General features: G+C 39.0%; 1 protein-coding gene across 1 annotated transcript; it reads left to right on the top strand.

The window, feature by feature from the left end:
• Window positions 1-24,101: 24,101 nt before the first annotated feature.
• lmo1 (LIM domain only 1) lies at window positions 24,102-65,946 on the top strand. Its single transcript, XM_077564344.1, has 4 exons — window positions 24,102-24,916; window positions 48,330-48,543; window positions 61,064-61,189; window positions 65,171-65,946. Exons 1-4 carry the CDS (start codon window positions 24,895-24,897, stop codon window positions 65,274-65,276), a joined length of 468 nt encoding a protein of 155 aa, XP_077420470.1. The 5' UTR covers window positions 24,102-24,894; the 3' UTR covers window positions 65,277-65,946.
• The last annotated feature ends 6,143 nt before the right edge of the window (window positions 65,947-72,089 follow it).

Here is a 72,089-nt window from a genome sequence, read left to right as displayed (position 1 = left end):
TTGGCTTTCGGAAAGCAGAAGGCCTGCCCAGGGGGGGGCAGGGACCTGATATGAGAGGAATTTGAGAATGAAGCAGAGGGGATTGATTAGCCCACTTCATATCCCACACTTGGTAAGCACAGTCCAGCTGCAATCTAACACACCGCTGAGCTGAATAGACAAGAGAAATTGGATTCCTTCCTAATATTTAACCTTCAAGTCAGCTCTAACAGCTGTTGATGGCTCGCTCTCCCAGGTAGTTACAAGAGGACTTTTTACATTGAGAGCGCCAGCAGAAAAGTGGGAATGTGATGACTTTTCTGTAGGTTATTCAATTACAATGGTACAAAGAGCAGCCAGGCCACTGAAGCACATCATCTGCATGTATCCGCACTGAGGGATTTAATTTTACATATCTACTTGTCCGAATAGCCTCTGTGAGTGTGTGGGCACGCACAAACACACCACTCGCACACACTCACACTTGCACACGGGCGCAAAGTGCAATTAAGTTGAGTGTGCAGCTAATGGATGGATCATATGCAGCCATAATGACTTACTTTGATGTGGCTTGTCAAAGTGGGGCTATTTTAGAGCAAAAGAGGCTTGAAAATAAATCCTGGAATGCTTCCAGTCTTTTTATCTCGACACTGACGTCGCTCAGACAAGGAGCGCTGTCATTACTTTGCTCATTTCTTACATCTCAAGGGAGTGAGTGCCAATCAGACCTCAGCCTAATCATTCTTTGGTCTGGATTCAGATTCACTGTACAGTATGAAAATTTTCAAAGTTGACCCCTGAAAGCTCTGTCTTGGTTTATCTTACGGGACACCAACGCTTCATTTACTGTATATTTCGTCACTTATTGCCATTTTTATACAATCAAAGTACTTTTAAGTAGTGTTGTGCTCCTTACTAAAAAAATAGTAACTAGTTACAGTTACTAGTTATTTCATTTTAAAAGTAGCACAATTACTCTGATGATTACGTAAACAAAAAAGTAATGCGCTTTTCCATTGACCTTTGGAGAAACATGAATGAAATAACAAATTATTATTGTTTGGTTTGTAATGGAACTTCTGAAAGGTGTTTCTAAAATGTTGGTTCCCATAAGCTGATACACATGTGTAAACCGATTTTTTAAAAATATGACTGACACCACACACAATATAACCCTAACTCTAAATTACGTGGCAACAATGATATTGTTCCAGAAAATAACACAAATGCAAATGGAACGCGGCTACACTTTTCCTGTATGAGTTCCAGACATGTTATATCTACCCATTTTGCATATATATTGTTCCCAGAATGCATAGTGTGGTGCAGTTAATGAAGTTATAGGGACGTTAATCCTTGTCATATGTATTTGTGTTACCAGTAATTGAGTTTGTGTCGTATTTAACACGTTTATGTCAGTCTATGATTTTTTTTTTTCAACCAACCATAACTTTAGGTCATGTGTAAAATAATGACACCCAGGGCAATTCCATGTACAAGATGCATTGCTTATCTGAGGATTGCTTGTGAAATTACAAATGTATGCTTTGGTTGTGGACGGCTGATTATTTGGTCCGACATTGCCATATTTTTTTACTTTCCAAAATCATCTCGCAGGCCGGATTAAACCCCTTTGCGGGCCTGATCCAGCCCGCGGGCCATATGTTTGACACCACTGTTCTAAAGGAACATGAGGAAAGGCTTTTGTAAACATATCTTGAATGAATAACTTACAGGCCCTTGAACCAGTGGTGGGTTGAGACTTGTTTAGCTTGGTGCAAACCTGCACAACACTGTATCCTACTTCGCTCTTCCATTACAGCGTGTGTGTCAAGTATTGTGCCCACTGTTTAGCCTGGCGCAGAGGTACTCCTATCCGTAAGAAGACACCACACACAATATAACAGATGTTTAGTGTAGTACCTCAACTGACCTGAAGAGGCAGCTTGGTGCAACATCCAGACTGCCAGAAAATGCAAAGAAGAAGAGAATAGTAGTGGAAGAAGGCTGACTACTTTATTCTTCTTCTTATTATTATTATTATTATTTGTTTATTTTGGGGCTTTTAGCCTTTAATTGATAGGACAGCTGAAGAATTGACAGTCACTCGCTTCTGTTTGCCATTTCTATTTTGCTGAACAACTCGGGAGACGTGATACAAACAGTAAAAAGTATTGTGCTTGTTTAACATTTAAGATTGCTAGTCCCAATCTATTTTTTAACACCCCATACCACAGGCTCACTGATCAAGATGCATCTAATAATCGGGCCTTGACTGACTTTGGTCAGAGAACAATGCTAAAAGTGGTGCCATGTGTACCGGAGCTGCTGTGGCTCCAGTCAAAAATATTAACATAACAGCAATAATAAACACACAGTAGTCAGCAAGCAGTAGTGAACAAGTAAACTACTTGTAGTTTCTCTTGTCCATAGTGGGACTCACCTGTACCAAAGCCCCGAGTCCTTATTTATGTGCTACTGCTGCCTCGAAAACATGAGAACTTGACATCTCTTGTATTGGCTTCCATTAGAATGTGCAGGTGTACCTATCCGATGTGTTGTTTTTGTCGTGTATTATTCCATGCAGAATATTTCCCAAGTGGAGTAAATACATTTGTTTGTCTTTAAAGTGAAATGCTGTTGTTTTAGTAACAGTTTCTACTAACAGTCCTACTCTGTATCTTTAAGAAAACAAACTCAAAAACTTCACAATGTAGAAGTGAGAGCCTGAAATGTAATGTAAACTGATTTTTATGTTCCCCGTGAGAATTTAGGTCAATTTCCAAAGCATATTTCAGGCATGAGAAAGCAATCCAATAAAGTAGTCTGGTACAAATCTATAGATAAATGATGCTTCACATTTAATTACAGTGAGGATTTTATCTTTGCTTGCCAATGATTTTCTCAATTAGTCAACAAAGTTTTTCCCCAGCTCATCAAGGACTTGGGCTCTTACAGCATCTTCTAGTTTGAATGTAAAAAGGCAGTAGTTACATGTGTCTAAATACAACATTTTGCTGAAAACATTTTTCTGTTATGTGAGGACTGGGTTCACAGCAGCAAACAAAACAAAGCCAATAAACAGAGTCCTATTCTCATAGTACGACACAATGAACACCAAGCAAATACAAAACACAACAGCCCATCCTCTGGGAATTCCATGCAGGGACAGTAACCGCACACACCAAATTAATTCAGGAAAAACAACTAATTCTGACATTCCCTCAAGAAAATCTTTCATCTTATAAATAGTGGCTGCAAACCCGAGTCTCATTGTTTAAGTCGCAAACCACTGTAGATGATAGGGAGGTGTTTGGCTCGGGCCCCTCGAGCGCTACATGACAAAGAACACTTGTTTCACGGGTCCCAACACAGACCTGCAGTCGAGCCCGGTCTCACCTCGAAAAAAACTGCTCCATTTGCATTGCACTCCTCCAGACACCAGCAGACACATTCTAAAGAGGGAATGGAGCGTCCCGGAGATGCCACTGGAAGCTCACGCATAAATTAGTCTTCATTCCCAATTGGCTGCTCCACTCTTCCCCTTGTTTGTCCCAGGGCTTCATCACGGCACAGTTCACGCAAAGGAGAGGCGGAAATTAGAAGCTACAAAAGTGGACCAGTGTTTACTTTCCTGAGAGTTAAGTCTGAGCTCTCAACTACAACTACAGTGGATCAGGGTTATTATGGTTAGGGAATTTTCATTACTGTTAGTTTTTATTTTGTTACATTTTTTAAATTGAGTTATGTTTAATTAGTTTCCAGGATGGCTTTGTTAGTTTTTATTAGTTTTTTTTTCTTTCAAAAAATGCATAGTTTTTAATTACATTTTGTTAGTTTTAGTTTATTTTTTATTATTATTATTTGGTATGGATTGGCTGGCAACCAGTTCAGGGTGTACCCCGCCTACTGCCCGAAGCCAGCTGGGATAGGCTCCAGCACCCCCCGCGACCCTTGTGAGGACAAGCGGTTAAGAAAATGGATGGATGGGATTACTTGGTATGACTGGTGTGCAAGATTTAAAAAAAACACAATGGTAAGTTTTGTGTAGGAAAAATTCAACAAAAATATTATTTAGAAAACATTTTAAAAACAACCATCCATCCACAGGTGCTGTATAACAGTCCACAGGCTTACAATAAGTGCAGTGCATAATACCGCTTCTAAAATTACAACACAAACCTAATTAAATAAACCTAAAATGCTTTGTTTGCCAATATCTAAAGTGGATTTGTCGCTTGAATTCATGTTGAGAAGTATTAAACCCGAGTAATATTTAAATAGCATACTGTATATCACATAACTCTTGTCATCAATGAATAATGGCGAAGAGCATGGATGTTCAATACCACTTTTTTTCCAGACCGATACCAGAATTTCTGAACTATAAGGCGCACCTGAATATAAGCCGCACTAGCTAAATTTGGGGACTACTCGAGTTTGTTATACATATATGCCGCACCCAACTGTAAGCCGCAGGTGTTTTAATGTTACCACACTGGGTTCCTACTACTTTCTTTTCCATAATTCATTGCAAATTGTCTCGCTCTCGTTCTGTTTCTCCTACTGTATTTGAGCTCACTTGGTTTGTTTTGCTCTGCCTGGCGCGCTTGCGCTTCCTTTATAGTGTGCCCCCTTGTGATCTGATGGATAAGCCGCACCTTTGTATTAGCCGCAGGGTCGAATGCAAGTGAAAAAAAGTAGCGGTTTATGGTCCAGAAATTACTTTACATACTAAACTTTTCACTAGTCACCAATACCGATATCAAGTACAGATACCACTAGTAATTTTGATGCATGAAATTTCCCCCCAAAAAACAATCGCAGATGTTTTTAAAGAAAGACCTATATAATCCAATATGATATTTTTCTTGCATGGAATTAATGTCAATTTTCTATTTTTATAATGTCTCATTTCTAGTTCCAGATTGTGCCTTGACCGATGCCTGGTATCGGTATAACAGAGTATTTCCAATGCCTAGTGTCTCCCTAATAAATGTAGTATGCCTAAGGAGAGAAATCCTGATAATGAGCCTGATTTGTTTTGCGAGTGAACGGCAGAAAATTCTGTTTTCGAGTTCGCAAGATGTATTTTAGGGAGACTAATTCAATTAACATCAAATTCTGCTGTCAATAGAGAGCGAGACGTTGACGTCACGCGTCCCAAAATGGGCGTTAGTGCAGCCATTTATGCTGCATAGAAAATGCGTTTGCCACTTTAAGTAAAAGGCAAACGGCACACTTTAACAATGATTGACAGCTGTTGTGGACCACACGAAAATGTGCATAAAAAAAAAAAGATTGAGCATTCTCTAGGCTACCAAAAGATGAACCAAAGCGTAGCCAATGGATCACAGCAGCCATAAAAAAGGTACAACAAGATGGAGGATTTGGGATCCTCCTCATTGCTTGTGCAGCGATCACTTCATATCAGCTGAGTCAATTACTGAATCAGTTAGTCATGTAGATGTAACTTGAATGTATATTTATTAAATGAAGGCAAAAAACGTGATCGGGCACTTTGTATATGGTGGCTGAATCAGCAGATACTAAAGTAGCTTCAGGCAAGTTACCACACGTAAAATGTGGGGGAAGTAATCCTTTTCGTTCGTTTGTCTTGCTACGGTTTAATAGCTATTACACAGTTGAATTTAATAACTGGCCAACACCATAAAGAAGACTTTTTACGGTATAAATGACGGCGGCGGCCTGATTAGCAGATGTTAAGTTGCTGACATACCTAAACAACACTGCCAAGACTTGCGTGAAACTGCTAACTTCGATGGTATTTTGACCACACATAAAGGGGAAATAAATCCGGATTGTACAAACTTGTAAAGCCTTTGTATGGTCAGATTTGAAAGCACTCACCGGTGTAAGAGAGGGGGTAATTCCACGTAGCAGCGACGCCTAGTAAAAAGAAAAAGAAAAAAAAAGGCACTCCTGACACTTTATTGGCAATCCAACCTGTCCACTTCGCACATGTAAATCATGTATTTTTCATCAAAGTGACTGTCAATACTCTTGGGAGGAAAGTTGACGGATAAATGCTAGTTTTAGCCCTCCTCGCCATTGTAGTCCATTAATGCCGCGCTGCTACTTTCCTGCCACAGGGGTCGTGTTCAAAGAAATAGTTACATGACGTGCGGATCTCTATACCCACAACATGTGCGGAAAATGAAATTTGCTGATAATACTGGTACTCGTATCACAATTCACACACATTTTCTGTATATATTGTTAAAGCATTTATTTGTATACAGTGTAAATGAGGACATTTGAATATTTAATTTACAAGTCAATTCACAGTGGGCACCCTTAGATTTTCTACTCTACTAAATTTTTGGGGTTATGGGACACAGTGTTCTGAATAAAATAAAGTTTACCGGTAGTCTTTCTGATATAATTTTCCCTTCAAATAAATTGTTTAAATTATTTTGAGAAAAATTGGTGGACTAATAAAAGTAGCACAAGATTTTTATACCTGTATATTTGAGTGTTGTTTCGGCAATGTTGTCTTAAAACTCTGTTAACAAAGAACAGAGGAGGCTGTAACATGTCCATTTATTGGATATAAAACTGTTGACTGTCAGACCTCCCCCCAGACCACAACAGTACAGACAGCCACACTCTTAGTTGGCATATTATTTGCTATAGCCACAAATGTGATCATTAATTCACCCAGTGAATTTCATACACCCCATGACACTTTTTTTCTTTGTCTAATTAATAATAATTGTGAAGCTCTTTAAATCCAACTTCATCCGCCTGCATAATCTAATTTTTCATTTGCTTTTGTACATGATATAAGACATCAAGTCAGAAATTTATTTAATTACTTTTCCTATTCATTTTCTTCTATCTATAATTGATCTCTTCAGCTGAAATTCTGTTGCTCCTCTTACTCATCTCCGTCTACGGAGGGGTTGTGTGACATCACTGTGAAGTGGGGCTTTTATACACTCACGCACGCACGCACACACACACGAACAAAACATTAAATCAACATACAGCACAGACTGGCCATGATCCAGCTGTCCTCCCCCCTAACCAAAACAATCACACTTTGAAGATTCCTTCCATTAATAAATCAGGTTTTACATGCAATGTTTTAATAATCATCCAATATTTAGTTACTAATGATGATGGTGAAAAGCTTTCAAAACTACATCTCTTTAAACTGAGTACATACTGTATATCCACAACTTAAACAACATTATTGGTAAAAAAAAAAAAAAAGAAGAAGAAGAAGAAGAAAAAATGCACTTTTAAGGCCCTTTCAAACCTCACTCAGCACAGCAGATACAATAGCTCAAGAAAGGTCTGTCTTGTTTTTTCTATCATTTTGTTGTAACCAAATTAAAATTGAAGAGCAAATAAAGTAACAGGGGCCAAGGCAATTTTCTCAAACATTTTAGATCAATCCCCCCATATTTAGATAAGAAAGATAATCATTTGAATTGTGTGGCTTAATTTGATTGATCAACTAAAATTACAAACATGACAACCATTTACATCAGAGAAAGATAAACAGAAAAACAAATGTGATCTTCCAACATTATTAATGATGCGATAGCATCTATATTTCATTATCCGATGTGATGCAATTAGCCGGAACAGCAGGACTCACACGTGGCAATCAGACTTTAAAAAATAAAAAGTGTAAAAAAGAAGAAGAAGAAAAGTTTCCTACTTTATAACATGAAGATTCCAAACGTGTAACTACAGAAACAGTCAGCCATTACATTTAGTCTGCAAAGAGATGGAGGCATGCAGACATGTCCGTCTCTACTGGCTGTAATCTGACTTCAATAAATATTTGCCATGCAGTCTGAACATCACATAAAAACCACTGTGATGCTCTTGTGAAGCTTGATAGGATTGCGCTTCTCCTCTGCAGAGATGGATTTAACCTTAAAGTGACTCACATTCAAAATGGCCCTTCATGTGTAATCATTCTTGACATGAAAACGTTACACTTCAGGACCAAAACAATGGGGAGAGGACTTTTTCTTTTTAATGTTCCTTTAGAAAACAACTACGCAACAAATAAGAGGGCTGAGTAGAGGCACTGCCACAAATGATATTGCTTTGTCTTTGAGTAGCTTCAGTAAAGCTGCTCTCTAAATGTCGACTAATCCCAGAGCCGGAGGGCCCGTGCGGCTCGTGTTTTACCATCACACACATCCATCACACAGTCAAGAATCATATCAATACTTGCCCATTTCCCCATTTGGGCAGAGCTGAGTGGATCAATTCATTTAAAAGGAACCACTGCCAGACATCCGTTTTAGAGATTAGAACATATATTGGCGAGTCATCCAACGGCGGGTTGAAGGTTCATTAAGTCAATGGAAGCCTTAATCAATAGGCAAACTTTCTATTGCATATCTAGTTACAAGTCTAAGACACAAAGCACTTAACGGTCTTATTTTCAACAGATGTATTTGTTTCAAAATGTTCCTAGTATTTACTGATCCGGTTTCTGACAAGTAATTTGTAATAGGATCCTTGAAAATGTAATGCATGCTGATGATCAAAATCATTTTTTTATTGGCTTAAAAACACACAAGGAATGCATCACTTTAGTATAGCCACAAACAGTATACCGTACCGAACAAAATATCACAACACGATCTAATGACTACGAAAGTCATTGAGAAATAAAAAACATTGTAAAACCAATCAACAACAGCAATGTGCTACATAAATGAATGCAGTAATAATGACACAACAAAAGTGTGCAAAATTGCGGCAGTGAACTTGCAAGTCAACAGTATCAAATGCTAATAGCAACTGTAAAGAAGTGGTTGGATGTCTGGTGATTTAAATGTTCAGTGTTCAACAGCACCTATAGAGAGGAGTTGGACAAGGTATTGTGAAACTATTTTGTTTGCATTTCAAAACATTTATTGAGATTACAATAGTCAGGAACACATGCTGTGCCATTGAAAAAAAAATATTTACCCAGTCTTCAATTCAGATTTTTGTGTTGGTGCTAAATAGTACTTTTAAGAGTCCAATGGGTTGTCACTAGGGCAGTACCCTTGAGGGTACACCCTTATTGTACCCTTTAAACAGACCCTTAAAATTAGTACCATTTGTAGGCAAATATGTACCCTAAGGTACCCTAAGGTACATATTATAGCATGTATTTACCCTTGGGTACATATCTGTACCCTTTATAAGCAAATCCTAAATCAGTGGCGTCCAAACTCGGTCCTCGAGGGCCAGAGTCCTGCAGGTTTTGGATCTTTCCCTGCTCCAACGCACCTGTTTCTGATGACAGGATCGTTATCAGGCTTATGCAGAGCTTGCCGATTAGCTTCAGGTGTGTCGAGGACCAAGTTTGGACACCACTGTCCTAAATTATTGACAGGGTAAATACTTTTTCAAGAAACAGTATGTCCTCATTCAGAAACAAATTTGTGCCCAAACTGCATTCTTCAAACCATTAAATGTGCAACAGCATTCATGGCTGTGAAAATATAAATTTATGTTTCTGGCGCTAAAGCTGTCTAATAACATAAATTTGTGATGTGTTTATATGAAATTCTTCCTTGTTGAGCACCTTTTTGTTGAATTTTATAAAGAGAACAGCTGTTTAAAGACCAGCAGTTATTTGTAGCTGCTGGTCTGTGTGGAGTTCCAAGAACCTCTTGATGCAATAAATAGCTTCCACAGTTTTGTTGTTATAAGCTATATTGCAACCCCCTGCCCAAACTAATTTCACAAGGAGAAAGGTTAGCAACACGGTGTCAACATCACTTTTGCAAAATATGTGGGGTTTCTAAGTGACCATTTCCTCCCCTGAACTGGGCCATCTACAGCAGATAATTCTCATGCAAGACAACCCACCATCCCACACGACAGAATTTACCATTGACACTTCAGCCGTTAAGTGAGAAAAACTGGTGTGGCCACCATCATTCCCTGACATTGACCCTATTGAGAAACCGTGGAGCATCCTTAAAGGATTATCTATGAAGGTGGACAGCAGTATACCTCCAAACAACAACTCTGGGGGGCAATGTTTGCATCCTCAAAACAGGAACAAAATATATACAGACATAAAAAAAATCAATGAATGAGAGTTGTTTTCTGGTTGACATAGCAACTGTTATTTGCTGTCTTTTTATTACCTTTAGGCTATGTGATGACAAATATGTTAAAGTTGTTCACTTTTGTGTAGTTGTGCAAAGGCAGAAATGCCATCATAGTTGTTTTGTTCAATAAAATCAAGATTTTTATAAAAGTTTATGTAATTGTTAATGATCAAAAAATGTATCCACGTTCAGTTGCTTTGACTATTTAGAAAAAGAAGCAGTGTGTTTATGTGGCTTACTTTTTTTAATTGCTAATTTGAACTCATTAGAAAATATGGGGAAAATAAAGCCTTTCTGTGCATTTTTGTTTTTCCATTTGGCAGAGCTCACCTTTTTGAAGTGCTTTCCAGCAGGCAGAGCAACTCATGTCACTTGAAAATAACATTGCAACTCCTAAGAACATGCTGGTCCAAATTGTAATGACTGGAAAGTCAAAACTCAGCCTTTGGATGCATTGTTTCCTGTGACCAAAGTTGCCCAGCTGCCAAATAGTGTGTCGCAACCCCGCCAGTGATTCTTAAGTATCACTTGTGTCCACCTGAATTTTTGTTTGTGTGTAATGCAGAGGAAGAAGTGGCGTGCAATGAGAAGTGGTTGTGTCCTCTGATTGATTGTTAAGTGTTGTCCTGCAGCCCATTGCCAGACTCCACTTAACGGCCTGCACGGCAGAAAGCAATCAGCGGCTGTTACTAAGGGTCTCGTGGGGACGGGCCTGCTCATGATTGATCTTCAGTGGATCTCTAAAGATGTCTCTGGGAACAAGGTCTCACCAGAGTCCTGTTCAAGTCGCGGCGAATGGCCTCGACCTTGTCTCGTCACCTCAAGTGAAAAGTTTGCTCCACTCCAAATATGCAAGCAAACATCTTTTACTGATCGTCAACCCCCCTAATAGCAGTACAAGCTATCAAAAGCTGTTCATTTTTGGAATTTAAAATTTCACAGTAATTACATGGGAGTTTGTTTAAATAAATAAATAATTACATTTCAAAAGTTTAATAGAACTTCCTCTTCATTTATTTTATCAAACTCATTTAAGATAAGAATGTACTCTGCCCTATATTGCACTTAAAGCTCTGTTCCTAAAATCTAAACGGCCATAATTTGACATTTTGAGTTGAATGTTTTTAGGTTATTTTTGTTTTTTTAATGGACAAACCTGAGTGAATTACAAAGTAGCCTAGGCCTTGAAAAAGAAGTAAAGAAAGCCGCGAAAGCCGCGAGGCCGCCATATTGCTCCTCCCAAGAAACGTTTCTCAGCATACGATCCTATACATTTATACATTATTGAAATTGGAGAACATTTGAAACAGTACTTAGTAGAAACAGCATCATTTATGATGTTTTAATGCTGTTAAACATAAACAAGAGGACTTCAGACATTTTACAACTTGCCTTAAATACGTGTATAAATTATATGCTTTATGATGTTTACAGGAGGAAACTTGTATATTTTTTAATTAAATAAATATAACTGTAATTCATCAAAAGATGCCTCTGCCAAATCTAATATTAGGGTCAGGAACTGAGCGATAAAAGAAAAAAGAGGTCCCCTTTTTAATTATTATTATAATTTTTTTTTACTTGTTAAAAAATAGTGACCACCCCGCCCCCCGGCCCTATACTAACTGCCTACGAGCTGTATATGTCTAATCTGTACGTATACCGTATAGTTTATGCAGTAGTCTGCTCATGAGATGGGAGGAGCAAGATGGCCGCTCTGTGACTTCAACGGCTTGCACGGGCGTGTATGGGCTATCGGCTATCCAGTCATATATTCAGATCAGTGCCAGGCGGGCACTCGTTGCTAGCTGCTAGCTGCTAGCTGCTAACGCCGTATCATACAATGATGGCATAATTAACTAGCATATTCTTAGCGTCCAAAATTAGCGATTGAATAAGATTTCAAGGTGGTGTTGTGTTAATGACGTTAGCAACTATAATGTCAATAAAAACTGTGATAAGGCAAGCCGAAATATTGAAAAGACAAGTCAAGCTAGCTAGCTCTCACCTCACCACGCGGGCCAACTTCAAAGTAAAAGCCAGGTTATTGCACTGGTGTCAATGTGTTAATTGGTAAGCTTAATTTGCATAGGTGGTGAGTTACAATGACATGTAGATTCTTTGACATGTATAAATGATGGTGTTGGTACAAGTGGCAGAAAAAAAAAAATTGTTCACCAACCAATCCGTGGACTATGTGTGGCATAAACCGTGGTGTGTGATCCATTTGGATCACGGATAAAAGATCTGTTGCATCACTAATTACAGTAAAACAGTGTGTAAGATGTGCGCTGGACTGTTTTGTACAATTTTGTGCTTTAAAAATAATAATAATAATGATAATTCTTCTCTCCAAATTTGCCTTTTACAGGAATTATTTAGGGGAATTCAATTATTATTTTATCTTATTATTAGACAAACAACAAATTGAGATATAAATTAAGCTAATATCTCCCTGTAGGTACATGGTAAAAAAACACATGCTAATTTGCTAACTCACGTGCTAAATTCAATACTCAATCGCAGGGGTATATTTTATCACCTGCAGTTATGTTACTATTATTGTCAAGACTTCACCCAGTAAGAAAATTAACTAGGGTTTGACTGACGCGGACCAAAGGCTGCTAGTTGCTAAAGCACCCTCAGATTAAATTGAGACACTCGTAAGTCAAGGTAGCACGGTCATAACAAGAGGTGACAGTATACTGCACCTCAACTCAATGCCATCGCTGCCTTGTAGCTTTACTTTTAGATACGCTGCGACATGCATTGCTTTCTGCCTTCGCGTTTCCGTGCACACCTCTGTCATGATGTTTCACAGATAGCTGTCAATTGTACTTAAGCGACACACATGCACACACGCCTGCTCCCGGTAGCAGGCAGGCAGGCAGGCAGTAAAAACTGCCGTCTCTCCAGCGGCGTGTCAATGTGCTCAGTGACCACAACGTCTCATTACAGAGCAATCAAAGAGACAAGAGGTGCACAACAGCAGGGTTTCTCTTCAGCTCCCCGAGAAGCACCGCCCCCTCTAATCTCAAAGGTCACATTTTGTCTTTCAAATATAAAACGGCATCACATTACGCATATGACCTGCAGGGACTTGGCTGTATCTGGCACACATTTTAGAACTTAGCAACCATTTTTTTTAGTGTAAAGACTGAGTGTGGATTTTTGTTTAGGTTTTTATTGATTTCCTTACATTTTATATGCTCTTAACAAATTGAATTTGAAAGTCGTAGAAAATAAGACCAACAAAATATCTAAGTATACAGTTTAATAATAAAATGAGATTTGGTGAAAAATATGTGAGTACAGATGCGCCAAAATGAAGAGAACAAATCATTTTTGATGGCTGAGATGCAAAACCTTATATGTAAATAAAGCTGGTGTGATTCAAAATTTTCCCAGCGAACTTGTTTGGAGTTTTGGTCAGGTGTTATTTCTGGCACAACATAGGTTAGTATTATATTACAGACATACTGAATATGAGCATATTTCTCTTTTTTCATTATCCAAAGCCAAATCTGCCCATTACAACACCTTAAAGATAGATTTGTCATTTATTTATTTATTTATTTTTAAAAAGTCTTTATTCACAAAACAAACTCACAAGGCATATGGAATAACCAAAATACTAAATTAGCAAAGTCCATAAAAAGCAAGGGTCATAGTGACAAAGAACTTCAAGGAATAAACTCAAAACTAAAGGAAACATAACATGACTTGGTTCACATGCCGAATAACAGCACACAAACAGCCCACAGCAGCAACATCAACAATATTTAGACACAAGTTGACAGTAAACAGAACTAAGGCGCCGTTCACACGAAAGCCAGTTTCAATGTATCCTCACAACACCTGGACATGACATGTATAGGTGGTGGGACCTGATTGGTTGACACAAGGAACACGGCTGACGAGAACAGGTGGGGAAAAAAGACCTAATGAGTTGACAAAACATGAACAAAAGACATAGTAAAACAAGACAAAGCTTTAAATGAAACTAAATTTAACCAAAACAATACACAAGTCAACAGCAAAAACACCAATCACGACAAAAGGTTGCGTTTCGGCTGTTTAGCAAGAAATGTGAAAGTTCGTACTAGCAAAATCACCGTCAGATTCATGACACAAATGCAAATTGATCACTTTTTCCAGACTAACAGCAAAATATCTAATAAACATTCTTGTTGGGATTAATTCAAACATTAGTCCAAGATTTTGATACCGTCACCGTGTTAAAAGAAGGATATTCAAAGGACTAGAACACGGGTGTCAAACTCGTTTTTATCACTGGCCACATTGTAGGGTTTTTGTTTTGAAGAGTCGTTACAATTGTGAAACAAATAAGTGTATGTTTGGCTCATGTTACATTTACACAACAAAATGATGAATAACTAGTTATGAAATCAGAGGTCAATAAAAGCTGTTTGTTCAAATATGACTACATTTATTATAAATGGGGGGACAGGTAACCAAAAATACTTGCAATGGGACAATGAAGACAATTTGCAATATCAACATTATAGCAAAAAACAAGTCGACGCACATAACTTAGGCAGGCCACATAAAATAATGTGGCGGGCCGGCCATGGCCCCGGGGCCTTGAGTTTAACATCTGTGGACTAGAAGAACAAAAATGTGATTTGTATATCTGTTGTTGTCACTATTCCTTAATTCATAGGTTTTACCTCACATCTGCATTGTGCTGCTGCATTGTAAAAATGCAGTGCAAGTCAAACGTTTCTGTAAAAAAAAAAAAAAAGTAGTGTCGACAATTAAAACCAGTCCAGTGATTTGAATCACGTTTTCATTCTTTAAATGACACAGTGAGTGGACAATGATGGTGGCAGCTAATAACATTGCAGTGCCAACAGCAGTTCCTCGGGATCTGAGCAGCTGTTCCGCAGTCTATATTGGCCTGTTCTTCAAGTGGAGGGAAAAAAAGAGCAACCTAGATGAGAATTTTGTGCTTCAGTGGCTATTGAAAGATGAGGCAATAAACTGTTAAACTTGAGTAATCGCACACTCCCTGAGGAATTTCTCAAATGGGGATGGTCAAAAAACCTTGAAATTTGAGCCCTTCACTCGCGGCCTCGGCTTTAACATTTGATGAGATTCATTATAGCGGGGAGCTGAATACAAGTGTCGTCTGATTACACGAGCCGCCATTAAAAGTTCCCACCAGTGTGCATTTTCATGCGAGAACGTCAATGGGATTAAAATCTCAATTCACTCAGTCAATTCTCCGGTAACAAGATTTCATTAAAAGCAGGCAGGGATGAAAATGGACTCGAAAGCACTGAAACAGCTGGACTATAAATTATATAAATGTGCTTTCTGCTAACTGAACACACCTTCAGCTTGCAGATGCATTATTATTTAATGTTCAGAGGAGCCGGTTTTATGTAAATTGGAGTCTCCTATTCTCCTCCTCAGCCACCTTCTCATTGCCAGGTACTTCCAAACCAAGCAAGGGGAGAGATTATGCAAACCAATTAACATATGAAAATAACGTATTAATATACTGTCTGTGAACTGTATCCAATCAGTTCCTTTCCACTGGCGTGTGTACAAAACAATTAAAATTAAATTTATACGGCTCTTCCTTAACATATTCTGCGGCAAATGCTGACAAAAGTTTTACAGGCTTGTGTTCCTCCTTAAAGGCACACTGACTTTAAGAATGTTTATCAGAAGCCATGCTAATAAATTACAGCCTTTGTTTCTCCCTAATGATGTGTGCATCGGAGACAAAGCAATGAAATCCATAGCGCTAGCCAGGTGCTAATGAATGGCTTACATTATACTGTCCGCTAATTACTACGGCGCCATAAATAAAACACGAGACAATCAATTAGTGGGAGATGTGTGTTTGTTAGGTCATTGGCAGCAGCTTGGAGCCTCTGCCACTGCCGGGTGTAATTCTAAAATGGACAGGATGTGGATTCACGTCACATATTCAACTCTGAAATCTCTTCAGGCAACCAATTTCTGCCTGTATAAATGGAGGGCAGGTTAATATCTAGTCATTTTCAAGCGGGAGTTCAGCCAAATGTTAAAATGCACATGGCGTCAGATGCCCTTTCCACTAGATGAGACAAAAGACATGCAAAAGGCCGCTATTACCTCACTGGCTTTAATGGAGCTTTGCAAAAAAGCTTTTGGCTCTTGCACTTAGGCTGGCTTCCTGACGTATAACACCACATCGGAACCAGAGCAGGGGAAATCAGAGTCCATTAACACTGCATGTACAAGGACCTAACTGAATGATCTTGACATTATGCGGCGTGTGGCCTGGCCTGTCGGGCCTGTTTTGAGGCATCATTTGGGCATTAATGTAATTTACATTTTAACACAGTTCCAATGTAAACTGATTAGTTGATCGCTATCAATTAATGTGCCAAGAGAAGGCGCATATGTCACATGCATGCTGGCTGAAGGCAAAGGATAATGTGCGACACGGGAAAGTGATAACATGGGTCAAACACAGTTCCTATAAGGTGAAAATAAATATGTATTGTCAATTTTTAGGCATCTCTCTTATGCTTACACATAACTACATGTCTAAGCCGTAAAAAAATATCTCCTTAGAGCCTTCACAGATTTTTCCTCAACACAACAATGAGGCACTCTAAAGCGGCCACAATAGTTTTTTTTTTTAAGTGTTTTCCTCTTTCCACACTCGTTCGTCTTTCTCCCCGTGCCGTGCACGCACTCAGGGCACGCAACGAGGCTTTCTAAAGCGAATATACTAGCATAAAGCCCTGATCCATATTCCGGCTGTCAAGTCAAAGCTTTTTTATCTACATTATTTTTCCAGAGTCATGCATCCAACTTTCTCATCCTGACGCATTCACGCTCACAGGTGACAATGAGGCACTCTAAAGTGACAAAGGGAGGATGCATTTTCAAGGCCATTTGAAAACACCCCAAAAATGAGAAAAAAAAATTCCATACCATATAGTTTTCAGTCTTGGAATGTTTTCAGAAATGATCTTCAAACATTAGTAATTTATTCCAGAAAGAAAAAAAAAATCTCTTAACTAACTTCACAGCGTATTTAAACTCATGTAAGGCAAACTGTACTGTATACTTTCGGGGTGCTATGAGTACAAGCTGCTAATACAAGTTCTGTCTGACATTATATCTACACAGTAGAACAACGTGTTTGCTTTAGTGTTATCAAGAAAACAAAAAAGGCTTGTGTAAAGTTGCAGGTGCTTTGGGTCAACACTTTAATTAATTTAAAATTCAAATGAAAGCAGTTCTGGGACATCAAATGTCTTTTATCTTTCCTCCGGCGCAATTTACGGGACAAATTAGTGTTCTCATTGATGACACAAGTGCTTAAAAAAAAAAAAGTCCAACAGAGTTGCAGTCCCATGATGCAACGCTCCCAGTGGTTACATCTGCTCTATTCTTTCATCTCCCTTCATTGTTCAGAAGGAGCTGTCACATTAGGAGGAGAATCGTGGCTCCCACCCGCCCCCAAGTACTCCCTTTTTCTCCATTCCAGCAGTTGGCAGGGTGGCAGGCCCGTACAAAGGAGCGTGCACCGGGAGCACAGAAGGGAGCACCGTTAGAGGAAAAACAGTTTGGGAATTAAGGTCATTAATTTTCCACTTTCAAGGGCTGCCACACAGACGGAGATAAAGTCAGCATAAATATTCCGCCGAAGTTTCTGCTGTTTTTCTTCTCTCCCCATTTCCATCGGCAGCCCATTTATCTCCATGCTGTCAATTAGAGGCAAAAGCAAAGAACTAATTAGGAACTGTGCAATTTTAATTAGCTGTTTTGATAATTAAACTAATAGGTTCCCTTGTGTTTCTGCAATGTGTGCTGAGAACTTTTTTTGATATCTGGGCAGCAGATTTCCCGTCCGCTAGTTAATTAGTCACTTTTGCATTAAAAAGGAGCCTTCCTTAATAGCCTTAATTTGCAAGTTGAAAAAAAGGATCTCCCATCAATAATTTGTGTAATTGCTAACCATTTGATTGTAATTTAGAGGCACGGCCGGACAGCTCTGCATGTCTAATTCCTAATGACTGGGATTAAAGTTGGATTAAGTGTTTGGGAAAAGGGATTCACTCTTCCCCTCTTCCCTGCCCACCAAATGACACCTTGTCTCCATTTGATTGGACATGAAATTCAAATGGACGAGAATGACTTGAACAGCATGCTTTATAGGGTCTGGATTACTTTCTAGACGGTGAGCATGTCGGGTTACATCAGAGAGATTTCACATATTCTTTTTGCCACCCACCACCTCCGAAGTAGAATAAAAAGTGGCTACAGTTTATTATGGCGTGCTGAAACCTCAGCTCTTGAGAAACATAGCAAAGATCAGCCACTAGGAGGAGCTGAACCTTGACTCTTTTAGTAAACAAAGGCAGACGTTTCAATGGAGCATTATTTAGGGACGTTTGCCCAATTACACTTAAAAGCATACATTTTTAACCGTAGCAGCTATGATTATTTTAAAACCATTACCACCAAATTGCAACAATTCACACTCCTGTGCACAATGCATTAGAATATTGGAACTAAAAGCATATCATTCAGCATCTTAACTATCAGACAGCATCTCTTTACTTTTACAACACACCAGCCCGTCAGCGGTCTGATTAAAAAGCACCATTCATCCCACTTAGCCGGAATACAATTAAGGGACAAGGCTTTAAAAGCCCAGCCCGGAGCCTCTCCCCCATTCTACATAAAAGGGGCACTCTCCTCCGAGCTTTGCCTGTAAATATCATGTTTGATATGAGGTTTTAATCTGCTTAGCCATTCTGAGCTATAGAATGGGCTCATCCTCTTTCTGAAACCCGCGTCCAATGGCCGTGTGCCGGAGGACCAGCAGGAACACAACACGAGCCCGCTATCTGATTATGTGGGGTTAATTGTAGAGCACTGTTTTGTAGTGGCTGTATTGAGAGCCCCCCATAAATAGACGGCCATGGCTAATGCATGCTCAGAAATGAATGTTAATTAACTGTGTATCAGAGAAGCGTACTCGGGGGCCTGTTTCTAGTATGTGCTGACCCCACTATTGGATGTGGAGTGGGAAAGGTTCTGCGCCACACAGACATGAGCCATGGATCATCGAGAATGTTATGTCTTGGTGCAAAGGTAACATGGCCAATTTACAATCATGACAAGCGCCTTGATTGAGAGCCACGATGCAACCACGTCTATGTCTCGACATCATGAAGCGTTCTAAAACGGGATGTGGATCAAGATACATGGTGTGAGCGGCGCCATCACTCCAAATGTCTCTCCGCTCAAATGTCACTGAGATTCAAATATACATTAAGCACCTTCTGTGACGTAATTTATAGCCCCTGACGCTATTGACTCCAACATTTGCCGCACTTGTCAGGTAATTGTGGTAAATTCACAGCTCACGCCAGCCCTGTGGCCGGCCCATCATTTCTCACACACGTGTTATTTTCATTCTCCTTTATGAACGGCCTTAATAGAGTGCCTTTTCCCACATCTTGTCTGACGGCTATTTGAAGTTGATCCCCTTCCTTTTCATTTTTTTTCTGTATGATTGGATTAATTGTGTGTCACTCACTTTGCTAGAGGTCAGCAAACATACACTCGTGGTCATAAGTCATCAATCTACGTATGTGACCGTGGAGATGAAAAGTCAAGCATATCAGCCACGAAGCTGGACAGACGGGGGATCAGCTCATTGATTTCAGGGCCAACCCAATCACACCATGACCTGAGATCTTAAACGATCCTTGTATGGGCTGACCACTACAAGCGCTGTAGAAATTATTACAAATGGGAAAAAAAAGACATGGAGAGGCCATAACGATGATTGTTAAATGTAGAAAGATTAGATAGCAGTTTTTGTTGATGCCATTATGTTTAACACATATACCAACTTTTACTAAAAAGGCCAATAATAGACACAACTCAATTGGGTTGAGACTTTTATGTTTGTCACTATTTTATATTGTATTAAAATGATACAAAACCTGGAAAAGACATCGAGTAAGGACACAGAAGAGGTGTTTGTCTTTAAATAAGCATTTTTTTATTAAAATATAAAGTTTTATGTACTCTTATTTAATTATTAATATTGTTTTATCTGTAAGTTGTGTTTCATATTTATTTATTTATTTTATCTATCTATCCATCTTGATGTCATGCACATCTTTTTTGTCTGCTTCAAAGTGCTCAATAAACAAATTAAATTTGAGAACACATTCCTAAATGATGGCTGACTGGATAGATTTGTTTGGGCAGCAAAACCATTTTCAAAGATTCTACTGGAAGATTTTTAATGTCAATATAGAGTAAATACAGGGCATAGACAGAATCCAAATACTGTTTTTGTATGTTTTGTACGGTGCCAGGATGTGTTACATGTTTTTTTTCCTTTATACTAGAAAATAATGTAATTGCATATCCACTACAGTAGGTGGCAGTGGCGTTCTCACTGTCAAAGAGTGCTAAAGGAGTATTAGTCGAGGCCTGCTTGAAACAATTTTATAGACAATTGATAGTATGCATAGTCATGGTGGAGAGTTGGGGGCATGGCGCGAAATATTTTTTTCTTCCTTCAGGGGCATAACAAAAAATAAGCGAGAAGCATTGAACAATCTACACAATCTGAATCCATGTCACATTCTTGAATTATTGTATCAATTAGTTAAATTATTCAATACAAACTAACCACCTTCACATGAGGCTTATTCATATCAGCTAACTGAGCTGGACGTTTACGTTAATCGTCACTTCCCGTCAATGACGATGCCCACCTTTCAGCGAGTGCACAATGACGTGAAGCCTCAAATAAATACACGGACTGAGCACCGGCTAAAGCAGGATTTGTGGATCAGGCTGCGTACAGATGGTCCCTCTCATTCCGTATATTTTTATGAGGCCTAGCGTCATAAAGCATTTGCTAAAAATGTTTTTGATATTGTCATAAACGGGAATTGACGATTAACGGAAGTGCCCAGCTCTATTAGATAGCATGTGAGTCTATATAAGAAGCAACAATCAGAAACCGATGTGACTTCACACATGAGCAAACAACTTACAGTGCAAAACATATATGAATTAAACCAGTAATGTCGAACTCCAAGGGCCGGAGTTCTGCAGGCTTTGGATGTTGCCCTTCTCCAACACACTTAAATCTCATCAGCAAGTTCTGCATAAGCCTGATAACGATCCTGTTCATTGGAAAAAAGTGCGTTGGAGCAGGGAAACATCCGAAACCTGCAAGATTCTGGCCCTCGAGGACCGTGTTTGGACACCACTGCACTAGACTTTACCGTATTAAGTCATGTTTGCTGGCATTTATACACAATACTAAATGCTACAGAATATAGGCAAAGCGTAACTATTACTTGAAACTACAGACACATATTCTCAAGTTCACTTCTAACACTGCATGAGTTGCATTCAAGGACTCACGAGAAAACAGGGCATTTCAAACATATATGAATAACCACTTTGAATGAAATAATCCCAACAAAAACAACAAGGTTCACCCTAATACGTAATACATCTTTAGCCTGGTAAAGGAAGGTTAAAAATAAATAAATAAATAAAAATCTGGAAATTTGTGAATGCCAAACCGTGAATTTGCAAGGATTCACTGTACAGTGTTGGACTTCACCATCTCTTGAGCCTCATGGTTCTACCTCATGCAGGTTAGCCATTGCGGTACCCATCCTCATAACTGTGGGTCCAATGCCAGCTTTCCTTTTCATGAAGAAGAGGCATGGGGCTAAGGTCTAGCTATTTGCTGAAGTTTGGGTGTAAAAACAAACAAATGCGAACTGCAAAGTCCAGGCGATCCTCCATAAAGACAGTTGACAGAAGGTCCATCCGTCAATGACAGACACCCGTTTGGTTAACAATTGAAGGGAAACTTAAAATAAATTGACAGACTCAGCATTGCCGGTGGCTTTTCGTTTGTCAACGTAATCGTCAATCCATCAATCTAATCATCAATTTTTTTGACGAATGACGGAAACATTGACGGGCGGCCATTTCACTGAGGGATGCCGAATAACGGATTGACGATTACAATGCTGTTTTTTAATTATTGGTGGGTTGACAATGACGGTGTCCCGACTTTTGACGATCCACAAATGCAGACGCAAAAAATTCATGGGCGTGCCCTTATATTTCCATCTCACTGTTACTTCATCACCAAGCCAGTTGACAATTAGTGTAGTGGATCCAAGCATGTGAGGTATAGCCGGCTGAAAATAGGCCGGCTAATCAAATTTGTCTATTTGCGTGGCGTCGTCTTCGTAAGCAACGTTTCAACAGCAGCGAGCTTACTGATTTATAACGCTGTTCGAATATCTAAACAGAGTGACTCATGACACCAAGAATCTTCAACAAAAACAACGACATAAGTCATTCACTACTGTCTCTCTTCGGCTAGTAGCCATGTTGGATTTATACTCCGTCTCCGGAAAAAAAAGAAGACTTCAACGACTCGCTTTTCTGACGTCACATCCACTCTTCGCTCATTGGTTCATTCCACTGTCCGTTAGCTCAGGTTTGGCCCGCCTCAGAAATGCGACTGATTGGACGGTTGACCCGACTCACTCACTGGATTTCCAGGCTATGTGACGTCCTCAACTGTCGCGTCAGGTGCAGTCAGTCAAAATGCAAATCTAAAATCGCTTGTACAGACCATAATCGTATAATTGTCAAAAAAATAGCTGAGCATGAATAGTGTTCATGAACTTCATGTTTATGATCAGTTTGATTTGGAAAAATCTACCATCTTGTACTTTTTGTGAGAACAAAGAGGCAATAAAGCGTTAATTTATTCCTTAATTTTTTAACTAAACATCTATAATCAAGGGCAATATAACTTAGTTCCTTGGCTAAAATGGATTTGTTTTATTTCCATTCATTTAAACGGCAGCAATTTCTTCAGTTCGCAAGCCGAGTTTCAGAACGAATTAAGTTTGTGAACCGAGGTTTGACTCAATGTGCCAAATGCTAATCTATACATAAAAAAATGCAACTCTGCTTACTATTTGGCTTTTACATGATAGTACCTGCTTGAAAATGGCAGAACTTTCGAGCAGCCTAGCTGCTAAATCGTGGGCGGAGAAACAGTCTGGGGGTGTTATTATGCAAATTAGTACCGTTCTATGTCACAATATAGCAAAGTTAAAAATGTATCACTTATAGATTATTTTTCCGCAATAGGCAGCTCAGCAAAGATTTACTTGGTTTTGTCCACATTTAATGTGTGGCCATACGCTCCAGACACATTACAAGCAATTAAAAAGTCATTTTCCCACATGTCCCGTTAAATAACCAATTATGGTTCCCATAATAATAAATGGCAAGGAGTCATTGCACACAGAAAAAGTTGACCACTTTTCTGTAAATGTTTCTTTGTGCACACAAAGTAGCTCTTGATAATGTAAAATATGCGGTGCAAAATGTAACAGAAGGCATGGACAGACTGAGCAAGCTCACACCATGGACGGCCTGCTGGCTGCTGACAAACCAACATTCTTGTCCTTCTATTCCTTCCCGCTCTTCCTAAATGGCTAATCTTTCTTGGATCTCACCATTAATTGGTTAACAGTCTCTGCAGGGCAAGGGAAAGTGGTGCTATTTAAGGCACCGGCATGCAACAGCAACGCTTTCATCTTGGCAATGACAGGCAACAATTATATTAGCAGATTTGAAAGTGAACCTCCTATCTAGGCACTAATCAAAAAGTCAGCCCATCTGCTGCGTGTATCTGTGCAGCATGTATGATAAAAGTGTGTCCGACGCTAATTAACTGCTAAGTAGACCACAATTAGACACTTTATTTCTACTCCAGCAAGAAAAATAAGGAGAAGAGCATAATGAAAGCATTTCATTGTGTAGCATTGAGCAACATCTCTTTCTGTCTCTCTCTCTCTCTCTCCCCCTTTTTTCTCTCTCCTTGACGTACGCGCGCGCGTGCACCCGCGCATCAATACAACCGTACGTGCGTGTGCGTGCTCTCCGTGGCGCGCGCGCGCGCACACGCACGCACTTTCTCTTTCCCTTAGCTGTGCTTTTGTGTTTTGTCAGAATTAATGAGAAAAGTTCCCTTGCCCTAGGGGTAATTAGTGTCCTTGGAGTTAAATAAGCTAATACTTAGACACCTCTGGCACAAGCAATTATGTTTGTGTATTGAATAATTGATTCAAAGAGGGGGGAAGGGCTGCTAATCAGATCTGAGCATAATGAATTGATTTAATTAACAGGGGAATCCTTGGGTCGCTGCAAAGAAGCGTGCGCGGCGCATTTATTGCTCAGAGCGGAGCGGGGCGCGCACAGACGCGGTGCACACGGGCGGCGGGAGCACTTTGTCACATTTGCAATTGGATTTGTTTGAATGTAGTTGTCGTCTCGGAGCAAATGAGAGCAAGAGGGGAAGCGTATTAACGTCCAGGAGAAGAGAAGAGCTCAGTCCATGCTCGGCGTGCGCCTCGTCCGCCTTCCACGCACGGCACATTTAGTCGAGATTCACGCCACCTATTCGCCTCTTTTTACTCGCATGGAAGTCATTCAAAGCGCTTTGGGCTTATTTATTTGGGCTGCAGCTCAAGTGGGGAGACGCGCATCCGGCCACGGCAGTCAGCGTCGTAACTATCCTTCTTATTTTTAGAGAAAGGCGTTCGCTTTATTGAAGGTTTTTCCGTAGAGCCCCGCGCACAACGACATCAAGACAATCCCGGTGAAAAGCTCCGAGCGGAGCGAGCCACGCAGCCTCCTGGAGCCAAGGACGGATCGGCCGGGGAAGGACTCCTCGTTCCTCAGGACGATGGTGCTGGACAAGGAAGAGGGTGAGTAACATCCCCGCCTATTGGATGTCACATCCTGGACACTCGCACTCGTAACCGCTGACATTTTTGGAACACATTCAGAGCTTCTTTGAGCTGAGCAGCGAACCGCACTAAGTCTCATTAATTTCATTTTTTTTTTTTAAATATATATATATATATATTTAAATACTTCGATTTGGTGCTTGTGTGTAAACCCCCTCCTGCATCCTGAAGTTGAGCCCCTTTCCCAAATGCACAAAGAGAATGGAATGTTTATTTACACTTGATGTGCAGAGCTTGAAGTCTCCTGCTAAGTGCTTTTTGCCTGGGTGAAGTTGTTAAGAGGCAGCCAGCCTCTGACAACCTCCCCGGGATGGCATATGACAGCAGAGTGCTTTTAACTTGATTGCAAATTATGGATAACGCCGCGCAGCCTTGACTCACTTTTCCCATCCAAATAGGCCCACTTGCATTACTTATCTATTTCAATGTATTTGGGTTAATGGGCGAGGCAATCTAATTAATTTTAATTTAAATCAAACTCGCCTCTCTAATGACGTTCCATTTTGGATTCAAGCTGACGTGGAGACGTGCAGTGCATTTATCACATGCTGGTCCACAGGTCTAAATGATGCTCAGTGTACTGTGAATGCATTAAATCTATTAATGTGTTATGCTTTTAATATTCAAGCAGACGCCATATATGTGCTTTGGGAAGAGCACTTTGAGGTCTGAGACTAAGTTTTCTTTCTGGCTACACTTTTAAAGAGTCTCCCCAAGCTTGTTTTGCTGGCCACCTGCTGAGAAGCACCATAAATGCACAACAATTTGTGTTCTTTCACAATTAAGCTTCTGCACCTTTCATGGCTCTTCCTCGGCGAGTAATGGATGCATTTGGAGCCCATTATTTGTGTTTGAAAAATGGATATTTCACATCTCTTAGCAGAGCATCCTTTCACTTAGGCATCGCAAAACCATTAGATTTTGTGGCAAAGACATAAATTTGCCTCTCTGGCGACATCCGCGTTGTGCCGCTAATGTATCCAAATTAACTGAACTGTAAATAGTCTGCTCTGAATGTCAGTCCGGCTAAAAGTTCCTTATATGATTCATGATCTGGATTGCTTTTAACAGTTATTGGCTAAGCAATATGGTAAATGTACAAGGTGATGCAAATGGCATTAGTGGGGAAGGATGCACAAGAGCATGTAATGCAGTCAATACTACATTAACTACTGATGCCCAATTACAGAACCAGCGAGAGTGGCTTTTAGGAGCATTAGGACTTGCAGAAAAGCTGAGATCACCTGCTGCTCATTGCCTAAAAGCTTCACCCTTTATTTGCTGGACCCGACCAGCGCCTCCCGCAGTTCGGCCCGCTTGGCAACAAGAGCTGCTCCGATCCGGTCTGGCTCATTACGGCGCCTCTTAACGTTTATTGGCTGTAAAGTTATAGGCTTGTCAATTCAACCTTCTCGCCTAATGTATCCGCTCAGCGCTTGCGCGAGGAAGGGGGCAGTTTTGGGTGGCCGCATAATGACAGGCTTTAATGGCTTCTTAATTACAAGTGTGTTTTTCTGCATGGGGCTTCATATTCCTTTTGTGGTGCAGAGAGAGAGAGAGAGAGGGGGGGGGGGTCTTGTTTGACAGATGTCACTCAATTGACTTTGACTTTGATAAAAGTGGTTCTCAACTGTTGTCACTCACATGTTGCTATTGTCACTAACATCTATTAAAGTTAAGAACAATAAAGAAAATGTATTGTTTAAAAGTGGCCTTTAAAAACTCAACTACACCTTCTTCAAAGCATCTCATGTAGGAAACTGAGGTTGAACATGATAACTGTGTTGACAAAAAATGGATAGAGTAAAACATAAAAAATGTGGCCACATATTTTTACATATATCTTGGCACTGATTTCATCTTTTTTGGAAAAGTCCAAATCAATAGTTTGTCTTCTTAATAGGAAATGAAGGCGGCAAACAAGTGCAACTGTAACAATTTCAGGAGTCTGAATTTTGTCATTATTTTGTGTGAAAGGCTGCTCAACTACCGCTGGAAGTTGCGTCATTCATGCAGAAATTCAATTTTTACGATCTGTCCGCGAGCCACCATTTGAGAATCACCGCTTCCCGCACTTCCCAGTATAGCACCTGCTCACTTCCAAACTCAATCTGAAGCAGTGAGTGTATTCTGCGAGTTGAGTGAGTGTGTAAAGGTGCCATCGAGGGCAGCGGTGGCGTTTTTGCACGTTTGGCCCACGATTGAAAAGGTTCAATTCCTCTGATTGGTGTTGGAACTGAGGTGCCTTTGAGCAAGGCTTCAAATTTGCTCATAAACATTACAGTAAAACATCTTCACGTTTACCTCTCTAAAATTGCATAATGCACTCATGTGCCTAAATATTCAACCGCTCTGTCACAGCTGCACATTAAGTGTGGACTGACCTTAAGCAGAAGCCAAATCCTCCAGTGACTGATAAGTTTCTGGTTCCCTCGCGCTGGTTAATTTACGGCTCCCTTATCACACTGTCCTGGAAAATGTGTACACTCATAAAGTGTGTGATTGAAAAGCAATCCTTCAGATGAACACAGACCGGTGATCTGTCAGCTGCTGTAATAAACCTTGGGCTCCAGGCTCACATTTTTATTTTGAAATAATAGGAATTGCTTCATTCTTTACCGGTGTTACCATGGTAATACTGTCTTGTAGCGATGTTATATTGATTCAGAAAGTGGACAGTAATATTTCTTTTCTGTTATTTGGTTTCTTGGGGTTGATTTCTAATTTCCAGTTGGAGATTACTTTTATATGTTCCTTAAGTCTTTTCACTTTTCCACAGGAATGTAATTTGCTTGCTGGTGTTTGCTATTTTCTCAGCTTATTGGTTTGCGCTTACTTCAAAATTAAACTTGCCCATTTCAAATATTGAAATTACAGTACATCAGGTTTGTGAGCTCTGGGGCCTGAACAATATTACAAACACGCAAGTCACCAGGAGTGGGGTTTTTTCTTCAACAAAGTGCATCACATTTTAGTTTAACTCTTTAGTGTGCAATTATTCATGAAAACAAATGTTCACATTTCTTTTATGTCATAAAAGCCTTTTCTCGACTACCATTGCGAGGGAGTTTTGCTCTCAGTGTTTTAACTGCCACTAATATCCTGAAGCTGTTGTCAGGAAATCACACGTGCACCCTTTAGTGAGCAGTATGTGCTTAATTCCGCTGAATTCTCACTGGAGGTAATTTCCTCTGTCACCATTAAACCTCTTGATCCCCATCATTTGTGATTGTTTCACGTTTTCAAGTGTGCAAGATGTGTATCATTCATTTCCCACAATCTTGGAAGAATTTAAAGAGACTCAATTGAGACACGTGTTAGCGAGTGAGCCCGCCCGCTCGCTCGCTCGCTCGCCTCGGCTGCACTCATCAGCAAGATGCAAAAACTCAATTATGCACTCTTGAGCTGTAAGAGCATCCATTTTATTATTGCCTCAAGCTTGATGTTAGGCTTGCTGTCATCAGTGTGTAGCAAGGGACACATGATCTCTTCGGCAGCCATTGTCCAACCTTCTGTTTCGTCCAACCCTTGCAATTCATGTTGTCACTGTCCACGGTTTTTATTGCACTGGTGCTTGATTGTCGTGACAGTTTCAGTAGGACGAGTCGGAGGTTTGATGACCACAGGAGTAAATAAGTGCACTCAGTACACTGGACTATACCTACCTTTTTCCTACCTTCCGGCTAGTATGCAGCTTGAATGGTGCCCCCAACCACCAATTCAATACCCTTCACTTCCCTCCTCGAAATGGCGCCCTGTATGGACGCGCATGTTGCACATACAGTACCAGAAACCGCCACTGATTGTACGCAAGCGAATCAATACTGTACACTATATGCAAGAGTCATTTCAGTATTTTCTCGTCAAGAATATCTCATTACAGCCCTGTAGGTGGCGATAAAATTTACTTTAGTGAATGCTGGACAACTGCCAATCAGCTGAAGAATATGACAAAGAAGACAAAATAAAAAATATGCAGTGGTGCCTCTGGATACAATTGACCTGACTTATAAGTTTTCCTAGATACAAGCAAACATTCGGCAGATTTTTTTTCTTTCTTTTTTTTTTCTTTTTGCTCTGACTTGCAAACATAAAATAATTAAAGTTCGGTATTGGGCAGTGAACTGAATTCAGCTTTAACAATGTGTGCTTGATGCGTCCACTACTGGTGAGAGGTCAAATAAAGAGGTCAAAGGTCAAAATAAAGACGATTCTTCTTCATACTTCACAATAAGCAGCAGTTATGAAGAGAATATTGAACAATTATTTAAACAAACAAAATAAAATAAAAACTTCAAGCTGTTTAATGCCATTCTCAGTTGAAGTTTACTGTCAAACTAAAAAACTGCACATTATATATTTAAAACAACCACATAGATTAGTAGCTAATCTTAATGTTATAACAAACATTTTGACAGATAATATATCAAAACTCAAAGGCATATATTCTTCATCCTCTACAAAAAAAAATACTCATATGGCAAAGTAATAGTAGAAGAAGTACTACTCTTCTTCATTTATGTCTGCATGACTGTATTAGACTGCCTCCTGGTGGCCAAGACGGGTACACCAAAAGGAGCAGCACCATGAATTGGATTGCACCAATAAATCATGATGCACAAACAAATTATTTACGTTCTGTTTATGTTATTACTCCAAAAAATTCTTGTAACGCATAATTTTCCAGAACAGAGTTCTGTTTTTCCTTACTAAAACATTTATTTATTTATCGATTAATGGAATTACCTTTCATTTAAATGGAAAAAGATCATTGAAGATGTGCGTATTTAGATTTTTTATTTCAAGGCAACACAGTAATGGTTTCTTTCTTGGCTTGGCCACACGCCTCCTCCAAGTTTAATCGAGATATGTTGATTGTGTTTGCGTAATGTCGCACACAAAAAAAACTCATATTCCCTTCTGTGTGCGCTTGGTGGATGTTGCTGACACGGGGAGATGACTCGTTACTTTTAAAACACAATTAAAGCACGTTGTAGGTGCCAGATGTATTACAGCTTGAGCTGAAACAAACACAGACACGCTCAGGAGGAATGTCGATGTTGCGCAAGCAGAAAATCCCCCGCTAAAAATGTGTGAGTCATCCATTGTTCGTTAGTGTTATTTATCAATATCAGGTAGCCCGGCAGTATGGATCGCTTCCTTTAATTTAAACTTGTTTACCTGTAGTGTCTGCCACTTGCTGTTAGTATGGGAAATAATTAGTACTGTACTGATAGTGATACATCTATAGCAAGCACACACACTTGAGCAACTCACTTGCTTCACTCTATGCATTGACTGTTTTTTTGCACCCTGGCTAGAAATTACATAGTGTCATGATGATTATTCCTCCTGCAAGCTGTTGTCTTGAAGAGGACAAAGAGACCAAAAAATGCCAAAAGAAGCATCAAATCATTTCATATAGAACGACAGGCAGCGAGACAACCATGTACAGAACCTGGGAAAACATTATTCCGGATGGGGTGAAGGCAATGTGTCGCTTTAACATGACATTTCTACAGTTTAAGTGTAGACTGATTGTGCTGATATTTCTATCCTTAAATTAATCATGTGTTGTAAGTGGATTTCTCTTTTGGCTTATTTATGTAGGATGTTTAAAAAAAGAGACCCCCCCCCCCCAAAAAAAAAAAAAAACCTATATATTGGGCATTCCTGTTTATTAGTGCCTTTTTGGCCCTCATGAAAAGAGTTTGAAATATATTTTACCTAAAGAGGAAGTCTATCCCAAAATGTTCTTTACAATAATATGTTCTATGCAGCACCATTAGTCTAAATGTGGTATTCTGATTAATGTTGCGTTTGTGGACAATAACTAAGCAATAAAAAACACCAGTTGTTTTTTTTCCCGACATCCATGGGAGCGGCCATTTTGTCACTTGCTGTCGACTGAAAATGATCTCACAGTTCAGGCTCAGGTAGCGACCAACCACGGCTTGCAAACGCCACATGACCAAACTCAGAAAACAGGTGAGCCGTGATTGGTCATTTAACTGAGCCCTGAACAACTATGATGTCATTTTCAGTTGACAGCAAGGGGCAAAATGGTCGCCTCTGAGATGGTTGAAATCAAGGTGTGTTTTTTTTACTGCTTACTTCTTAGTTCATGTTTCACAAATGCAATAGTAATGAGATTGCTGTATATAATGTTTATTTTTTGTTTATTTTATTTTTTATTGTTACCAGACTCAGTGAAGTTTACCAGTGAAGTGGGTGTACCAGTGGTAGGGAAGCCTGTCATGCCTGTTTTCCATGGCCGTTTCTCAATATGCATTCTCGTCCGTACTTACGTTCTTGTGATGTCTTGAAACGTCATCAGTCGCGGCTCAAGTACTGTTCCAATTGCAAGTACGCAAAAAGTCAAGTCGAGCAAAGAACGGACAGAATACCCGGATGTTGTTCTTACTGCGAGCTTCCTGGTTCTGACGCATTGCCGCAACTGTATACCACGTGACTAGATGATATATAATTATGAGTAATACATTAAAGAAGTATCATTTGAAATTATACATGGGATTTATCCAATTTAGGATTAGATTGGGAAAAAAAAGTTCTGGAAAGAAACTGATGTGAGTTGCTATAAAAATTATTTTTGAATATATATAGTAAATCATATTTAATATATATTAATATATAATATTGTAAATCGCAGTTGTTAAACTAAGTTATGTAAAAAGGGCTAGATTTAATAAAGTTGTACTTTACACGTTAAACATTTATTATTATTTACGCTCATAAAAGGGGAGGAATGCCGTGCCTAGTCTGCCGGAAATGAAAGAAGAGGAACAAATATGATGCTCCTCCCCTGCCATTCGTTCCTTGAAGTAGAAAATGCATCTTGGGATATTTTCTCAGCCAATCCTTCACCAAGCAACAACCGATGGATCCTTGGTTTAAGCTAGCAAAAAAGAATGACATCCGGGAATTCCTTGTGGTCTTGTCTTATTATTCCGATTGGAACGGTACTTGGGGCGCCACTAATGACGTCTCACGAAATCACAAGGACGTAAGTAAGGTTTTTAACCCATGTATGTTGTACAAACACATTTTGAAACATCGAAATAGTAGTACAAATTGATTGAAAGCTAGACACATGAGAAAACTGCGATGAATTACGGAAATACGCCAGCAATATATTCGTGCCTGGGAATTACGTTCTTGAGACCGGGCTTAACAAGACCCGACTGGTTGCGTCACAAGAACATACTGTGTGTTCTTGATATTGAAAAACGGCCCATGTCTCTCTGCATCAACACAGCTGATCAATTGAGTCAGCTGTTGGAAGAGGGAGTTATGGTAAACAGGCAGGATAGTGGCTCTCGAGGACCAGGATTCCCTATCTCTTTCTCTTTTTAAAAAGTTTTAGGATCTTAACTGGTATCTTAAATTTACCGTTTGCTCATCTAATTCGGTTGCATAATCAGTCACACTAATTATTTTTTAGGTGATTGAGTAAGTGAAGCTTAAACATTTATCGTCTATCTCACTAAAGTACCCTTATCCAGCCTGTTCTCCATGTGTCCTTCAGCAAACACAGCTGAAGATCGTTATCAGGCTTCATGCAGAGCTCGCTACTTAGCTGATAATTTGAAACACCTGTGTTGGCCGTGGGAGACATGGATAACAGGCTGGATAGGGGTGCTCGAGGACCGCGGTTGAGAACCACTGGTTGGACCACTGTTGGAGAACGAAAACATCCAAAACCTGCAGGACTGCGGCCCTCCAGGACCGGAGTTTGACACATATGCTTTAAGCAACCTCTTTAGGTCAAAGGCTGCAACAAAGCCTTCTGTGTGCTCTAGCATAAAAAAAACCATAAACACATAAATATGTTTTTGGGACCATGGCAATATTTAAAATAGAATGTTTTTGTACTTTTTTTGGGAGCAAATGAGTAAAAATCCTCAATATTTAGATTTTTTTGCAAAAGTTATCAAATTGAAAAGTCACTAATAGCTAAGAATGACTCATATTCACATAGCGGCACAGCATCCCAAAATCAGACAATTACATGTGGACAACGACATCATCGCCATCTGACGTGACATACAAAATATACGGCGAGAGACGAGTGGTGACTGTGAAACTTAACACCCCGTTCTCGCCTTTCTGGTATTCCCTTTTACACAGGTGCCTCGGTCACAGTTGTGATAGTTCCACCTAAACCAAAATACTGTGGGGCGGGATGATCTTTTAATGGCAGTGCCTTTGAAACCGAATAGTATCAAGGGAAAAAAGGGGAAAAAGTCTCTACTATAGCAGACAGCGTAAAAGGGCTTACTTTTATTATCTATCTATCGATATATATATATATATATATATAAAATAGTCTATTTGCATACATTGATTACCCACTACCTGTAGGTGCTGCTAGCAGGGATACATCAGTGAATCTCATTGTTTTTTTCCATCCATCCATCCATCCATCCATCCATCCATCCGCTATACCACTTACGTATGTTATTGAGGGTCGTGTAGAGTTCGAGCCTATCCCAGCCGACTTCAGCCTGGATTGTTCGCCATGTCAGGCGAACGTGTCACTACACCACAGTTGTAATCCTCGTAGTTAAATTCCAACTTCAAGTGACCTTTCCGTCACAGTCTTTAGACCAACAAAATGACATATTCATTTATTCAAATGAAGGACAGCTCATTTAAAGTTTATTTCTAATGAGAATTAAAGTGATGAACACTGTGGGATCCCTACTTTTATTAAATCATACAGCCATCTTCTTGGTAAATATACCACCCTTGGGTGCCTTGGCTCAAATAAAAGCAAACATGCTGAGAAGTAATCTCTCATTGAATGACCTTCACTAAATCAAATCTCAAACATCGAATTAAAAATGGTGATTAAGATGTAAGTTTTGATCCTGTTAAAGCTCGTCTACCAGGGTTCGGATATTGAAGTTGCCGATTTAATCAACGCTTAAACACATTACATTTGCTACTACAAATGTGTATGCAAATGACTACACAACACACACTACTCTAAATTTGTCTCTCTTTGTTTACACATTTAATTTGGTGAGATTGTTTTTGATTTGATACAGACAATTGGCTATCATTGTATTATTATGTTTTGATCTGAGAACAGCATATACATTTGGACTATTATTTCCCTTCTATATGAGGTATAGTACATGTGCATATTCGCAGTCGATCTGATACTGAACTTGCATCAAACAGCCATAGGATGACAGGATTTGTTTTTCAGACCGATACCAGTACAAGTAGTACTTTTGAGTACTTGCCGATACCGGAGTAATCGATACCACTAATACTTTTTATACATACATTTTTTAATAAACCATGCATCATCCATTATCTGTACCAATTATCCTTAATAGGGTCTTTTTCTGACAAAAAAAAGCAGAACTGTCACTTTGCAATATAAAATAAAGCACAACAACTCTCTCTTATTTAGAATGCATTAGTAATAAATTGAGTTCAAACAGTTCAAAATAAAACTGACAACTCCCTGGATTTGAGTCTTTCTTCAAAATGAGTTGAATTTGCAGAAAAATACCGTTTCAAAATAAGAAAATATTAAATGGATGAAAGGAAAAATACAATAAAATGAATTTGTATTATTAATATAGGTACATACAGTCCTGCTCACTGTTATTGGCACCTTTTCATTTTTTGCATGATCTCTACAATATCTTCAGAAATAAATGGAAATGTACCAAATGTATATCATCAAGACCTTTTAATTGGATGTCCAAAGTAATTCACCAAAGGAAATTGTTTTTTAATTTACATAATGTAATTCCAAAGAAGAAATAGAAAACAAAGCATGTGCAGCAATAATGGCACCCGTCTTTGATATTTGGTTGCACACCCTTTGGCAGTGATGACAGCTTCCAAACGTTTCTTGTTGCCATCTCTAAGCATCTTGCACTTCTCCGCTGGTATTGTCCCCCCACTCTTCCTTTGCAAATTGTTCAAGCTCTTGAATGTTTGCAGGTTTTCAGCTCATATCAAAGATTTTTAATCGGATTGAGATCAGTAGTCAATGCTGGCCATTTTAAAACATTTTTTTCCTTTTTAACTATTCCTTTGTGATTTTGGATGCATGCTTTGGTTCTTTGTCTTGCTGGAGGACCCACGACCTTTGACTCAAACCAAGTTGTCTTGGTAGGACATGAGGAGAATTCTCAGATTTCATGATTCCTGTGATATGATTAAGGCCTCCAATACCAGATGTAGCAAAGCTGCCCCACAGAATTATGGATCCTCCACTATGCTGAACTGTAGGGAGGCTGTTCTTTTCCTTGGAAGCTTCATTGCGCTGTCTGTAAACAAACTGTTAGTATGTCTCAGGAATGGTCTTCACCCATGAAGCCCTGTTTTGGGCTCAGTGTGTGGCGTCTGGTACTTCTTGAAACCACGATCCCAGACTGTTCCAGGTTGGCTTTCAGGTCTTTGGATGTTTAACGTGTTGTTTTTTCCCACCATTCGCACCAACTGTTGAAGATTTTTGTCATCAATTTCTCTATTTCCCCCCACATCAGTGGAGGTTCTTGACAGTTCCGTGCTCGTCAAACTTCGTAATAACATTACGCACTGCTAAAACAGGGCTACCAAAATCTTTGTAGATGGCTCTATACCCTTTGGAGGTCTTGTGTTTGGGAATGATCGCACTTCTGATGTCCTCAGACAGCTCCTTTGTTTACACAAAGGAAAAAGGGATAACAGGTGGCTTTTTAAAACATCAGTAAGGTAATCATTCATTGGTTAATTCATGCCAATTGGGCACAGATAATTTAGAACAGGGAAATTTAATTTATGATTTACCAAAGGCGAGTCACATTGTGTTTCCATACTAATTTACAGGAAAGTGTGCCAATACCAGTGACAGAGCACATTTTAAGTTTTCTATTTTTTTCGCCCATTGTTTATTGTTTCAAATTGTTTTGAATCATTTGGTCTTTAAGATAAAACACAAGTTTTCTATAAAAAAATAAAATGATTTACTTGATTCATTTTTTTCAGAAGATAGTCCACATTATTTAATATACCTTGGGTGCTAATAATGGTGAGGAGGACTGTAGAAGTACATAAAAGTAGACGAGTAGTGGGTATAGCACTGTGTATAAAGGAGAAAGTCATCATACCACTAAATTAAGTTAACAAATAAACATATAAATGTTGGTAACAACACACTAATAATGCACGAAACATTAATACAAAAATAGCATCTTAATGGGAATATGAGAGTACTGACATGGATGCGGTTCACGTAGTAGCACATTCCGTCAGCCATGCATGCCATTTATTCATTGATAGTAGAACGGCCACAAGAGGGCGCCAGTGACTGTTATCGGCAGCCTTTGTGAGTACTCGATACCTTGAAATAAAGCTGGTGTTAGCCCAATACCTCATATCGGTACTCGTTGACCTCTGCTAAAATTGCATGGCAGTAGATGACTGCGCAAAGTTTTTTTCTTCTTCATTTCAATACACAGACCCCGACCGACCACTTCGCCCTACCCATGCCAAGCATTTACCTGCACAAAAGCAGAACTTTTGTATTGGATCTCTCATGTTACCTACTGTTACAGTGGCTGAGTACAAATTTAAGACAAGGTCGTGATTCAGAAGGGGACTGACGACCATCCAATGCGATGTCCCCCTTATCTTCACGAACATCTTCCTGAAAGTTCACCCAAGCGAACTCTCATTATTTACCCCATCAGGTGTGCAAGTACGTGTTCCAATGACATTAGAAGCCCGTGCAGTTAAATAACTGCCCCCTGTGGGGAATCTGAATTATTCAGGATTAAAGAGCCTCCCTGTGCACTGCGATGTGGTGTTCCTTCTCCCCCCCCAACCCATTTTTGACACATTGAGGACCCTGAATGACACACCTGTCTCCTAGCATTTCCTTGGCAATAATAAGTGTGCAGTAATTGCTGGGAAGTGGGGAGGATTTTGAACACTACTTCCCGACCTCGTGAGTGACACAAAACTTTCGAAGGATCCATTTAATTCCTCACTAAATGCATTTTTAATGCAGACTAAAAAGTGTTTGGCCCCAGTCAATTGTGGTCTAAACTTTTAAAATGTTTTGGCAGAGTTCTGCGTGTGAATGCTGTAGTGCATGAGGTGGTGTCAGAAAAGTTTCAGGACTGGAGTCAAAATACTGTATACGTCTTCAAAGAGATTGGTGTTTGCTTTGTTCAGTGCGCGACAAGAGGTGAGAGTTGCTACTCACAATGCGTTGAGATATGACCAGGAAGAACATCTCTGTGCTGGAGCAACCTCCTTTCTTACCCTACTTGGCTCTGTGCGCTTTCTTTTTTTTTGGTGCTCTTTCCAAAGCTCACGGGGGTTTTCAAGGGAGCCCGTTTGGAAGAGATGACATTTTGATGGCTGTGACGACAGAGCTCCGGAGGATCCCAGATCCCAGGATCCCTTCAATGAGTGTGTGAAGGTGTGGCAGAATGATTACTCTTTTGTAGTTTTCAAATGCAGTGTTGACTTGAAATATGCATTTAATTCATTCTGTGAGCACGCTCGTAACTCAAAACACTCATGCCTCAACACTTTTCCCATTGAAATGAATGGAAAGTCATCCATTCCATCCTCACCCCTGATACCAAGTACCGATACCACTAGTACTTAAAAGTTACATACACATACATAAAAGTCCCCCCCCCCCCAAAAAAAGACACATAATTTTATAGAAATACCTATAGATTCCAATATAGTATTTTTCCTTAAAATTGCATACAAATAATGCCAGTTTTGTATTCTTCTATTTTCTAGTTCCTGATCGTAAATGGCCACAAGAATGCAGTCGATACTGTCCCAATACCGATACCTGTTATTGGTACTCACCGATCCCTAATGAAACATAAAATAATCACTTAATTAATTAGAAAACAATGAATGAAACCATTTTTGTTACATTTTTCAGCTTCACTTCAATGAATATTATGCTGTGCCTTCTGGTCTGTGTGACCTGGTTAAAGGATTCTAACAAGTACAACATGACACCAATCCACAGCGTTTTGTATAGTTTGTTAGCGTTAAGCTAAAGGAATGTCTCTAAAGCAAACAATATTGTTTTAATTGCACAATCTGGGGGAAAAAATGGTGCAAACAATGGCTCGTATTTTGACAAATTCAGGTCACTTGTATCTCAAAGCATCACTGGATGCCTCATGACGCCAGTCCTGGAACCTTCCTACCACATTTCATATATAGTGTTGTGTAGTATATTAGTGATGACCTCATCAGCTTCATGCAAAATTGGTACAGAAATCGCAGCTCATAACCAAAATCAACACACTTGATTTGCAAGATGCGGACTCAATTTCCAGCTGTCTTTTTCACTGACTGACTTCCTCCATCTTTCAAGAGTTTCGAGAGATGTGTACAGTAAATGTTTGCCATCCTTTCTTCCCTTCCTCAGCTTCTTCTCGTGCCATCTCACACTTTCTCACTCATATTTCCTGACAGTTTACCTTGCTGAGCCATAATCTTCCCCTTCTACTGAGCAAGGAACAAGTCCCCTTCTGTTATAATTTGGAAACTGCCAGTTTCACGCGTTAAAAAAAAGCCGCAATGAATTTAATTAGAAAGCTGTTGCATATCTCTGTGATACATTTCTTTTAATTAACCCCATGTGAATAAATTAAAAATAATAGGGGGCTGAAAAGTGTGGAAAAAAACACGCTAATGAAGTTTTTCCGTTAATTGGGATGGAGTTAGCAGCCAAACCACAGTGTGTCGTGAACACCGGGAGCTAACAATGCCGCCTGTAAGCCTTAGAAAAAGGGCCCAGGGCCTTCGTGCTGACTTCAAGTGTAAGAAATGCACCTCTGACGTGATGGAAATGACCATGGGCCGGGAGAAAAGGCAGTCCTGTTCCAGGCTGCTCTGCTGAGACTCCCCATGCCGCGCTTGAAGCCGGGCCAGTGTTATTGCAGCTCTAATGCGGCTGACTCATTTGGAGCGGATCAGGAGTAATTATGGTAGGAAAAGTGGCTGCAGACAGTGGGGGTCAGGACACTTGTAACATGTGAAAAGAGCAATTATTCCAGGAGACAAAACCTTCCCTTATCCCAGGCAGTGCCAGGGTCAATGCGAGGGACGGCTGGGCTCCGTTTCACCGGGGCTTATTAGCCACAGCAAGCTGCAAAGTTTGAGAGAGTGCATCTTGTTAATGAACAGTCCCCTCCTCATGCGCACAAGCCCTGTCTGCTCGCTCCCACTTACTGTGGGTGTTAATTATGTTGTAATCATAGCATGCATACAGTCCCAGAAATCACCTCACAGACCCCGGCATTCATACGGCACCATCTGGAAATGTAGCTGCGCCGTACAGTAACATAGAGGGCTCTCACAGGGTTGCGTTCGCAAAAAAAAAAGAAAAAAACACGCTAAGTATGAAATGTAATATTGACTTGGGCTCGGTGAGAAACCGCCTAATTTAATAGTGTGTGTCAGTGTGATTGCCTCCGTGAGTTCACGCATTTCTGTTCTTTGACTCGGAGCTCACACGCACCCCAACCAAGGATGGGAACATGAATCACGCGGTGAATCAGTACTCTTTATTTGACTTATCATTGTAAACGTACTCATCAGGCTGCTTTCAAGCGCCATGTGTTTTGCAGCAGATATTATTAACAGATGTCTCGTGTTTTTGTCTTGGCAGTCGAGAAACGTGTCCATGGGCTCAATTACAGCAATGACAGAAGCCCATTGAAAGGGGCTGATTCATGCGAACAATGGCAAGACATCTGCATGAGCTCCCCATTAACGCTGGGAGCAGATATTCAGGTCCGCGGATGGATTTGATTGAGTACCGCCATAGATGTACGGTACCTTTGGCTGCAAGGACAAAAACTTAAAAGGTTCAAATTAGCCTGCGTTCCTTGTAGAATGGCAGTCACAATATTGGCACTTTGATTTTGCAATGTGTTTACTCGTCATATAAAATGGGTTGTGGGGGGTGGTCGGGTAATCAATGTGTGGTTGACGTTTCATCTACGATTGGGTTACCAGATGTCTCGGTTTAACTGAGACGGTCTCAGTTCTGAGACACTTAGGACCGCCCCCTTATTTGAATAACATTTCATGACGGATTTCATGCTGACAGCGTCTGCAGCACGAAATAAATAAATATGAGAGTGGAACGTTTTTATTTATTGATTGACATTTAATTATATATATATATATATATATATATATATATATATATATATATATATATATACATTAGTGGTGCAGCGGATCACAAAAGTCACGGTTCGGATCACGGATTTGAGCCACGAATCGGATCGTTTTTCGGATCAGCAAAAAAAAAAAAAGATAAATAGTATTTTGTCGTCATTTATTGAGTAAAATAGTTTTCCCCATTAAATAAAAAAAAATAAAAATCAATTCAAAATGTCTAATATAGCCGTTTAGGATTTAGTCATTTCAATCATTTTGTAAAACGCTTTTTCCCATTAATTTAAATAAAAAATAATTCAAAATGTCTAATACAGCCGTTTAGGATTTAGAAACACAATTTTAAGTGCAATATGAGGCAGAAACATTCTCATTTTATACATGGTCCATGTGTAAAATAACAAGGTACTAAGGGCTTAAACTTCCTACAATCTAAATAGCTATGATTTACATTTTTGAGTTAAATATTTTTATTTTTCAATGGGCAAAAGTGTTTTTATAAAATAAATGAAGACAAAGTTCTATTCATCTTTTTATTTTATTTTATTTTTTTTCATAATGAGAAGACCTCAAAGTGTAATTAAGGCACATTCCCTTCCTTTAAACATGGAGAGTGAGTTACAAAGTAGCCTTGGTCCAAAATATTGAAAAAGAATTCAAGTAAGCCAGTTACCAGCTGTCAAACTCATTTACATCTACCTGCAAGGCACCCGTAGGTTATGCTAACAGCTAGCTGCAAGCTAGCCAGTAGCCACTTACGTCGGAGACTTTTGCCGCATTATACAATGACGGCGTAATTAATTAGCAGTGTCTTAGCGTCCTAAATTAGCGATTGAATATGAGTTCGGATAGCGTTGTGTTGATGTTGGTCGGCGGTCGCAACTTTAATGTCAATCAAAACTACGAACGTCTAAAAGGGAAGTCAAGCTAGCCATCATGCCACGACGTAGGCTACTTTCAAAGTAAATGTCACCAATACCAATACCATTTGCATTGCCATCAATGTAAACAAGCTTCATTTTGAAGTTAGCCTGAGCGCAAGCAGTGTGTTACAACGATTATATTTCAGCTTCCCTGACATGTCTGGTGTCCACTGTGAATGCGCACTTTGCTGTTGTCCCCCCACCCACCAACCAATCGTGGGGCCTGATCCGAACCGACCACGGATTAGTGCTGATGCATTGCACCACATTTGTTTTTATTTCTATTCGTATTTCTTTTTTTGTATTTAATTTTTGTTTTGTCACAACACCAAGCAAAAAAGGTTGGATAATGGTGAGTGCATTGCCTTGTTTAGCGAAAGTAATAACACAACAACTGATCACCAGATTGACTAGTGATTAGCTTAATACATATATAGTATAGTAATAATACAGAATATAAATAGTTCCTGGTTAATTTTGAAAAACTGGTCACCCTAATATACGCTGAGGACGGACATGTGAACGATAATGATGACAAATGCACTTTGTTTCGGCTGCATGCACCCATTTTGTAACATGCAGTATTTAATTTGCCAAAGCATCTCCATGTCGTGCGGCTTATATTTGCTGCAGCTGCGGCGAGGAATTATTGTGGGCCCCTGGGAGAAAGCCCACCCGGGGCCAGCTTCCACCTCCTTGAAAGACCAGCGCCCTCCCCTTGTGTCAGGAAGGCTAAGCGAGTCTCATCAAGATCCTTTAACTCCCCGTGAACTGGCAGAGGGCGCATCGCATCGTGGCTTTTAATTGATCAAAAATGGCCTTTAACAAAACACACAATCAGAGGCAAGTGTCCCCTCTGCTATTAAGGCTGAGTGACGTAAAGAACAGATGTTCCACTGGGATCAAGTGTGGGAGGATATTGGGAGTGTGCATCCATTTCCTTTCAATTGTGCCCTGTGCACAATGAGGCGTGCAAAAAGAGAGCTGCAGATGATTGATTAGTTCATCAAAAAAAAGCTAATTAACCGTAAATTATTCAGCAATTACGGTGCCATTTTACTTATCAGTCCGGTCATCATTAAGATGTTAAGTATTTGCATATTTCAGCATATTAAGTGATGCTTTGTCTCCCATTGGTTGGCCATGCTACAAAAGTAATGCACATTAAATATTTTAAAATTGACACCTCAAATGCGTCGACCTAGTGACCATAATAGTGCTAATATGAAATACAAGTGATCATTATCTTTAATAGGGATGGGCGTGTACGATACCATCTTTATTTCCAGGTATCGCAACATTGGCCACTCTCTTTACGGTCAGAATTAGAAATGAGAAGAATAGAAAATTGATGCTACATTAGGATATGTAGGTTATCTGTAAATTATCTGCCATTGTTTGTGGAGAATCATATGTATCAAATGTACTAGTGGTATTGAATCTTGGTATCGGCGCATACTCAGGAGTTGAGTACTTGTACTGGTCTGAATGAAAGTGGTATCGCACGTTCCTAATTTTTATGTAAATTAAAACAAAATCCACATTCTAATTCAGAAATATATTTCACCAGTAGTCGTTGAAAGGGCCAACGCAGGTCTTGTCACGCATGCGCGATCATTTTACTTCTCCTCTTTTCCATTGAGTGCTCCGCATTTTCTTTTAAATCCTTAAATATATCAAAAAATGTTCTGTGATGAGGTGATAGCTGTAAAGTCTAAATAGGGTAAGACAGAAAATGGGATGCTATCGCCGTAATGGAAAATACATGCTCTGACAGACTGCTTGGAAAAGAAAAAGTTACAGTACATATTGTTGAAAGATAAGATCTTAAAGGAAGTGGATGGATGGGAGAAGAGAGCCATGACAGGCCTTTGCACACGCTGCTAATAGAATTTTAATTCCTTCGGAGGACGGATAAGTTGTGTCGCTCTGCTTGGACGGCTAAAATGTATCCTGTTTGAGAATGAAAAGAGATTTGGCGATGCATACGAGGTGCCAGAACATTTTCAGGACGTGTCACACAAAAACAAATTCAAATCCAAACTACATGTTATCCGCTTCATTGTGGGCTAGACAATCCAATGAACATACACCTGTTCACTTTGCCTTGAGCATCTGATAGTTCCTTGCGGAGGATGACAAAGCCAGTCAGCAACCATCCGACTCTCCCATCCTGGCTCCGTGTGATTTTTTTCTCCTCCTCTCTCCTCTCTTTGAAAATGTGGACGACCTGAAGATGTCTGTCATGACGGAGCTGCAAAGGATCCTGGAAGAATCCCTTGAGGAGTGCATGAAGTCTGAGAAGGCTGGAAAAGAGCAGGAAAAGCTTTCGATTTAAAGTTTTAAGTCCCGGAACTTTTCTGACACACTTTCTTTTGTGATTACAATTAAGTGAAAGGTGATTTCACTTCTCCCCATCTGTTAACTGGTTGCCTGACTATTACACTGTTTTTCACCCACACAGTGAATTCTGTAGAGCAAATTTGACTATGGTACCAAATAGACTCAGTTTTAAAGTAATAGTTACATTTGGAAGAGAGTAAAATAAAAAATTGAAAAAATATATATAAAAGTCACTCAAAGGTTGAGGAACAAACTCATGCCCTACTACCTGAGCCACACAGGTGCTGCTGTGTGTTAGTAGTCTATACTGCTCATGTCATCTTTGTAACTTCGAGACCAAAAACAATGCCTCTTGGATATAAGCAAACAGTAGGAGGGGCAAAGCTCAGGTGGTAGTGTGGCAGTCTCCCAAGCCGAAAGTCGAGAGCTTGTCCCTCAACCCTTGAGTGACTTTTTTTTTTCAATTCTTTATTTTACTCTCTTCCAAGTGTAAATAACACTCTAAAACTGAGTCTATTTGGTCCCACTCTAAATAGTCAAATTTACTCTAAATAGAGTCAAATTTACTCCACAGAATTTACTGTGCATGGATGGTGTCAATGGGGAGGTTGTGTTCTACCCAAATTGACACCCAAGTGTGTTGAGCAGTTAGAAAATGTCTCTCGGCTTTAAGAAAGTTAAAAAAAAGTAAAGGTTTTATATTTTGATAAAATATTTTTTGTCACTATTATTTGTTAAACGAGTTTGCTAAACTCTAGAGAGTATTGTCAGTTAATGTGGCTCCTTTTTCGCATAGTTTTCCGGCATTTTTAGTACAAATAGTCACTATTGTATCACAAGGACATCTTTAGGCATTAATGTGCCAAGTCCAGTTTGAATATTTTACAGTGGACCTCCACATACTGGCGGTTTGGCATTTGACCTTTGTACAGATATTTTTTTTTTATCCAACCTATGTTTTTTTGTGGCAGGAAAAATCATGTATTTGCGATTTTCTGTCATGTGGCAAAAAAGTTTTTTTGTTTTTTTTTGTGGCAACAAAAGCAGGGGCTACTTCTTGGCTACTGATTAGTGCAAAGGGCCACCAATTTGATACATACTTTTAAAATAATAATTTGCTCAAATTACCTTTATCTTGTATTATTATTATGATACATTTTTATTTGGGCTGGACAAAAAAAAACAACAACAACTCAGTTTCCTTGGCAAAACATCGCTGAATTTACATCTGACTGCCAGATGGTGTGAAAACATATAATTCAGTGGCCAGAAAAAAAAGTCCCCATCAAAATATGTGGGTGTAAACTTTTTAAGGAACAGAGTGAAGTGCTAAACAATAGGGCTTCAAGTAATTTAGTAATAGCTACCATGTTAAGAATTCCTCAAGCTGTTTAGTGTGTGATGTTTAATTATATCTTGTTTTGAAATCCATGCTTTTAATTTGGAAGGCTGCTCTGTTTCACGTTCTCTGTTCACTACAATTATAATGTAGTATGTGTAAGAGCTATAATTAGCGTCTTTGAGGGACACACAGGAAACGAACGGGGGGGTCAGTATCGATTTCCGTTGCGAGTACGAATACCATGAAACTGGCCTGGTATCGGCCCGATACGATACCTGGTATCAGTATTCGCCCAACCCTAGTATTTTTAAAGGTACAGCAATGTTGGTAAACAAATGTTTTCAAAGTTTTTCAGCCCTAATTGCAAATTTTAGGTGCGCGTCAAATATTGCAGATATTTTTTGGTCCCAATCATGAGCAAATAGCCAGCAGAGTTCACTGTATATACTGTACATTGTCTGATTTCCAAGTGGGGCATGTGCGAGACAAAATGAATGTGCGACTGACTGCGAAGACTAAAGTCAGTGTTGGTGTTTTACATAGATGAGTTGAGCAGGGCTTTAACGCGAGCAGGCAAGCAGCGGAGGCAGAATCCAGTCATTCCGAGATAGGTTAATCTTTGGAAGCGTTGGCCTTTTCAAGCAGGATGTAAAACACACACGTGATATGTTTCAGGAGAATGTGGTGGTCTCAACCAATTAGGAGTAGTTCTCCGGAGGTGGAGGAACGACCTTTTTGTATAATTAGTTATCTTATTTAAAGCAAAGATTTTGAATGGAATTCCTAATTAGTTGTCATGAAAGGCAAATTAAAAGAGTTTTGTGATCCCCAAGGGTCTTAAATGTTTTCTTTTTCAAAAGACTCTGAGGCATGTGCGCGCGCGCACGCACACACACAGTCATTTTCTCTCTCCTCATTATGACTGCTGTGTAGTTCTGTGGAAGTCTGTCAGAGGAGGATGGTTGGCATACCTGCAGAGAGCTCCCCTAACAAGCCATGAAATGCAGGTAGAAGAGTCTGCCCTCAGCCACTGCGGCTTGAATTTGAAGCTTTTTAGCTTCATTTGCGCCTAACATTGGTATTTATAGCAAGTTTGTGTGATCATAATGTGGCAACTTCAAGGGGTCTGTTTAGAGGACGGCTGGATGGAGGAAAGGCCGAACTCTAATTGATGGATTCCACTGCAGAGCTAAACCAATTAGCCTTTACGTTTCACATCTAATAAAGAAATGAGATGTTTTAACACCACCAGACCACATACTTATATATAAAGCCGAGTGGCTAATAAGATGATTTATTTCATCTCTGATACGGACGAAGGCAAATAAAAGAAAGTTATTTGACTATTTTGAGTTGCTGGCTAAAATGCACGGAAAATATTTGTTTAATTTTATTTATCAATAGAGATTTCAGATTGGAGGTTATGTAGTGTCACTGAGTGCTTTTCAGCAACTAGCAGAAAGCAAAATTTAGACACAATTAATTTGGTGCCCATAAATGATTTGGTAAATATTCTTGCTGAATTAAAATAAAGCTAATGATGTTTGAAATCCTTCATATGCGATAAAACAAACTAATAAGAGAATGAGTGAGGTTACAGATAGTGGCCAAGTTAGGGATACCAGGTATCGGTATCGGCCAATACCAGTATCGCTTGTCCTCTTTTCCCGTTTTAAGATCACAAACTAGAAATTGTTAGTTTAAAATGTTCTGTCTTTGTTTGTTTGTTTCGGGAACATGTATGTACCGTATCAAAAGTACTAGAGATATCAGTACTTGGTATCGGTATCGTGACTACTCAAGAGTTGAGTACTCATACTGGTATTGGTCTGAAAATAGTGGTATTGAACATCCCTAGTTACTACACATGCATCCGCTCAAAATTGAATGCCAACAAGTTGATTTTTGTGAACAAAAATCTGGAGACTGGCGTTAGTTTTAGTTGGCTTGTGCATTTGATTGTGACGTGTTTAGCCTGGAGCCTAAGAAAAATTTGCCTTTCACACTATTTGTTTTGTTGAACAAATGTCAATATGTAATACCACTAAGAGAACTCTTCAAAAACAAAAATTATGTTGTGGAAGAACACACTTTGTTGACAAATTTCCTCGTTTTCCAATTAAAATGAACAAATTGAAAATCACACTTGAATTTTCCAAGGACATTTCTTCAAGTGGCTCATCCTTGCTGTACATGTTTATGCTCTTTGTGTTTTCAAGGAAGACATCCCCTTAAGAGAGCAAAAAAAAAACAAAAAAAAACAAAAACAGTTCTTTGAAGGGCAAACATGACAAGCAGAGAGAAACAGCGCGCAAAGTGAAGCTGAGTTTACAATTGGGCATCAAGCACAAACAGCACGTGGACAAAATCAAACACACCAGCCACGTAATAACAAACACTAGACATTTGCTCTCCTTCACTTATCTCTCAAGCAACAAAAAACACACAAACACACAACTCCATGTACCCCGTCTCGGCCTTTATAGGTGGATAGATGTACATGCCAAATTGTGGCAGCACCCTCCTGTTCAACCCCCCCACCCCCTCCTCTGGGTGTTCAATTTTTTGGGGGCGGGGGGGGGGGGGGGGGGGATGTGTTTTGAAAGAGAGTGGCAAGTGGCGTCCACTGTGTGTTCTTTTAGATGGATCAATAGCTCAGTGTGTGAGAGAGTGTCTTAAGAGCTGTTGTGCGCTGCTCTCAGCTGTGGCAGACCTGTTAGTGCTGCAGAGGGGAGCTGCGCGCCCCTGCCTCGGTACCAGCAGTGGCCTGAGGGGGGCTTTTAGTACAAACACAAATGTCAGCCACACATAGACTATTAGTGTTTAGTGCACTTATTAAATGGACTTTATTTGTCCTTTAGGAGGCTAAAAGGCTCACTTAAAGGGGGCCTGCGTGACACCGGGCCAATTTGCGAGTTGGGTAACTTTGGGCTCGCTCATTGCAGACACATGAGCGCAGATAAGTGTAAAGGCTGGAGAGCCCCGTATGTGTGTGTGTGTGTGTGAAGTAGAGTGAGTGTATGCTAAAAGGCACTTAGGCCATAACATATCTCGCTGGGGTCTGGTAGCAGCGTGTTTTGCGGTCAGAGGCTTTTTAAAAGGTTAATGTTAATCTATACAAAACAAAGCCCATGAGGAGCTTTTACAGCTCTGGACAGTTGAGTGAAATGGGCTTGATGAAATGGTAACTAATGCACTACATGGCCTGCTGTAAGTACCACAATAAGCAAAATAGATCGCGGATTTGATGTATTATGTATCGCGCTTCCTCGCTGCCGCAAGTGATCATGTAACGCGAGTGTTACAGCGTGTTCTTAGTGGAACGAGCAAGTGAGGGGTTTGTAGTCCAATGTGACCCACGTGTTTATCTACTGTACATGGAAGAGTGTTTCCTTTAATGCATATGAAGCAGGTCGGCGGTGTGGCGCGCCTGCACGCGAGAGGCCTTGCTTAGACGCCCACGGAAAGCGGCCGCCTTATCAAAAAGAGAACATGAAAAGTCACTCGGGTTCCCGCGGCCGTAAATCACGCCTTGCTGTTTGTCTCCTTATCACTCCAGGTGTGCCGATGCTCTCCGTCCAGCCCAAAGGGAAACAGAAGGGGTGCGCTGGCTGCAATCGCAAGATTAAAGACCGCTACCTTCTCAAGGCCCTGGACAAATACTGGCATGAGGACTGTCTGAAATGTGCCTGCTGTGACTGCCGCCTTGGGGAGGTGGGCTCCACCCTTTATACGAAAGCCAACCTCATCCTGTGTCGTCGGGACTACCTGAGGCAAGAAAGACACACAATCACTTCACCGCAGTCGCCGCAAACACGAAAGGCAGCATTACGACGCAGTACACGTGACGTGAAAGCATCACAAATGTTTTATTTGCACAGGCTCCATTCGTTCATTCCTTTTGAACATTTATATATATATATATATTGTGGAATCCATTCAGACCAAAACAACAGAGAGTAGTTAAAATGCGAAACTGGCTTTTAATACTTTAAGCTACTTTTGAACTTCTTTGACAATGGTATTCCATCTCCTGTGAAACACATTACCTTTTTGGAAAAGCAATAACAACAACAAGTTCAAAAACAATTTCTCAAACAATAGGATGTTTTTCAAATTCTGACATTTGTCTTGCCTTTTTCTAAAGTAATCACTCAGAAAAGATCAAGGTCAAAGCCAAACAAAAATCCCAGCAAATTAGTTTCACTTCACAATGTCACAACCTGCCATGGATTTCTTGTGTTTTAGTCTGTAGCACATTTTTCTTGACCACACTTTCACGGTGACATTGTTTTTAAATTAAAAAAACAACATTCAAACCATTTTATTTTGGCTGTTTTGGAGCTTAGAACAGACTTTGTGAAATGTTCCTATTAGGGTCTAAATGTGTATGCCTGATAAGTGTTGGTTGTCACACCCGAAACAACAACAGTGAAGGATTACGACTCTTTCATTTAAGTATAATGCTTCTCCCCCCCAAAAAAGGGTACATTTCCTACATCACTACTGTGTCTTACTTAACATTAAAGAACCCGTCAAAAGTTTGGAAAAAACATGCTTATGCTATTGAATGTGAAGGTGTGACATCACCAACTCGTGGCCTGATATATACATTACATTGTTTTCATTCGTTCTTTTATTCATTTTTTAATTTTAATTTTAATTTTTTATTTTTCCTGAGAGATCAGTATTGTTCATTCGGTAATTTTACCGATTTGACATGTCATCATCATTGCTCTCTCTTTTATTTATTTATTTTTTTATATATTTTTTTTATTAATTTTTATTTTGTATGTGGGTGAATATGTGTATGTGCATGTGCGTGTGTGCGTGCATGTGAGTGTGTATTCATTAGTTTACCATTAGTTTTAATTTGTTCTTTATTCTTCTGTGTATGCGACATTTTCAAAGACCAAAGCAAAAGATAACATTTATTAACCAGGTTGTTGTTTATGTAAACACATTTCCCGGCAAGTAAAATGGGGGGGCAATTGTGCATTGATACTCTCTGGTGCCCCCCAGAGTTGTGTGTAAATTACTTATAATTAGTGTGTTTTACTACAATATTTAACTATATTCATAATTTTGTATGTACCTGTGGCTAAAAAGCAAAGCGTGGAGAGTCTCTGTCACAGAAATGCTCGCCTAACTTGCACCTGAAAAATACAGAAGCGATCTGGGGTCACCATGGCAATAACAGACTTGTCAATCCTCCTTGTTAAAAGCAAGTAGTAGTACTGTACACCATCAAAATGTTTTCAAGAAAGATTTATTTTATTTTTTTAGGTAAGATTCATATATTATTCTTGTATGCAAAAAAAGCGTCCATCCAGAACATTTCTTCTTTAGCTGACATGATCGCAGCAAACAGATGACTACTCAAATTAATGTTTGCTGTCTTGGTAACCATTGTCCCGCTTCTTTTGTTTGTTGTTGTTTTTTCTGTTTACATGAACGAGTGTGCGATGAATGTCATGTCAAGTGATCTGAGAGAAACCTCAAGGTGGCCTTGTTGCTTCACCATGTCTTTGTCTCACCCACAACATACACACGCACATGCGCACACACACAGGCTTCAGATGCCCCTACCATCTGCTAGTTAAATTAAACATGACCATTTCCTGAGCGTTAAGTCACATTCCCAATGAGATCGGACCACTTATCCGAGAGGGAATCCCCCAGAGGCTGACTTAGAGATGCCGGTGCCCTTGCTACCCGCCCCCTCCTTCTAAAAAACCCCTCTGCTGCACTCTCCTCCCCCATTCACCAATTCCCCTTCTGCCCACTTGTCTGTCCAATCCCTCATTGATACCCTCAGCCTACTTACTACAGGTTTTAATTGGTTCGTTATTCTGATTTAGAGCAACATGCTCCAACTGCGCATGTCATTTCAAATCACCACTAATATTCAAAGTTAAGAGAACCTTCGTCAACTCTTTCGTCCTACCGATAGTGAGATATAAAAAAAAGTCAGTGTAAAGGTAAATTAATACAAATTTTAATCAGATTAATCACATTTTAGAATTTGGATTAATCACTTAACTAAATAAAAGGCTTTTTATCAATATTTTTTGCCCACCAATTTGAAGCGCACCTGTTATGTGTTAATTATTTCAACATTTAATGTTACAAGCACGACACTGCACACTCTCATCCTCCTCTTTTTCTACTCAATGAGTTAACAATGTTTTGCAAAAGCTAAATATAAATGCGTGAGCTGAATGACCAACAGAGACGTGAAACAGGAAACAGAACTTCCTTCCAAATTAAAAGCATCAATTTCAAAATAAGATATTTAAACATCATACACAAAACAGCTTGAAGAATACTCAGAATATATATGCCCTAATGTTTTTAGTCTAGAATTGGGGGATTTAATAACATTAATTACATTAAACATTAAATAAAGTAGGAGTGTGAACATTATGTGGCTGTAAATAAAGGAGGAACATTTTTTTTTCATAGGGTGTGTGGAAAACAAAATTAGAGGACAAAAAGTGACTTGTTTTTTTAAACAAATTAAACTAAACAAGTGTATGCGTTAAAATTTTATTCATGTTATACACTGATGTTAATTATTTCATAGACATTGAATTTTTTTTTTACATTGTCAATAAACAGCACATTATGTGCAAAAATCTTCTGCACGCTTAATATGTACTTAAATATATTTCAACATTTAGAGACACCGATTAAAATAAATTTATTATGAAACTAACTATTTGGCATAATCTTTGGATACCCTGAAGTATCCTGCCCCCCCACCACCATATTTTACTTACCCTGTCAAGAAGGTTTTTTGTGTGTGTTTTTTTATTTATTCAGTTGCGTTCAACAGGTTATAGGTCACATTGAGTGGAAAAGTTTTTAAATGATTTATCTTGTTCTCATTTTTTTTTTTGGGGGGGGGGAACATTTCGACAGGGGTGTGTAGACTTTTTCCAACCACGGTAGCTCAATCCAAGACCCTGGTGACATTCTGCTTACATCTCAGCTTTTCTCCTGACCCGCAAAGAGCCCACAGCCCACTCCAGAGCCGCTTAGTGATGTTACGCTAAGACCATTACCATCCATCAGATCCCACCCTCAGTTAATGCTTTTAAGATGCAGTGAGAGCTCCACTAAGACCCCTGTGTTGCCCCCAGAAAGGACCGATGGTGCATATGAGGTAATAACAAATGGGAAAATGAACAAGTGACGGCAAAAATTATGAAGCGCAGAGTTTCACGTGTAAAAATATATCGGCTGATAGGACAGCGTGAGTGCCTCGCTGGCACAGCGGAGGAAAAGTGAAATGCTTTTGCGCACATTAGACGGGCGAGATGTTGAGGTCAGAGATGGGGCGTAAAATGGAGACCAACGAATAAAATCAAGAATTCTTAATAGCAAATTATGGATTTTTGAAAAGAAAGTGGATTTTGTGCTCCCGTATTGGTCAGAAGTGCCTGCTCTTCAGAATGAAACAAGGCTTAATGGCCAGAGCAGCTTGACTAACTGCTATTAAAAACCTTGCCTTGTGTGTAATGTTGATGTCATCCGTCTCCATCCCCTCTTTCTCTTTGCTTTCTCTTGTGTGAACTAAGATGAAGGCGTCCCTCACCTGCAGTAATGAAGCTAAATCTGTGCACTGAATTAGCCTTCTGCACTACATTAAAAACAAGCGGGTGGATCAAACACACGTTGGTTATTTCCCGGAGTTTGGAACCCTGCCATGCTCCCATTAATTATTATAGGAGCTCCATCTGTGATTGTCCTTCAGTGGCATTAGCAGCTTATTGAATGCACTCACGCATTCCTGAATCTTCAACACACATCTGTGCCGCTGTCCCCCACTGCCCTCCAAATGATTGCACTACAAAAAGTTCACAAATACAAAACCTTTTTTTTTAGACCCCACTGTTATCACAAAAGGATAATAACATATTAATTAGGTGTTTCATTTATGTCAAGGGCTCCGTATCATATGTCTCCACCAGAGGCTTGACAATCTAGTTGTGATTTGATCATCTGCACTGAATTAATTTAATCTCCTGTTTCATATATAAGAGAGGACATAATAGTCACCCACTTATCAAACTGGCAGCATAATTAACTGAAAGAGGAAAATGTTTCCAAGATAACGAACATTACAATTTATCCACAAACTGGTGATGATGATGATGATGATGATGATGATAGCTCAATCTGGGAGTGTCAGTCTTTTCAAATCTGTCATGTCCTGATGGGAGTCGAGCAGAAAGTATCTGAAAGCGATACTTGGGTCAAAATACAAAAGTACAGTGGTGCCTTGACATACGAGTTTAATTTGTTCCGCGGCCACACTTGTAACTTATAACACTCACATTTCAGATCACCTTTGTCTATTAATCCATTCCAGCTGTTATAATATGTATTTTAATGATGAAAAATAGCACACAGTAATCCTGTGTTACACAAAAACAGTGTACAATGGACACCCGGTATTTGCGGAGATATGAACCCGGAACAGTGAAAATCTGCGTATAATTGACTGCTGTTATAAATGCATTGAAAATATAAAAAAAAATCTTGTTTTTTAAAAGATTCTTGAGAAATTGAAATTAATTGCTTATAAATGTTTTCCATGAAAAACGGAGGTTGGCTGCACAAAAAAATATTTTGTTTTTAAATATTTTTACAAATTATTGTTTTACATCCAAAAGTGTGTTACCTTTAAGCTAAAATGGAAGAAAACCGTTGTACTCACATATGCTCACATGCCCCAAAACAACAACAACAACAAAAATAATTGGTCAGACGACGGCATTTCAAAAACTTGTAAGTCAAGTCACAATTGGCACCACTGTACCTGTGGTGGAAGTTATTCACCTTGTAGAATATTACATGTCCTTTCACATAATATTTTTTTTTTTATCACATTAAATGTATTAAAGTATTGGAAGTAAAAGTATTTTAAAAATGTGAGTAGTTTAATGTTAATGTTGGATGATTATTACTGTATTTATTTTAATTTTATGTAGCTTACTTCAGTTGTGTAGTTAAAGCATAAAAGCGTTAGCCAACATTAGCGTGTTGGCAAATCAACAAAATTAGCTATCACACGTTAGCCAGGCTATCATATTAACTGTAGGCGTCTAAAAATGTTTGCAGTATGCACGCAAATGTGTCACGTAATATCAGTAAAGAGAATACAAACAGACAAACAGCGCTAATATGTCCACCACCAAATAATAACTGGCTTAAGGCACACACCTGCACTTTAAAAATAAACTCCGGAACTGCTAGCACTTTCACTGTCTTCTTGATTAACACAATAAAACCTGATAGAAATTAACAAACCATGCCTCATCATCATGCATCCAGGCCAGGCAGGCCTATTCACTACGTCAATAGTTTCTTGTGCTTTTGTGTCAGAGAAAAAATATGATAACAGCAACAACATTTTACTGAGGAAAACTAGTCGAGTAAAAGAAACATTTGTCACAAAGATTGCACTTTAAATAATGTACAGTACAGTAATGAACCCTGATGGTTAAGTATGTACAACAGTTGCTGCGATCTGTGTGTTTTTCTTTTGTTTTGTTTTTTAATCTGGCAAAAGCTGTTTATACTTGGAGGTCTCAAAGAGCTGAACGAAGAGGTACGAAACATCAAGTGCTGCAGTCCAGTCTTAAAAGAAGGTAATGCGCGGAGACATTGTGGGAGCTGAAAGCTTTTGACGTTGGCAAAGTAGCGCACTGAAGAAACATAAGGCGGCACTCCTTCCACTAAAGACTCATTGAAGTTTGACAATAAAAGAGGAGGGAGAGCAGACTTTCTCCGATTCCTTACTGCTGCCCAACATCAGCACACAAGTTAAAGCCTACTGGCACCACACTGGAGGACTTTACAGTTGATTGCTAGCCCATTATTTGAGGCTCCCAACTTGAAAACCAAATTCACTCTGCCGGGTTTTCTGGCGCAATGAAGAAAAAGTGAAGCCTTTTATCTGACCACATACTTGTAGAGGAAAGGCCTGACCTTTAACCCCAGTGTCATTCCACACATGTACTCGTAAGTGACACGATCTGGGGTTTTTTTGTTCTATTAATGAGCTAATTACAATTACATGAAGCACATAAGTGATGACTTATTTAGAACGTGGAATGGTTACGTTAAGTTGTACAGTATTATCATTCATAACAGTAGCACTGTAGCGAATAAAGAGGTCAGGGGTCATGTACCATTGGTCACAAATCATCCTGCGGACATACCACAACAGCATTAGGCACACCTGCACAATCATGATAATACTCAGTTTTGAAATACAACGTCTTGTTTTTTTTTAATTACTATCAAAATGATTAATAGTTTGCAATGATGTGTAACTGGAGTGCATTATATTCAGTGGTGTTTTTATATTAAATTAATTATATTAAAATACATAAGAGATCACACATTGCAGCAGGTGAGTGCACAATCAGTGACAAAATGAAGGAAGCAATTTCATTGTCACATCTGGTCAGGTCAATCCATATAAACTAATCCCAGAAGTGTGTAGTTTTAATGAGCTTTTTATGCTTCAAACCTCAATATAGTCCAGATGATTGATTGACTAATTCAGGTGACCTGGGATGTAATTAGATGTATTTTACACGGCATCCTGCACATTAGATAGAATTTGTAGCATCCCTCCGGAGAACACTGATGCATTCAGTCCATATAAGAAGAGGGATATGTGCTAGTTCACTCTTACTTAAGGACGCAAACACTAACATATTTATGTTTACATTTTTTTTTTAAATACTAATTTCTCTAAAACTCGCCATATTGAATAATATTAAAATGCAGCAAAACCAAGGGAGAGGTTTTATTCCTAAAAACTATATTTCACATTTTTATAAGCCACTGCGCTTAAATAAGAAAATTGTAAAGTGTACTGAAATAATGCTTTAACTCAAATATACTGCACGTTAATAAAAAAAAAAGCTCTTAAATGTTAAACCAAAAAGTTAAAACAGTAATTTAGCCCAGCTACAAGCTTTTTTTGTATTTCATGTTTTAAATGTTGTAAATGTTACTTTGAGAAAACACCATCTAAGAGAACCTAATCATTCGTGGTGCACCGTGGAAGACGATCACCTTTGACCTCATTAGACATCCTACATTGTTCGCCAAAACAATCAGGTTGCAATATGATATACACTATTTTAAAATTTGAAGAAAGACCATATTTGACCATGGTGAGATGTTACTGTTGTATCCAAATAAATTCCATGCCGATCATAAACTCTAAACCATTGGAATGATTCTATACTAGGTTTGTTAGTATACGATGCAAGTACATTGTGTGAATTCTCGTCATTGCTCAGCATGTTAAGAATCATCCTGACAAGCTAAATCCTCATTTGTCATCCATGGATTTTTAATCAAAGTAATATCCATGCATTCATAAGATAAAGATTTGTTCATTTAGCCACTTTGAAGATCAATTCTTATTTATTGTCAATTTGTGTCTCTGCTAACATCCACACCTTTGAGCTTTACGTTTGACAGGCTGTTGTGCAATGTTGTTACTGTGCACTGCAGTTTCCCATCAGGCGCCACTCCAGAGAGCACTAGTGTGGTTTTTCGCTTCAACTGTAGTAGCTTTTTAGCTTCACCCGAATGTAAATGTGTTTGAATGTATCTCTCCAGCTCTTATCTCCTCTTAGCAGGAAAAAAAAGCCCAATTGGGCCGTGAACCTCTGCTGATGTTATAACCCGGACTCATCATTTACTGGTGGAAATACTGCACACGCAGTCACATCAGCACAATTTCATATATTTTGCTTGCCAATTTGTTGGTGGAGAGAGAACAAAATGGGCAGAATATTTGCCTGCGTGTAGCAAATAAAATTGAGAGGCATATCTTCTTAGCGGGAATCAAGTAGATCCTTCATAATTTAGAATCAGCCGGTTTATTTATTCGAGGGACAAGCCGTGCTTATGTGCTGTCCTGTTTAAATAAAGTTACTTATACTGCATTTTTTGATCCCCTGAAGTGTGCGTAGTTTACTAATCATGAGAAGTCTTAGCATTATGATATTATCAAACTGTGTTTACCAGGCAATCTGTAACCAATTGGGGTTATTTGAGGGCATTGAAGAAGCTAATCAGATGTCTGGAAATAATGACCAACCCCATTAATTCTAACCCCAAAAATATAGCATATTCACGGTAAATACAACATTTTCAGTGCAGTATGAGCACCATGATTACAGAGGTTTGTTTTTGGACGTTGTTAATGTAAGCAATTAAAGCAATTTGAAAAATAGATAGAAAATACTTTTCTAAGCATTCATGCACGATTATACTAAACTTGATTAAGACTCTGACACTCTTCAAAAGTTTACTTTGATTAAAACACACTTTAAAAGTATTTGTTATTAGTATCAGTAATGTAAAAAGTATTTCTTATACTGGTACTTAATTTCAGATGTAAGCGCTAGATGGAGGTAGAAAACTCGACTCACTTTACAACAAGCAGCAGCAGCAGCTTGGCACATAGTAAAAAGAAAAAGAAAAAGAAAAAGTTTCAAGCTGTTTATTGCCACTATCAGCTAGAGTTGACTGCCAAATTAAACATAAAACAAGGTGAATTGCATATTGCAGACTTAAAACAACAATGCAAAAATGCTGGGCTAAGAAATAGTGTTAATAGTCGTAGTGTTATAACCCATTAAGCAACGATAGTTGCCTATATTCTTTATCCTCTGCGAAAAACAACTAATATTCATTTTATTGCCGATTACTGAGGCAGTCTTAAAACTCTTATTTGTGCGTCTATATATCTACATTATATTGGCTGCTGGTGGCCGAGGTGCACCAGATGAAAGGATTAATGGCATTTTCATTCATTTCAGTGGTGAAAGATAATGTAAGATTACTTCAAACTACATTTTAGTGTAAAACTAACACATACAAAAAAAAGAGAACTAAATGTGGTACATTGAAAACACCAAAACCAAACAATATAACATTATTCATAGTCTCTCGGCTTTGTAGGGGACCTTATCTGCTGCTTCTTCTCTTAATTTGGATAGAGCTCCATGTTGCCCAGCATGTTGCAGCACAACGTGGTATTCAACTAAAGGGCTGTACACTGTACTTGTCATTGTGTCTTCATACATCTACAATAGTGTGTCCAAAATGTTAAAGCAGGAAGTGGAAAAAAAAACCTTCCTGACTCTCCTGCGGATGTGGCAAACATTTGACTGTAACACCAAGTTGTTGTCACAGTATTTCTGCTTTACACTGTATGAATCCCTCTGTGTGAACATAACAGCCTTTCTCTCTTGTTTCTTCCCTGCAACTCCACTGGGCCAGTGGCCTCTAATTAGAAGCAGAGCTGCCGGATGGATGTTTTCTCTAACAAGGTGGTAGCAGCTGAACGAGAGCAACATAGACAAGGAAAAACATTAGCACCGTGACTCCTCAATCTGGGCCCTACAAAATTTAGGGAGAAGACTTTGACATTTAATATTGCCTCCTGAAAAACTAAAAACGTGAAAAACTTGTAAAAATGCACAAGTTATGTGTAAAATATGTGTGGCCTTATTTCTTTGTGGACATAAAATAATCTATATCTGGCTTTGCACATGATTTAATTTATCAATGAAATAGGTCTTGGTTCACTCGTATACTTTAATTTTGGGAATGGTTGAGGCCAATGGACTTAATTGGAAGACCAATCTCAACAGGTAGAAATGAACAGAACAATCCTTCATTTCAAATAGGCACAACAACAAAAATTCTGGCAGGTACAGACAAAAAAAGAGCAGCAACAGCACGAACAGCATGAACAACACTAAAGTAAGGAAGGTGGGAAAAAAAAGTCACATAGATGAAGCCCAACGGGGCACGTTTGGAGCTGATTGCCGAACATAGTAAAAGCAAGGTTGTGGTTATTGAATCCATAGTTGTGGAGAATATGACACAAATACTGAACTCATCCACCGGAGTGGACATTTTTAGCCGTCAATCGAATCCAAAATTTTCGGCCACTGACTTATATATTCAGCAAGTATGTTTTTCAATGGGAAGGTATGGAAGTGGGTCTCACCCAGCTCGTCTGTGAAAGAAATGTAATTAATAACAGATCCCTGTAGATGTCGGTGTTGCATTGATTTTGAGATTACAGTGTGAATCTTGACTTTAGGCACCTCACTCTCGAGCACAGTATGTATATGTTTAGTATAAACAGTATGTATATGTTTAGTATAAACAGTATGTGTCACGATTGGTACTTGAAAAGACAACAAAAAAAAGCCACTGACATACAACTGGAGCAATGCAGTGAGTCGTCGCTCACGCTGCATTTCTTAGTTATATATCTGCAACAAAATTATTTTGACATCAAAAGCGCATTCTCAGTCTTGTTGCGTTTTATAGTTTGAATTAGGTGTTTCTTTTTGATAGGTGTGGTGCTTATACTGTCACCAAGCATGGTATTCTGATGGCCTTGAAACATCTGTAAAAACATGCTGTGGTTTTGTCATGTGTTGGCAATAAGGTGGACCTAAATGCAGAGACGCAGAGAATATTGAAAAACAATTTTGAAAAAAGGGTATTTATATAGCAAAAATAACACGGTATATGGAATTATCACAATAATCAATTCAACAAAGTCCTAATAGGCAAGATTCAAGTGGAGAAGCTCAAAAACACAACGAGTTGGTTAACATGACTGTCGGAACAACAAACTGATGAAGACTGAAATAAGCCTAGAAACTAATGCTGCATTCGAGGACGGTTGGAAGTCGGATTTATCAGAGTTGTTTTTTTCCCAGTTCCGACCTGAAAGTGTTTGAGGCGAAAGTAAACAACCAAAATGGCGGATTAGTGATCAATTGTTTTATTTTGGTCCTCAAAACCCATTTTGACCGCAATTTTGCCTCATTTATTGTTTTTATCTAATTTCAGGGAGATACTGTCATGTACGTTGTGTTATGTGGAGTTATGTCGAATATTTATGAATGAAGAAAGCTATCTAGTTTTAAACTCGAGTAAATTGTGTTTTACCATTCACGGTCTGTGTTTCCAAAGGGGTTGCCATTGTAACATGATGTCACATTGTAGTCCGTCGGTGAACGGGGACGTTTTTTTTCCGACTTTGCGAGTGGGATTTCCGAGTTCAAGGGGGCGTTCCCGGACACTCTTAGATTAGATAACGAGGGACACTTGGACAAAACACATGCACTGGTGGGAGCTGATTGGCTGACACAAGGGACGGACGGGGCTGACGAGAACAGCTCGAAAGGAAAATCTAATGACTAGACATGATGTGAAAAAGGGACTCGGAATGCAAAATATGAGCAAAACTAAAAGTCAACAAAAACTGATGTGTGAATATTTTCAAATAGTGCTTTGAAAATGGCTAGCAGTAAATGAATTAATTTATCCAGAGAAAAGAAATGCAACTAAATTGTGAAAATGTCACTTTAATGTCTTGTTTACATTGTTTGCAAAATGCATTAATAACAACATGAAGACACAAATATGAATAAAATAAAAATTTCAGCAAATAACAAGCAATAAAAATACACAGATTTTTTTTTAAATTCATTGTTTTTGCAAAAACAAAGCGATACATACATCAACTAGGACATTTAAGGGGGAAATGCTGTTTTGCTTTGAGAAATAAAAACATAATTTGGAGGTCATGTATGAAAAAGAGACATTACGTTCAGTCACGTGTAAAGAAGATAGTGAAAGCAACATTCTTGAAGTCAGTCATATAAACACTGTAATCACAATCTACTCTTCTTTTAGAAGAAAAAGAAAACATGCTTATAGTTTAAAAATGTGAGAAAAGGGTGTCCTGTCCATTCATGTGTATAAAAAAAATCTTTTGAACTTGCAGCTTCATTATAGAACAAAGACATTTTGCACAAAACCCAGCGCCTTCGCTTGCAGATAGACACATTAGTTCATTTTCATTTGGGAGAAGAAAAACAATTTGAGCAGCCCAAATGATTTACCTCAGACTTGTTTTTGTTGTTTTTGCATTGTGCAAGGAATATACAGTATGCTTTGAAGGCGATTACAGCCATGTGATCATTTTAATTAGATCATTAGGCGAGAATTAAGATCTATGTTTGTTTCTCTCATTAACTCCAACACCGAGCGGGCGCCAGGAAAGATTTGTGGATTTCATGCAGCATATTGCCATTCTGTCCCATTTCCCAAGTTTTCCTTTTCCATGCTCTCTTTCAGTATATTTTCTCTGTTCTCATATTACATCAAGGTAAAGGCAAGGTGGGTTAATCTGTGTGTGTGCTCTCTGTCTTGCAGGCTCTTTGGTACTACGGGAAACTGCGCAGCCTGCAGTAAACTGATCCCAGCCTTTGAGATGGTGATGAGAGCCAGAGATAATGTTTACCATTTGGACTGTTTTGCCTGTCAGCTTTGTAACCAGAGGTAAGTAGTAGACACCACAAAAAAAAAAAGCAAAAAAAACGTTAAGACGGCCGGTAGCTTTTAAACATCAGACGTAGCAGAAATCGCTTCGCTCTTCCTGTGCAACACAGTTGACTGTCTGGTTTGATTAGTACGGGCCACACTCGCACAAGCCGGAGTGAAAGTCTCTTGTAAAAATAAAGGTTACTGCATTGTGTCTGTAATGGTGTGCTAATTATTTTTCGTGTCACACTCTGGCAGCAGTTTGCGGCTAGATCTGTAAATCTAATTGCAAGGGCACAGCAACATTAGCTCTGAACAGGCGCCGGCTGCATGGGCGCAGGTGTGAAAGGCTCTTTTCTTAGTTATAAAACAAGCATCAAATTGGGGTGAACACAAAGCCGCTACAAAGAATATGACATATCCAAATACTGCTTTTTCCCATTAGAATACTGTTGGTAATGGCGCCAGTCTGGGAGCAGAATGTCCTTTGCATGCTTGTCAGGGGTGCTGTGACCCTGTTCTCCTGCACAGCACAAGCCCATTAACCTTGCACGGGCCACATTCAGTTACCATAGTGAACACCTGCTGCAAGGGAATTATGATCGTACCCTCTCTCCTCTCACTTGGCAGGCACGCTGTCACCTGGCACAGTAATGACCATTTTAACAGCATGGCACGTAGCGAAAGCCAACCTATGTTCTGCTATGGCGTTGCTCCCCTTGACACCTTGAAGTCGATTGCGCTGTCACATAAACAGAAACAGTGAGATACGAGTGACATGGCTTACGGGTTTTTCATGATACGAGAAGTCATGCAGATGATTTTTTTTTTTTGTTTGATTTGACTTGCAAGCACAAACATGAGATAGGCCTATGAGCGCTGTATGCTAGCAGGTGACTCGACAAGCAGCGGCTTGGCAGGTAGTGAACAGTTCTTCAAAAAGAGGCTTCAAAGTGGCCACTCTGCTGAAATACGGTCAAACGAATCATAAAACAACAACAACAAAAGTCATAGCCTCAGTTAGCTTAATGCTAACATACTATAGGAAACACAATGGGCATGCGGACTAACAATTAGCTACTGTATGTAGTAGCATTGTTGAGATACGAGTTACATGGCTTCCGTGTTTTTCAAGATACAAGAAGTCATTCAGTCATTCATGCGTTGACTTGCAAGCGCAAACATGAGATATAAGCGCTGTATGCTACCAGGTGACTCGACTCGCTAGTCGCTTCACAACAAGCAGCCGTTTGGCAGATAGTGAACAGTTCTTCAAAAAGAGGCTTCGAAGCTGCCACTCTGAGCTGAAGGTCACGGTCATACTAAACATATAAAACAAAGAAAACAACCTGATATCCTCCACTAGCTTAATGCTAACATACAATAGGAAACACTATAGGCATGCAGACTAACAATTAGCTATTGTATGTAGCAGTTTTGTTACAATTTAATCATGTATAGCTGAATACAAACACAACTATACAGTATAATAACTACAGTGATATTGTTCTATCTTCTGTGAAGAATGACTCGGATTACTGCCTTATAGTAGTCACTGATGGTGTAGTGTTACATTGGTCTGCCTTCAGGTTCAGTTCCCCACTCATTAACGATTAAAAGTTGTGGCAACACAACTAACTTTGTCAAACATCTGAGGTTAAACCACAGCATATAATATGTGGGCATTTATGATTGAGGCAGAGTTCAGGTTAGAAGAGAAGAGAACAGTGAAGGTCTTTTGGTGGAAGGCATGAGGGGGGTGGATGTTGGAGTTATTCGAATTAAGAACTAAATAAATAAATTTGTGCTTCAACAAACAACTGATTCATTACGGATAAACAGCATTTAAGTGTGTCATTAAATTATAAAGGGCAATTACAATAAAACAGCCATGGCAAATTTAGAAGAATACATACTACAAAAGAGGGATGAAAAATAGCATAAGATATATATCTTATAAATATATCTATTATTTGTAATCAGTCTAATTAGCTCTCATTGTTTAAGGAATATTTTCAAAAGTAGATGTTGACAAACGTGACATTTACTTAATTAAATATTGATTGGCAATTTCAATTTGTATTATAAAACAGCAACTGTCTGACCGCTACCTCAATATGCTTTTAGTTTCAAATAGATAAAACAATTAATCTGACTTGCTGTTTTGGTTGGCATTGCCGATACCATCTTGAATTTGACCCGGAGCAGATGGGAAATAAGAATTGGAAACATCAATTAGCCGAAACTCAAAGCATACTAACACATTAACTTAATTTTTTATTTGATGCTAAAGGTTTATAATATTTCAAAATAAATCAACTTAAAATACCTTAACTAATTTTACTGGATTTTGACTGATTTTGCAAGGCCCACAGAATATTGTGTTTTATGGCTATAAAAACATGGAACCAACCAAAATAAATATTAGAGTCTCTTCTTTCATCAGGAAAAAAAGTATATTTCTATCTGTTTCCCTCTTGCAGCAATTACCGTTAGAATATAGCTAAGTTTCATCATTATTCACAAATCTGTATTAAAACAGTGGTGAAAAAAGCTTTTTGCAACATGGCCCTGGTTGGTCTCTAGTACTCTGCTGCCACCTGCTGGCGGTTTTTGTAATGACTGCCATTGCTTTAAGCGACCTCTTCAGGACAGAAGTATGCTCTAGCATAAAAAAAATACATTAAAAAACATACAAGTACGTTTTTGGGGAGCAAATGAGTTAAAATGTGTTGCTCTTCATAAAAAAAAAACTATCAAACTAACATTAATTCCAAATCTAAACATGCATGTGCTTTTCAATAGAAGTTAAAACAATCATGAATCATTCAAATCAGAGCTGGATAATTTTCTTAAATACGTCAATGCGTCAATACGCTTCTTTATATTTGGGGTGGAGTTCTGTGTTGTTGAGTTTTTCAGGCTGCTTGCCATGTTTTGTTCATTTTCATTGCAGAGAACTTACATTATGGTTTCGTCAGTGTCATCAGCGCGTCATTACGAAAGATATTGTGGCGCATTAGGGAATCAGAGGAGGAAGCATTTCCCAGCATGCTTTGCTGCAGTCACAATTATCACCTTTGGCTGTTATCCTGCCTCTTTAATGTGTTATTCTGTACAGACATGGTGTAATTATTTAAGTGGTGTCATTTCTAGTCGTGTGCAGATAAATTATTGTGGATTTGGCACACTGAGTTACAAAGTCAATGCAATTAATGACACTCTGGTCTCTTGTAGCATTAGAATCACATGAATGTTTGTATCAAATGTATGGTAGGTAGCTTTGAAAAGCAAAGTCCCCAAACCTTTACAGCTTTTTGGTATTAACTTATAATGTTGATCATTGTGGTGGTGAAATACCAATTTCGACATACAGTATATGCTTTAAAACAATTGCAAAAAAGGGCAACTTTAAATAAGACTCTTTAAAGGCTGACCGTCAGATGATTTTCTGGCATGTCAGAACTTTCCTGGGCCTTTTTTCCTCACGCGTCTGTACCAAGTGGATGAATAAGGCATTGGTTTGTGTCTATTTGCACCTGTCTGCTTTTTTCAAAGCACAAATGATTGCTTTTAGCTTTCCAAATCGACAGACTGATAAAAGTGTTTTTCTTCATTTAAACATGCGCTATTCACGCCAAACTAAACATAAAACTGTCCTGTAGCCAGGTTGTAGTTTTGACATCAATCATGATGGCAATGAATGAACAACAATTATACCTTCTGGTTGTTTATGTTTGTACACTTTGAACAGTAATGTTAGCACTGACTGGTCCACTAATATATACTTCTTAAGTGGGCCTGTGATTTACTGTTGGTTTGATGATGAAAGAGATGTTAATTATCTTATTAGAAGCCAGCCGCACTGATTCAAAGATTATTATTTGAAAGGAACATTTCTACACACAAGTTGGTTCAGAGTTGGCGATACAAACAAACACACACATCACTTAGTCACAGCGTGGGCACTAATCATCTCGTGTTTATCTCTTTCGACAGGTTTTGCGTGGGCGACAAGTTTTTCCTTAAAAACAACATGATTTTGTGTCAAATGGACTATGAGGAGGGTCAGCTGAACGGGAGCTTCGAGTCGCAGGTCCAATAGTGGGGAGCCTTGTACCGTCCGTGGCAGCGACAATCAGCTCCACGCGTACCACAACACCATGGATGTTCTGCTGCACTTGGAAAAAGACAAGCGTCTGTCTGCTTGCCTGCAATACTTTTTAAGACCCGTTTATTAGTTCCTGAGGACTCTATTGTAAATGTTCAACTTTTTGCCCCTCCCTCACCCCAACACTGAGCAGTTACAAATGTTGATGTACAGTTGTGCCTGCTTAGCTGAGCACTACATTGCTTGTATGTTTTGTGAAATCGGTTTCCGGTTTGTTTTCTTTTAGAAATGGTTAATTGGAGGGTATGTACAGTCTGTTTTCTCTGTATATATAAACTGGAACATTTATTTTATGAAATGTAATGCAATTTTATTACTAGTGTGAATTAAAGATTCTTAAATGTTCATAGTGACTTTTTTTTCCTCTTGTACCAAAACCAAAGTTGTTGGAGAGAGCCCATCACTTGATTGAAATGTAACAGCGTCTCCAAAACGGCAATGGTGTAAAAAAAGGCCTTGCAAGAGAAATTATATTTGAAGTCCTTCTTGAAATCATGATGCAACAAAATCTGTTTTATTACATTTTACAGAGCTCTGATGGAATTAGATAAACTGTTGAAAATGAACTAATATTTTATTTGGAATAAAAGAATGCTTCTCCAAACTGTGTTGTTGTGGTGAAAAGGGTAACTGAGCTGCTCTCAGTGATTCATGCGTCACTAATTGCCATCTGATGATGAAGATGAATCAGCCTGGAAATAAAATACTAAAGGAAATGCATTAGACGGAGAAATAAAGGTTGAGTGCAACTTAAACTCCTTTATATTGTAAGGAAATTCGGTCCAATTAAATCAATAATTGTTCATTATTAAATTAATAATCAATTGACTTATCAATTGAAGGAGACTCAAATTTAATATTTAAATTAATTTTGAATCAGAACCTCGGAGCACCGAATCACCGAATTTATCAGGATAACAGATGAGAATCAGTCATTAAAATGAAGGCTGTACCCTTTTTACGATTTTGTGAGTTCTTTGTTCAGATTAGAGGTTACTATAAATTAAGGAAACACACACAGTACGCAAACAGGTTTTGATTTTGTGCACATTTATTTTCTAACCTATGTGGGAAAATCGACTTGGAACTTAAAAGAAGCAAAACTGTGATAGGCAATAAAACAAGAACTAAAATGATGAAATAATCAAAGAAAAACAAAAACAGGACCCACATTTAACCTAAATGTCTAACCCAATTGGAGGCACCGATTTATACAATCTGGTTAACTGCACTTACAAATAATCCGTTTTGCCTTTGCAGGGACCCAAAAGCAGTGTGTTTCACTGCGCCTGCCGCGAAAAGCGAAGGCTTCCGTGAGTTTGTCGCACGTGTTGGTCACACGAGCCGTGTGCTGGTGGTCAAGCTAGCTGTGGGCTAGCTTTGTTTCTTGTAGCTACGCCCGGATCGAAAAATTACCAGCCCTGTAGGAATTTTGGAAAAGAATAATCTGATTGAATCTGGAACCATGTTAACTTAGATTCTAAATTCAAACTTCAATCAAATGCTAAAACGTAGCCTACAGTTAAACACATCAAAATAAATGTTACCTAGCTGACAACTGTCAAAATGTGTACACAAAAGTTAACCTGCCACTGAGTTGGGGGGACAACTCCCACGGTCGCATGTCCAGGACACAGGAATGAATTTATTATCTATGATGAGGTTGCAAAAATTACAACCGGCTTGAGAAACTTTTGCCAGATCCAACATCGCAACTCACAGGGCGTCGGCCTCCTTTGTTCCCCAAGTTTGGCCATTTTGCAATGCTTAATTTGCTAACGGCTAACTGAAGGATGGCAACCTTGTTTACCTTAAAATATCGGTAGTGTTGTATTGGAACATTTTGGGGGATTCAAGTATAAATGCAGATGCACACATTCCATTTTATAATACAAATATGTTTAGATTTTTGTCAATTAAAGAACCTTTACTGTTTCATAAAATCATGACGCAATGTTAAATTCAGTGTGATACCTTGTGTTTTGAGGCACACCTATGGGAATTTTATGATTATCTTATTCATAAAGTATTTCTAAAATATACTGATTATTTTATCATTTTTCTGCTATTTTCAGGCTTGCAAATGTCACATTTCAACCCAAGTGGGACTTTTCTACCAGCACGCCGCAAAACAGCAATATAATTTGCTCACACATAAATCAAAGGTGTAAAGAGCATTAATTAGAAATGCATTAAAAATTCAGACCCAGCAGCAGGTGTTAAAATAAAGGATTAGGAAGACATCCATTATACCGCATAAGAGAACATTTTAATTGCAATTTGTGGATTGATTTACAGGGGGAAAACAATCAGAAGCCGCGCAATGAGGCTGATTGCATATTTTCTGGGGAGAAAAAATAATAATGAGGAAACAGCGCAACACTGTTCCCAGCAAAGAAGTCACACTCTTAATGGATAAGCATAAGAGCAATGCAGGCAAAAAATAAAATTAAATACAATTCTGGGAAAAATGTTGAAAAGCTGAAGGATTTTTATTTATTTTTTTTAGATACATGTTAGTCGCTATACTGTATTAAATAGTGACTGTTACAACTTCCATATTGACCTGAACAACAGTCTGACAGTAGAGGCCTTCCTTATATTAATGAATATTCTTGAATACTTATTAATGAAATAGTTGTATTATATGTAGCTCATTTGTGAAATAAATTCAACCTTAACGTCACAAGATCAGTCCATACATTAATGTAGATACAGTGTAGCTGTTTTTATGTTGTTTTGTCTGAATAAAAATGCATGACTAATTTATTCTCAGAAAATGTAACCTTTTTATCCTTAAAAAAAAAAGAGACTATTTCTTGTGTAATGTTCTGAATTTTACCTTGTAACATTATGTTGTGTTTTTTTCACTGTGGCCCCAATACCCCTTGGAAGATTTGACATTATGGCAAAATAGAGTGTTTTTGTGGCATTTTCAGCACAGTATGACGACCATTTTTTTGAAGTGCATCGCTGTTGGGGTTTGCACATGCAGACAAAGCTCGTGCAGGCACACGGATGTCCAAGTTACTGCTGGTCTTGTCGTAATACCAGGTTTAATTATACACTAAATTTATGTGAGAACATGTTGTATTCACAGCAACACAAAAAAAATGTACATATTTGAGAATGAAAGGAAAGCGATTCGATAAGGATTTTGCGAGTGAGGCTCATGCAGAGTTGTGTGAAATATATTGCTTGTTGTGGTGTAAACGTTCTGAAGCATTAAATGTTGCACTTGAAAAGTTTGTTTTAAAACCAAACTCCTCTGTTTTCCTGATGACTGCATTATGGCAGCTGCTTAATGAGCTGGGCCTGTGTCATATGTTACACACAGGGGGGTGTTAAAAAAACAGAAAAAACATCCTTGTTGCTCATTATCGGTCTCGATTTGTGTGACGTTTAATCTCTCTTGACAGACATTCCTGGTGACAAGGGGACAGATGTCAATGGTGTGCTCATAAAAGGTGCGCCAACAATAAGCCAACAATAAAAAGGAGCCTTTTCTGTGCCTTTTGGTATAAACAAGGTAAACTAAGAGTTAATAATTTTATATAAGGTTTTGTTGTTTTGAGGAAAGTCAGTCTGCAGCTTAAAGAGTCCTCATTCATCGTAAATTTAAGCTTTTACAATCACATTCATTTAGATAATTTAGGCTGAATTATACTCTACGACATCAAGTGACCCAAATTTCAGTTGTTGTTTTTTTTTTTCCTGGAGAGCTCAGTATTGTTCATTCGGTAATTTTACCAATTTGACATGTCATCATCATTGCTCTCCTTTTTTTTTTCTTTTTTTTTAATTATTATTTTTTTTGTATGTGGGTGAGTTTGTGTATGTGCCTGTGTGTGCACGTGTGTGCGTGCAAGTGTGTGTGTATTCATTAGTTCACCTAAAACCTATTAAAAAATCCCATACCGTTCACCTAAACCGAACACTTCCAGCCAGAGTCGTAAGGCCGTCAGGAGACCCGAGGAAGGACCAAAGAAAAGAAAGGAAAGTGAAATCCAGCACCGACCAGACACCACCCACCAGGCCACCAAATTTCAGGTTATTTTCTCCGGTTTGGATATGTGTCATGTAAGGCTGTCACTAACAATTATTCCATCGATTACTCAGGTAATTGCCCCACCATCCTCTCAACTGAACTTGCACCGAGACAAGTTTAACCGGCACGATTTAGTGGAAGATGTTTTGTTCCTGTAAAGTAGTGATGGGGCGTATTGTGACGAAGCTTTGCCATGTTCAGTGCAAGTTAAAAGCAGACAAATGTGAGCTGCACTTTGTGAGAGACATTAAATGGGAACTCACACAAATAACAAACACCTTTTAGTGTGTTCTAACTAGTGTTAAGTAAAAAAAAAAAAAAAACAGCTTTCCTTTCTTTTCTTTGGTCCTTCCTCGGGTCTCCTGACTGCCTCACGACTCTGGCTGGAAGTGTTCGGTTTAGGTGAACGGTATGGGATTTTTTAATAGTTTTAAGGTGAACTAATGAATACACACACACACGCACACGCGCACATACACATACTCGCTCATATACAAAAAAAAAAAAGAGAGAGAGAGAGAGCAATGATGATGACATGTCAAATCGGTAAAATTACCAAATGAACAATACTGAGCTCCCCAGAAAAAAAACAAGTAAAAAAAAAACAATCCTATCTTAACTTGCGTAGCATAAACTGGCCAGCTGGTCGGCCAGCTCGTAGCAACACATATACGTATGTTCTCTTGTCCCTGTCTTCAAGCTCCCTAGCCACACTTTGTGTTAATGACAAAACTTAATTTTAAGGTATAAACTTCAAGTAATACCCCAAGAAAGTCATCATTGACTGAGGGATAGGTAACCTCGATGCGCTGACAAAAGCGTCATTCAATAACTCTTGTTAAGGCAATGTACAATTCTATATGACAGAATAAAGGCCTATGTGACAAAATAAGTCACAAATACAGAACCTAAATAGAGGACCTACGAGTGACAATTACAAGGGACATGGCAACTGCATAGCAACTGCCAACATCATCATCATAAGGAAACAAATACAACACGACACCATGGCCACAAACCAAAACACAGTCATAACAGCTAGTTACATTCAGTTAGCTGGCTGTGCTTGTGCGTAACACAGATAGTTAACTGTAGTCTAGACTAGAATGAAACTTTCACATTCATCCCGCACAATAATGTTTTGAAGCTAGCTACTAAGCTCAGTCGTACCGGAGATCTGTCACTGCCCTGCTGATACACGCATGCTCGTCCTATTTGCTTCTGCTCTCTGCACATCCTCATGTGACATATTTTGGAACGGTCCACTTTGCTGAGATTAATGTCCATGCAAGTGTTTCTTTAAGGGGGATTACTTTACCAGCAGAATTATTTTCCAGTCGAAGAGCAAAGGCTTTAAGAATCACTGATTCCTTGACAGAAGGGAGTCATGCACGCTCATGTAATGACTCACCAATGGATTTTTTTCTTTTTTTTTCAAATTTGGAATTGTTGGTTGCTCAAGTTGTTAGTCCAAGGAACATAGCAGACATTGTGCAGAAATACTATACTTACTACTCCAAGTAAAAACATTTGTAGTAAAATGGAATGCATAGTCTTCAGACTTATGTATTGTGTGTGGATTTGTACATTGTGTATAGGTAACGATTCCTTTTTAGAACAAGGTTATGTTCTCACCTTCTCTAAACAGATGCCTAATGGGCCTGCTTGAGCAATGTGCAAGCATGTGTGGAGGGCAATTAGTTTGATCTGATCAGCACTGATTTCACAACCACAATTGGAAAAAAATATAACATCCTGAATTGCTGCTTAGGACGTTTTGTCAGGACATAATAAAAAGGGAGTGGCCGTATCTGACTTCCTCACAGGTTAAACAAGATGAATTTAGAGCAGGGCTGCACATAGCTGATGTTTATTGTGCGTCCAAAAAGCCCGTGCCAGGCAATGCATATGAAGCGGAAATCGCCGGCGACGGATGCATGAACTTGCCCTGAAAGAGGGTTGCTTACTCTGTGATCTCATTATTAAATGAAACCAATTTGCCTAGAAATTGGTTCTAAGTCCTAATACTGAACTCTGTACACCAGCTCGACCACACACACACATACAGTACACACTCGCTCGCTCTCACACACTCACTTTCACAGTCACACTGCTTCCAAGCCTTCAAATCATGTTTGACTTTGAAGTGCTAATTTTGGAAGTTTAGCCAATTTTTATTTGCTGCTTTGAAATGTATCCCCTAAGCTGCTGCACCAGCAATGAAATATACAGACCTTTACAATGAGGGATAAGTGACCAAAATGAGAAGCGCCTGGTTTTCTTCTCTGACATTATATAACTGTGAAAATTCCCCACATAGCATTTTCTCCTGTGCCATCGCCGCCTCGATTCATATTCCAAAATGGTATGCAGACTTTTTAACTCGCTCATCCCTCAATGCCTTCCTTGTTGGGGCCAATTTTGGTGCACACAGAATTGCAATTGAAAGCGCCGCTGTCTTCCATCAGAAAGGAACAAAGATGTTACCGTGTTACGTTTGAATATGTTTTGGATGACAGAGGCATTGTTATGTCCAATATTGCTCCAGATGCTGACAGTATTCAGGCGGTAATTTACAAGATGAGGTCAACACGTAGACACATTGATCACATATACTGTAACTGCCGCAGATCCAAAATGACTCCAATTGTGTCAGGTCAGTTTACTCAACTGTCTGTGACTGCCATTTGAGCTCTATT

Source organism: Vanacampus margaritifer, chromosome 4 (assembly GCF_051991255.1).
Source record: "Vanacampus margaritifer isolate UIUO_Vmar chromosome 4, RoL_Vmar_1.0, whole genome shotgun sequence".
Classification (NCBI taxonomy): Eukaryota; Metazoa; Chordata; class Actinopteri; order Syngnathiformes; family Syngnathidae; genus Vanacampus; species Vanacampus margaritifer.
Note: the sequence above shows the minus strand (reverse complement) of the source record. Positions and strands in the feature narration are given on the sequence as shown.

Excerpts from the sequence above, each read along its gene's own strand:
- lmo1 (XM_077564344.1), top strand. The coding sequence starts at position 24,895 with ATGGTGCTGGACAAGGAAGAGG. Across the intron at positions 48,544-61,063 it reads TGTCGTCGGGACTACCTGAG|GCTCTTTGGTACTACGGGAA; the intron begins GCAAGAAAGACA and ends TCTGTCTTGCAG. Across the intron at positions 61,190-65,170 it reads TGTCAGCTTTGTAACCAGAG|GTTTTGCGTGGGCGACAAGT; the intron begins GTAAGTAGTAGA and ends CTCTTTCGACAG.